Consider the following 72,089-nt stretch of genomic DNA (forward strand, 5'->3'; position numbering starts at 1 on the left):
GGTGCTTCTATAGACACTTTCTGAAAAAAGGGTGTTTCTAGAGACAATTATGGGTGCTTCTATAGGCACTTTCTGAAAGAAAGGGTGTTTCTATAGACCCTTTCTGAAAGAAAAGGTGCTTCTTTAGACATTTTCTGAAAGAAAAGGTGTTTCTATAGACCATTTCTGGAAGAAAATGTGCTTCTTTAGACATTTTCTGAAAGAAAGGGTGCTTCTATAGACACTTTCTGAAAAACGGGTGATTCTATAGACACTTTCTGAAAAAGGGTGCTTCTATAGACACTTTCTGAAAAAATGGTGTTTCTATAGACACTTTCTGAAAGAAAGGGTGCTTCTATAAACACTTTCTGAAAGAAAGGGTGCTTCTATAGACACTTTCTTAACGAAAGGGTGCTTCTATAGACACTTTCTGAAAGAAAGGGTGCGTCTATAGACACTTTCTGAAAGAAAGGGTGCGTCTATAGACACTTTCTGAAAGAAAGGGTGCTTCTATAGACAGAAATACACCCTTTCTGAATAGAAGGGTGCTTCTATACACCCTTTCTGAATAAAAGGGTGCTTCTATACACCTTTTCTGAATAAAAGGGTGCTTCTATACACCCTTTCTGAATAAAAGGGTGCTTCTATACACCCTTTCTGAATAAAAGGCTGCTTCTATACACCCTTTCTGAATAAAAGGCTGCTTTTATACACCCTTTCTGAATAAAAGGCTGCTTCTACACCCTTTCTGAATAAAAGGCTGCTTCTATACACCCTTTCTGAATAAAGGACGTTTCTATAGACCCTTTCTGAATAAAAGGACGTTTGTATAGACCCTTTCAAAAAGAATTGGTGTTTCTATAGACCCTTTTCGAAAGAAAGAAAGGGTCCTTCTATAGACCCTTTTCGAAAGAAAGGGTGTCTTTATTGACCCTTTCTCAACGAAAGCGTGCTTCTATAAACTCTTTCTCAAAGAAAGCGTGCTTCTATAGACCTTTTCTGACAGAAAGGGTGCTTCTATAGACTCTTTCTGAAAGAATAGGTCCTTCTATAGACCCTTTCTGAAAGAATAGGTGCTTCTATAGATCTCTTCTGAAAGAATTGGTGCTTCTATATACCTTTTCTGAAAGAATTGGTGCTTCTATATACCCTTTCTGAAAGGAAGGGTGCTTCTATAGACCCTTTCTGAAAGAAAGGTTGCTTCTATAGACACTTTCTGAAAGAAAGGGTGCTTCTACAGACACTTTCTGAAAGAATGGGTGCTTCTATAGACACTTTCCGAAAGAATAGGTGCTTCTATAGACTCTTTCCGAAAGAATAGGTGCTTCTATGGACAATTTTTGAAGATATTGGGGGCGACGTTGAACTCAATGTGCCGCCCGTGGACATCGAGATGAGCTAGAATTTGTTGAGACTTGAGGACTTCTCTCGGATTCTTCTCCTTTTGAATTTTGAATTAACAAACTTGAGATTAATCCTAATAAAATTGCATTCTCTTATCGTGATGGACGAGAGTTTTCGGCCTACGATTTTCGAATTTGCTTCCCACCCAGAGATTACACTGCTGAGAATGAGTAAAGCTTTAACTTTTCTACACGGTGGAAAAATGGCCTCTCTAACATATGTCCCAAACATATTTTGCTGCAAACACATATTTGTTTGCAATCATATGTTTGGGTGCTGCAAAAAAATATATGTTTGGGTGCAAACAAATTTCAATGTAAAACACATTGCAATGTACGCTTGAACGCTTCTCCTTAGTAAGGAGAACCTTCGTGAAATAAAACACATATTTCTCAAAGTTGAAATCATCAGCGGGAAATCGGCATCTGGAATCAAATTATTATATAATGTAATAAATAGGTGCATCCATATTTCAAATATACATACGCATGTATATGAAAAATGTATTACCAATATTAAATGCGATTTCTTCCTTGTCCAATAAAATATTTCCATCCACCTTTTTGTTTCAATTTTAAAATTTCCAATTATAAAATGTATTGGGCATTTAATTTCCTAAAAAACACCATTTCTTTAATAAAACACAAAACACTGATTTATTCGCCCACATTACCGTCTTTACTCAACGATTGTATTTAGAAAACTGAAAAACGAAAGCTGCTGCGTCTCATATTACACCATACACACAGCTCTTTATTATAAAACAGCATCCCGCGCCGCGAGAGCCCTGTGGTTACTCTCTTTCCACACATAAAAATATGTTGGTGCCCAAACAAATAAAATTGAGATATATTACAAAAAGTTGCAAAAATATATTTGTTTGAACACAAACAAATTATGTTTGGATCCAAACATATTTCTAACATATATTTTTCTGCGTGTACGAGCCTTAGCTTATGCAAAATGAGAGTTCATCATTACATGGCCCTAACAATAATTTGGCCTTAAATATCCCACTACCCTTCTTTGCACTCCTGGCTGATTGTGGGTGCCTTTTTGAATCCATTTTACTATTGTCTCTACCCTACGTGTATGTACCCAGCAAACACAATGTCGGCCGTCCGACGCGTCTGCTCAAAGTCGGAAGTTTTTTCCGACGCGTCTGATCGTCTTCGGTCCGACTAGTCTGACGAACTTTTTCCCGTCCTCTCTCCCTCTCTGAAGGGAATTTTTCTATTTTCCCTTGTGCTTCTTTGGCAAAATTAAGTGTAAATAAGCAGAGGAAAGAATTGTACATTTTTCGTTCGCACATTGTAAATATGTAATTGTTGATTTGCCGACGTTGATGCAGTACGAACGAAAAATTGAGTGCTGGGGTTTTAATTTCTGTAACGGAGAACAAATTTGGTTTATTTGTCTTATGCGTGTTAATGCATGATAGTGTTTAAATGTTATTCATAGTGATCGGTTGCATACATATTTTTTATTTTTATGATGTTAATGAAATTAAAGATTTTCTTCGTCAAACTTCAGCACTATTTCGTGGAAAGTCATATATTTTATATTTGTATATGACCAAAGTTAAGTTTCTTAACACTTTTATGTGTATCAAAATTTTTTGCATGTGAAGACATGTATTTTTTCATATATTAATAACAATTGTTTTACATATTTCACAGATCGTGTTGACGAATTTGTTGTTCTCCACAGTTTGTACTGTGTATTTTCAACATCTTTTAATAATAAAAACAAATTCTGGTCGAATGCTGGTAAATATATCAGAAGTTCATACGATAGTTCATCTGACTTCGGACCAAATTCGGTCCAAAAGTCGGCAAACACTTTCGAATTTCATAAGATTTTACTTCCGAATTCGGACCGATATCTGTACGAAAGTCGGTAAATAAATCAGAAATTTATACGACAGTTCATCAGAGTTCGGACCGAATTCGGTCCGAAAGTCAGCTAAAACATCCGATTTTCATCCGAATTTCAGTCAGAGAACAGGTCAACCACGCCATATGACTTTCGGTCAGAGTTCGGATCCGAACTCGGACGTTTCATCCGACTTTCGGACCCAATTCGGTCCGAACTCTGATGTTTCTTCCGATTTTGGTTTGCTGGGTACGTACATCTGTGTTTGTTGCCAAATAATACTCACTACACTTCACTTATTTGCATGCCATATGCATATGGATGGGTTCTTGTTCATGATAGGAGTATGATTTTTATTTAAGTGTATGTTTGTTGTTCTTTTTTCCGTTTTCCAAAAGAGAGATGATGCCATCTAGATTTGGGTGGGGAATATAATGCCAAACATTCAACCAGCCAACATCATCATTGGACAGGCAGGCAGGCAACCAAACAGCCAAAATCGAAATGAAAGGCTTAGTAGCAACAACATCAATGCTGATTTTCGAACACACACAAAAAATGCTGCATGTTTATGGAAAATTTACTATTGTTCAAATAAAAGTTTTCGTAATTTTTAAACCGTTTAAATGTTTGCCAACAAATCGAAATGAGGGCAAGTAGAACAGTTATAGAGTTTAGAGATGTCATACATTATTTGAAAATAGACCCATATAATTGAGTAAAAATTGGATGTACTATTTGATATCATAGATATCAATCCGCCTGGAAATGGAAATAGGACGCTGAAATTTTGTTTGTAGGCAGTCCAAGTTCAATGATGGACTATATCGGTCCACGTTTAGGTATAGCCCCCATATAACGGTACCGCCCGATTACAGGTATTTTGACGTTTTTAGTCAAATTTTTATACCGAATTTAGCAATAACTTGACATTTACAGGGTGTTTTTGTAAAAAGTTTTTGCCCATTCGTTCCCATTTGGTTTTCATAGCGGTTGACGTTTGTATTCGTGTGACAAACAAACGAAAGCTTTTATTTTCGTATTTTTTTGGTTTTCGTAACAAAATCAGACGAACGAATACGTCAAAAATAAACGAATGGAAAAGACCCATCGTTTTGAATGAAAATTTAATAATTTGAGTAATAAATGACACAAAACACACGAAAACTGGAAGGGAATGCAATTTTATTTATTTCCATAGAAGCACACGCGTATATGTACATCCGTTTCTTCATATTATCACAATTATTTTTGTACAAATTTGATTAAATTTTTTTCTTATTATTTGTTTGTCATCTGTTTATCGGGGTTGCCATCAAGTAACACTTTTTACGTGCAGATGCCTATGCAAAATTCGCAAAATATGTATCATGGAAACCCTGAAATATAAAAGCTTTTATGAAATAGACGAAAGCTTTTAGATAAAAACGAATGGTTCGTAAAATTTTACAAGAACCAAATTTTGACGTATACGTTTTAGTACGAACGGTTCGAGTGACAGGCAAGCATTTTTAAAAAAACACGCTGTTAGGGTTCCTAGTGATTAAAAAACGTATGTATAGCCCCCATATAACAACCGTACCTCCCGATTTTCGTTTTTTGAAGATTTTGGTTCAAATTTTTTACCGATCAAGCTATAATTTGACATTTGAGGATCACAGTTGTCAGTTAAGATCTCCACCAAAAATCTTCAATGTAGGTCGATATTTTGGTATATCCCCCATAAAACGGTACCTCCCGGTTTTCTGTAGTTTGAGGATTTTAGCAACAATTTTTAACCGAACTAGCTGTGATTTGACATTTGAGGTTCTCAGTGGCCACAAAACTTCTTCTAAAAATCGTCAATATAGGTAAATATTTTGGTATAGCCCCCATATAACGGTACCTCCCGATTTTCGGTTTTTTGAGGATTTTAGCTAAAATGTTTAACCGAACAAGCTGTAATTTGACATTTGAAGATCACAGTTGTCAGTTAAGTTCTCCACCAAAAATCATCAATGTAGGTAGATATTTTGGTATAGCACCTATATAACGGTACCTCCCGATTTTCGGTTTTTTGAGGATTTTAGCTAAAATTTTTAACCGAACAAGCTGTAATTTGACATTTGAAGATCACAGTTGTCAGTTAAGTTCTCCACCAAAAATCGTCCATGTAGGTCCATGTTCCATATAACGGTACCACCCGATTTTCTGTAGTTTGAGGATTTTAGCTAAAATTTTTAACCGAACTGGCTGTGATTTGGCATTTGAGGTTCTAAGTTATCAGTAAACTTTTCCGTCAAAAACCATCAATATAGGTCCATGTTTTGGTATAGCTCCCATATAACGATATCTCCCGTTTTTCGGTATTTTGAGGGTTTTTTACCGACGTAGCTGTAATTTGACATTTGAGGTTCTCTGTGGTCTCGAAACTTCTCCACCATAAATCGAATTAGCTGTAAATTGACATCTGTAATTTGAAATTGTCCATATGTGTTTTGGTATAGCTCCCATATAACGGTACCTCCCGATTTTCCGTATTTTGAGGGGTTTAGCTACATTGTTTGACGGAGTTACCCGTAATTTGATTTTTGAGGTTCCCTGCAGTTATAAAACTTTTCCACCAAAAGTGTTAAAGATAGGTCAACACTTTGATATAGCCCCGTAGGTGGTACCTTTGACCTGGCTGAACACATTTTTTAGTTTAGATTAGATAATTTAGGCATTTGGGGTATCCATGGTCGAAAAATTTGCCCACCTAAAATTGTGAAAGGAAACTAATTATTCCATTTTATTTAGACTATTTTATGGTGGAGGGTATAAACAGTTCGGCCAGGCAGAACTTAACGGCTTTTCACTTGTTATCGTATCAAATCGAAGTACCCTCGTTAGCCTAATAAATGGTTAAAAAAACGACCAAGTGGAATAATTTGAAGAGATTACACGGCTTTTAATTTCATTGGAATTTTAGGAAACTTGGAGACCGAAAAGTGCCGACGATATAAGGGTAGTCTTGTAAATATACTGAAAGCTGGTCAAAATTTTCCATGTGTTATCATTATCATACCTCTCCCATCTTCATAGTAAGCAATGCTTCAGCTCTTATTCTCAAATGATCCTGACTGTTTGACTGGACATACATTTGTAGGGATAGATATATGCGCTTCAAGTACTGTTCGGGCATTGCTGTTTGTGTGTAAAATAACCCAGTAGTTATGTTTGTACGTACACATCAATACATGATTGTCGAATTTTCGCATTTTCGTTGATTTTGTTGTTGTTTTTTTCCTTTCGCAATCCAGGATTTTAAAATGTTGGAAGGATTCAACGTAAACACACTCAGACAATATACGATGAACAGCATAAGCACAAACAACATAATACCCTGTCAAGTGGTCGGTTGAACATTTGCAATATGCCAAGGCTAGTTTTTCATCGTTCTCGATGTTGTTGCTGCTATTGCTGATTTTTTGGTAGTGATGGTCATGTCGGTGTTATATTCCTTTGGGTGAATCCTGACGCTATAACGAATGTTTGGTTGTTGCTGTTTTATAATTTGTTTTGATGTTTTTGTTGTTAACATTCATGTAGTTGCTGTTGCTGTCGCTGTTGTTGTTATTTCTGTTTTGATGTCCAGGCCCCACCTAGCAGCATTTATTGTCCATTGCCTTGACTATGTTAACTCAAGTGTGCCTTTGTTATTGTGCGCAACGAAAGATTGAAGTCCAGATTCATGAATGTTTGTTTTTATGAAAACAGACAAAAACAACGAAAGGAGTGGGGGCAGCGGTTGAGAGCGGATCATGAGTATGGAGGTTTTGCGGTAATCCAAGTGTGTTTTGTTCGAGTACTCCCGTAGTGTTTACATAAATGAAATCACATTCAAAAATTGCTCATATTTGTTTTCGGTAATTAACGTAATGAAAATTTCCTTTCAAGTGCTTTACGAGTAATACGGTTTTGGTGGTCAGTCAGTCTGTGAGTGTGCCTGTCGAACGGACAGACGGATGGACGTTTGCTCGGTTTGTTTTTGGTAATTTTTGTTAATATGCCGGTGGGTTGAATTTTATGTGAGCATATTTAGGTGGTTATTTTGAGAGAGCTAACGTTTGCGATGTTTAATAATGTGGTCAGCGTCGAATTTAAACTGATATGCGAGCTTATGGCATAGCGTTTGTAAAACATTTTAATTTTATTATGGCATTTAAATACACTAGGGTCCTTATCTGAATAGCTGATATGATATTTTGCTGACAAAATTACGAAAATTTTAAGAAGAAACGTTTGCGTGAGTTGGTAACTCTAAATCGAGATATCAAGTCCTCGATAGTATAGTGGTCAGTATCCCCGCCTGTCACGCGGGAGACCGGGGTTCAATTCCCCGTCGGGGAGAATTCAATTTTTTTTTCATTTTCTTTCACCAATATTTGTAATCATACATACTTAAATTGTGGATGAAAGAAATTAAAGTTTCAGTGTTCCATAATACGAAATTGTTCCCCATACCAAAACACCATATTCACGACTATGTAGAGATTTAGAACGTTTCCTCCATTCAAAGAAAAGTCTGAAAGTAAATGATGTATTCATCAGGACCTTCTATGCCAATTTTATTTCATCCGGAAAATAACTCGGTACCACTCCCATTTCCACGTCAATTTAGATGATGTTCCCATGCGGAGCATTACTACAGGGGGTTTCTTCTTTATTTTGTAGCATTTTAAGTGTAGTATTTTAGTATACAATACTGTAGGGCATCTTAAATGTTAGCCGTCGAATCGTGAAAATTTGATGAATGCATTAGAATAGCTCTCCTATCCGTGGCTGAGACTGAGCTTGCGATGTGATCATTCATGCTTTTATACCCTCCACCATAGTATGGAGGGTATATTAAGTTTGTTTTTATACCCTCAGCATTTATGCTAACGAAGGTACATATATACACTTTCATATGGGCAAAATGTGCCTCATCGAAATAATGGTTTTAGACCCCAAGTATGTTTGGACGAAATGTGTTTCAGACAATTTGGAGTCGATTGAGCAATGTCCGTCCGTCTGTCTGTCTGTCTGGCTGGAGCGCACGATAACTCTCGAACGGATCAATCGATTCGATCCAAAATTTGGCTTTCGTAATATTTTGTCCAAACTTAGTTTAAGTTCGAAGATAGGTTATATAGGTCCACTCCTTTCGGTACCTACCTCCCCCACAAAAGTTCGAAAATGTTCGGAAAAATTGTACGTGCGATAACTCTTGAAGGGAGTAACCGATTTGGTCCATACTTTGCAAATCGTGAATCGTGATGTCTACCAGACTAAGATGAGTTTTAAATATGGACTCAATCGGTCCACTCCTTCGGGTTCCTCCCACACAAATTTGGGATATGTTCAGTTTAGGACCTGCTCTCGAATAGCTTTGATTTTTGTTTTAGCAACTTGTATTCACTGTCCCCTATACGACGGTACAAGTTTCATCAGAGGCAAGTCCACACTTCCTGAGAAAATAGCCCCAAAGTTAAAAAAATCCCTATGACATCGTTTGAGGTGGTTGGAGCGCAAGATAACTCTCGAGTGGATCTGCCGATTCGGTCCAAAATTTGGCTTTCGTAATATTTTGTCCAAACTTAGTTTAAGTTCGAAGAAAAGCTATATCGGTCCACTCCTTCAGGAACCTCCCCCACAAAAGTTCAAAAATGTTCGGAAAAATTGTTCGTACGGTAACTCTTGAAGGGAGTGGCCGAATTGATCCATACTTTACACATCCTAATATATCTACCAGATATAGATCAGGTTCAAATATGGACTATATTTGTCCATTCCATCCGGTACCTAACACACAAAATTTCGGATAAATTCACTTTAAGACCTACAATCGAATCACATTGATTTTTGCTGAAGCAACTTGCATTCGCTGCCTCAATTACGATGATAATTTTTTTTTCAGGGGCAAGTCCATACTTCTTGAGCAAACAGCCCGAAGGGTATAAAAACCCCCTATGGCACCATATGTAGTGGCTGGAGATCCACTTCCATAATGGTCAATGTCCATCCATTCCTTTAAGTATCTCCTCCGCACAACTTTAAATCTTTAAACCTAATCAACATTTTTGTCGGTTCATACATTCAAAATTTTTAAAACTCCCTAAATAAATACGTTTTTTGGGAAACATTTTTTCAATATACACAGGCTGAGGGTATATCTCTGTCAGCAAAGCTGACTGATACTTTTTGACGTGTTATGCTTGTAACATATCGAACGAATCATTTGCGATATAAAGTATAAATATTCTTGATCAGGATAAAATTCTAAGACGATCTAGCCACGTCCGTCTGTTGTAATAACTCTAGCGTCCGCAATAGCCCCCATATAACGATACCAACCGATTTAAGGTGTTTCTTTCATTCTTTCTTTGAATCGTAGTAGACTTTTGTCTGGAAGGAATAGCTGTGTCTTTTTACGTGATAATTTGTAATAATTATTACGAAATGTTACTAAATGCTGTCTTTTTACACAAAAGTTCAGTAAAAGAGAGCGAAATGAGAGAACAATTTTGACAGTTGCTTGCTGAGAAATTGCTAAAAGTTGCTGCAAGAATTTTTCTCAGCAACATTTAGCAAGTTCGATCAGCTGTTTTTAATCATCTGCTAATGGTCAGCTGTTCAATGTTTATCTGATTTTTGTGGGGAATACTATAAATATTACGATTCAGCTATATTTATTGATTATTTTGTTAATATATTAATTATTTTTTATTTATTTTGCTTAAAATTTAAGAACTTTTTCATTGCTTTGGAGTTAGTTTTTCTTTCATACATTGGCGCCAATGTTTTTGTTTTGGTAATCAACTGTTACCTTGCTAAAGATTACAAAATGCTGTCTTTTTACTTTTTTCTCTATTTTCGTATCAAAGAGTAAAATCTCTCTTACTCTCTGAAAAGAAGTTACTGAATAATTATTACTGGAAAAGTAAAAAGACACAACTAATATCGCATAATCGATTATCTTGTGATCGATTTTCGAGTTTGCTCATAGATTGGCGGTTTTACAGTTTTGGCGGTGTTACAGTTTCAAGAGAAAACTCGAAACTCGATTTGCTGCGGTTATAAAAAACCGAAAAATCGCATTTTTAGTTTTAGACCAAAATCGAAAAGTCGAAAAATCGATTATTGATTTCCATTACCTATCCCAATTTGGTGGAGGATATACAAACGAAAAAGGGAGTAGTTCTGTAATTACTTCCAACCGATTGAGAATTACAAACCTTATAGTATTGCATTGAAAATTCTATGCCACTTTTCAATACATTATTTATGAAACATGCAGGTAACATCCTCGATAGTATAGTGGTTAGTATCCCCGCCTGTCACGCGGGAGACCGGGGTTCAATTCCCCGTCGGGGAGGATTCAATTTTTTTATTTTCAAAGACAATTATAGAAGAGTACAAGTTTTGGGAAGTATATCAGTAGTGCGATTCTCTAACTCATTTCTTGAGTTACCGACAAATATTGGAAAAAATTAAAATGCAACATTATGACTGAAAAGTTCAAATAAAAATTGACATCACTGTTGCTATCGGTAGAACTTCACGACTATTTTTCATAAGTCGCTAATATAGCGAATATCGTTAATTATTGGGCTTTAAGGCCCTTGTTTGTTAATGAAAAATAAAGATTATTTTATTGCATTTTTTATCCGACGTTTCCTTGTTGTTTCCAAACATCTTCAGGGATAATTTATTAAATATATAATTTAATAAATTATTAATTTCAATTTTACCGATTTCTGTCGGTAACTCAAAAGATCAGTTAGAAAATAATCCGTAGAATCTCCTCCCCGACGGGGAATTGAACCCCGGTCTCCCGCGTGACAGGCGGGGATACTAACCACTATACTATCGAGGATCTTGAATATCCAGATTACAGTTAGTTATAAAAATACTATGTTTCTTAGTTTTGATTTAAGTGCCTCAATATTTGTTGCAGTTAAGCGAAAATTACACTTCAATGTGTTTTAAGTGCCAACCTATAAGAAAAACACATTTTTATACCCTCCACCATAGGGGGGTATATTAAGTTTGTCACTACATTTGTAACTACTCGAAATAATCATTGTTGACCCCACAGACTATATATGTATATATTCTTAATCGGCGTGCAATTCTACATCGATATAGCCATGTCCGTCCGTCTGTCCAAATAACTCTAGCGTCCGAACCGATTGACGTAGGTGGATGAAATTTTGGGAAAATCTATTATTTGTACGTAGGACTTTTGGTATTGAAAGCGGGCTATGTAGGTCAACGCTTTCGTATAGCCCCCATACAAAATGACGCGTCGTCGTTTTAAGGAATGTTTAAGATATTTGTCCCATTTTACCACCGAAAACATTCCTACCAAAGTTGGTTTATAAAGGTCCACGTTTTGTTATAGCCCCCATATAACGCCCCATATAAAGTACGCGTCATTTTAATATATTTTGAATGTATTAGTCCCATTTGACAACAGAATCGGTTGTAACTTTGTATTTTGTGTTTCCAGAGGCTATGAAATATTTCTACCATAAAAAGTTTATATAGGTCCACGTTTTGATATAGCCCCCATAGGACGATATCTCCCGATTTTCGGTATTTTGAAGGGTTTGGCCTCATTATCACACCGAGATGGCTGAAATTTGGTACTTAGTCTTCGTTGGGGGTATAGAACTTTCCCCCAGAAATTTGTAGGTATAGGTCCACGCCATCATATAGCCCCCATAGAACGGTACCTTCCGATTTTCGGTATTTTGAAGGTTGTGGCCATATTAATCCACCGAAATGGCTGAAATTTGTGGTGGAGGGTATAAAAAGTTCGGCCCGACCGAACTTAACGCTTTTCCTACTTGTTTGAAAATATTATTGGATCTTATTTATTAATATCACTTAAAGAACAACTTAATTTAGATCCGAACGTTTCGTTACATGTTCCATAAGATTATATGTACATACATATGTATTTTAAGAATTTAGCTAAATTTAGAATTAACAAAATTCAAGCCGACTTTTTATAGACCTGAACTTCACTCGACGCCGCACAATGGGAAACAGGGCTTTGTATTCGTAGAAAGATGCCCGAGAGTGTCCTCTTTCAGCCCATATGTATGTACATATGTATGTAGGTATATTGACTGCCACTGAAAATTATGCAACCTGAAATAAAAAATGTAAACGTTGATAACTTGGAAACGAGTTGAGATTTTTTAACAATTCAAAAAACAATTTTGTAGGCTGAAATGCGTTCATTGTTTTTTTATAAGGTAGTTAAGATTGTGGCCTTTAAAAATCGTTTCAGTAAATTACCGTAGCGTTTACACAACATGATCTAATGTTATGAAATTCCAAATTTAGTGGACTAGAACTTTTGTGGAACAATATGGAACAAAGTTTTGTTTTCACAGAAAGATGCCCAAAAGTCTCATCTTCCAGCCCATATATACTTTTGTACCCGTCCCGTTCCGTCCGTTTAACACTTTTTTCAATTTATTGAAATTACATGGGTAAAAATGTGTGTTTTTCTATACTGTTTCCATATGAGTTACAGTTTTTTGACACAAATTACAACTTTTTTGAGTATATGAGTTTTTATACGAGTTAAATAAGTTTTATTAAAACCCAAGGAGAATTTTTTTAATTTTTGAAAAAATTTAAATTTTTTTGGTAAAATTTTTTTTTTTACAAATTTTTGAAAAAATTTTGACCAGGAAAAAACGATTCTGAACCACTGTGCGGCGTTGCTCTGATATAGGTAAAAATCAGGGCATAGAACACAATTTTTTGTTCTTTTCTTTGAAAATAGTTTTCAGTAATATTGTTTACAATGCTTTGACAATGTTTGCAAAAATTTTAATATCCTTTGTTGCCATTCAGTCCAAACTATAACACTTCTTCCGAAGCGTTTTGATAGCGACAGTTAATTTATTTAAACTCAGGTGTATGTTGGCTTCTTCAACAAGTAAAATATCGACTTTACGCCAGGTATGCTGATTTTCATCCGAACTATGAATTTTATACCGCACAATGCCCGCAGAAATAGACATAATTTGAAAAACCCTCGCGCAAAAAAAAAAATATATAATTGGAGTGATTCTATGAAACTCGTCGTAGGGAGCAGTATTGTTTGGCTTGAATGGCAACAATGGGTGTTGAAATTTTTGTTTTTATAAAAACATACCTGGGGCTCAATTCTCGTTCTATGAAAATTTGAAATGAAAAGTTTTATAAAGGAAATAAATGTCAAATGAAAAATTTTATAAGGCAAATGTTTTTCATTTAAAATTTTCATAGAACAAGAATCCAGGCCCTGGTCAAGACATTGTTAACAATGTTTCTAAAAACTATTTTCAAAGAAATGTGCAAACAAATTTGTTCTATGCCCTGATTTTTACCTCAATCAGGGCAACGCCATAAAGGACTAGTCTAATATAGGGCAAGCCTGGCTAATACGGGACTTTCCATATATCATTAAATTGTTTGTACGTACTCTGGACATAACCCATAATGATATTTCATAGTATTTTTTTTTTTTTTGGAAAAAAACTTCAAAAACTAGACATTTCTAGCCAAATTGCCAAAAAGGGACATTAATTACTATCATGCCAAAATTTCGTCAGGAACATCATTTTTTCTATCGGAATCATCGACAAGACTACTGAAAACGAGAGGGAACCAATTATTACACCATTCTGATTACTAAAATGGCATAAAAAGCGAAAATTTTGGAAATTATTAATTGATAATTGTGATACATCATTTTCAATGCTCAATTCAAAAAAGCAATTTTTTTGATTTCCGGTAAAATTTTAGTATAACGGTACTGTAAACGGAATAGTTTTGTATGCCATCTTAAAGACAACTTTTCAGCCTACAAAATTGTTTTTTGAATTGTTAAAAAATCGCAAATCGTTTCCATGTTATCAACTTTTAAATTTTTTATTTCAGGTTGCATCATTTTCAGTGACAGCCACTGTACTTTTGTACTCGTCACGTTCCGTCCGTTTAACACTTTTTAAATTTATTGAAATTGCATGACTAAAATGTGTGCTTTTTTCCACACCGTTTCCCATATTAATTGTAGTTTTTTTTACGCAAATGGGCAATTTTAAGTACAGTCGAAATCGCTTATAACGTCGTCGTTTATAGCGTCATATCGCTTACAGCGAGAAAAATTCAAAAGTCCCGAATTTCTGACCTTTATATTCCACACAAATAAATATCGCTTATAACGTCATATCGGTTGTAACGTCGGTTTTTTGTGAAATATTTGAATTTTGCTATTGGTTATAACGTCGAATCATACGAAGAAGGAAATTTTCTCTCAATATGTATATGTATATTTTTTCAAACTCAAACAACAACAAAATAGCAAACTTATGCACAACATATTCGAAGATGGCGGTCAATTAACCTTGAATTTTTGCAGCCAATGTCACATTTGTTTTTTACAACCCATGGACCAAGGTGGAATAAAATCATTAAAATCGCATTGCCGAATTGGAAAATATCCACTATCCTGGCAAGAATAGAAAAGTATCAAAGTACGAAATTAAATGTGTTGGATACCGTGTTATTTTTAGATGAATCATGGAAAAATGTTACGTCTTATGTCATTGAAAATTGTTTTCATCATGCAGGATTGTTAATGGTCCTTTGAACGATTCTAAAGACATTAATCTTCATTCTAATTTTTCCCAACACGTAGAAAATATTGATAAATTAGTTGCCATCGATGACGAAGTTTTCACATCTGCCATATATAATGACGACGATATAATGTTGGAAGTTTTAGATGGAGGCAAGTGTCAAATTTCGGATACTACAGAGACAGAATTTCAAATGCCGTCAGTGTCAGAGGCGTGTCTAGCTTTAGAAACCCTGCAACAATTTATTTACTCAGAAGATGTTACAAACAAAAATGTGTTTTGGAAACCCCTTCAAAATCTGAGTTAAATTTAAAACTTATGTCGGAATTCAAAAGCACAAACTAAAATAACAGACTATTAGAAATAGAACCATATTCTATTTTAAGGTGATATATCTGCTGAAGAATAAATTTAATATCGTTATTTTTTATTATTTTGTTTTTAGTCATTTATACTTAGGTATATAGAAAGAAAAAGTAAACAATTGAATTGATTTTATTTATTTACTTAATAAAACACCGTATTTATACCCTAAAGTCACTATACATAATATAACTTTACCTCTTTTATAAAAATCGTTTATAAAGACTATCGCTTATAGCGTCCGATTTTGGCCGGTCCCTTGACGTTATAAGCGATTTCGACTGTATATGAGTTTGTATATGAGTTATATATGTGTCTTATGAAAACCCAAGGAGTATTTTTTAATTTTTGAACAAATTTAATTTTTATTTTTAATTGTTATTCAGTTTATAATAGAGATATACATATAGTTTATGTGTATCTCTATCCGTTCAAAAGATACAGACTTTTGACCAGGAAAAACGATTCTGAATCACTGTGTGCCGCAGAACTTTACAAATTTGTTGTTTTTATATATTTTGTTTAGTGAAGCAATATATTATACTCGACAACAATTGTGACCATAAACGCATAAATTGGCATATAAAACAATTCAACCAACCGTTCATAACTGTAAATGTTGACAACTTTACCAAATTGGTTGACATGTGTCATAGACAAAAATTATTCTTCTTTTTGTTCGCATTTCACCTAAAAAAAAGGATACCACCTCAAAAAAAAAACTAAAATCATAATTAATGTCATAAAAAACAGTTTATGATTTGTTATGGCACTGCCATAAAAGTGTATCCTGTCAAGTGATAAAAAAGTGCTGGAAGTGTCTGTCAATAAAACTCCAACTAAATTGTTTATTCATTTATTTTAGTAATAAACTCCTGTTTAAATTAGTTTTTTACAAATTATAACTGACACTTTGACAAATTTTATTCAAACAGTTTTGTGAAAATTCACTCGGGTCACATTTTTTATTATTTGCAATATTTGCTTTTGTATGTTTCAAATACTAAAAATCCAATTCTGGCTTGTTAATTAAAGTAATTAAAACTAGTTGCAAATTTGCCATAAATTTAAACTTCATAGACTGTTGGGTGTATGGTGTTGTCTGCTGCTGCTGCAATCATAAACATGCACGAGTATATCCTTTTGTTACGATTTTTTTTAGTTTTGTTGTGAGGGAATTTAAAAAAACATTTTTTGGACATGCAGTAAAATCGTGCACATCGTGTCTGATGTGTTGTTTTATAAACAAACAAAAAAACAGACAAAAATTATTATTTGTGCATGAGTATCTCTCTTTGAAGAGTTAACGTACGAACGACGCTCTTCAAATAACAAGAATGATATAAATAAAATTTGTTGTTATTCCAGAGACGTTGGGCAGGACTTTAGATCGATAAAACGTAAAAGAAACATGGATTTTAGAGAATATTTTTATGAAATTATCAACCCATTAAAAGTGGACTTTTTTAAGAATATTTGAAATATTTGAAATTATCACAGCCATTCAACTTGGATTTTTAAAGAATATTTTTGTGAAATTTCACAACCATTAAACGTGAATTTTTATAGAATATTTTTTTGGTGAAATTATTACAGCCATTAAACGTGGATTTTTATTAGAATTTTTTGTGAAATTTCACAACCATTAAACGTGGATATTTATAGAATATTTTTTGTGAAATTATTACAGCCATTAAACATGGATTTTTATAGAATATTTTTGTGAAATTATCACAGCCATTAAACGTGGATTTTTAAAGAATATTTTTGTGAAGTTATCACAACCATTAAACGTGGATTTTTAAAGAATATTTTTGTGAAATTATCACAGCCATGCAACTTGAATTTTTAAAGAATATTTTTGTCAAATTATCACAGCCATTAAACGTGGATTTTTAAAGAATATTTTTGTCAAATTATCACAGCCATTAAACGTGGATTTTTAAAGAATATTTTTGTGAAATTATCACAACCATTAAACGTAGATTTTTAAAGAATATTTTTGTGAAATTATCACAGCCATGCAACTTGAATTTTTAAAGAATATTTTTATGAAATTATCACAGCCATGAAACGTGGAATTTTAAAGAATATTTTTATGAAATTATCACAGCCATGAAACGTGGATTTTTAAAGAATATTTTTATGAAATTATCACAGCCATGAAACGTGGATTTTTAAAGAATATTTTTATGAAATTATCACAGCCATGAAACGTGGATTTTTAAAGAATATTTTTATGAAATTATCACAGCCGTGAAACGTGGATTTTTAAAGAATATTTTTATGAAATTATCACAGCCATGAAACGTGGATTTTTAATGAATATTTTTATGAAATTATCACAGCCGTGAAACGTGGATTTTTAAAGAATATTTTTATGAAATTATCACAGCCATGAAACGTGGATTTTTAATGAATATTTTTATGAAATTATCACAGCCATGAAACGTGGATTTTTAAGGAATATTTTTATGAAATTATCACAGCCATGAAACGTGGATTTTTAAAGAATATTTTTATGAAATTATCACAGCCATAAAAAGTGGATTTTTAAATAATATTTTTATGAAATTATCACAGCCATGAAACGTGGATTTTTAAAGAATATTTTTATGAAATTATCACAGCCATGAAACGTGGATTTTTAAAGAATATTTTTATGAAATTATCACAGCCATGAAACGTGGATTTTTAAAGAATATTTTTATGAAATTATCACAGCCATGAAACGTGGATTTTTAAAGAATATTTTTATGAAATTATCACAGCCATGAAACGTGGATTTTTAAAGAATATTTTTATGAAATTATCACAGCCATGAAACGTGGATTTTTAAAGAATATTTTTATGAAATTATCACAGCCATGAAACGTGGATTTTTAAAGAATATTTTTATGAAATTATCACAGCCATGAAACGTGGATTTTTAAAGAATATTTTTATGAAATTATCACAGCCATGAAACGTGGATTTTTAAAGAATATTTTTATAAAATTATCACAGCCATGAAACGTGGATTTTTAAAGAATATTTTTATGAAATTATCACAGCCATGAAACGTGGATTTTTAAAGAATATTTTTATGAAATTATCACAGCCATGAAACGTGGATTTTTAAAGAATATTTTTATGAAATTATCACAGCCATGAAACGTGGATTTTTAAAGAATATTTTTATGAAATTATCACAGCCATGAAACGTGGATTTTTAAAGAATATTTTTATGAAATTATCACAGCCATGAAACGTGGATTTTTAAAGAATATTTTTATGAAATTATCACACCCATGAAACGTGGATTTTTAAAGAATATTTTTATGAAATTATCACACCCATGAAACGTGGATTTTTAAAGAATATTTTTATGAAATTATCACAGCCATGAAACGTGGATTTTTAAAGAATATTTTTATGAAATTATCACAGCCATGAAACGTGGATTTTTAAAGAATATTTTTATGAAATTATCACAGCCATGAAACGTGGATTTTTAAAGAATATTTTTATGATATTATCACAGCCATGAAACGTGGATTTTTAAAGAATATTTTTATGAAATTATCACAGCCATGAAACGTGGATTTTTAAAGAATATTTTTATGAAATTATCACAGCCATGAAACGTGGATTTTTAAAGAATATTTTTATGAAATTATCACAGCCATGAAACGTGGATTTTTAAAGAATATTTTTATGAAATTATCACAGCCATGAAACGTGGATTTTTAAAGAATATTTTTATGAAATTATCACAGCCATGAAACGTGGATTTTTAAAGAATATTTTTATGAAATTATCACAGCCATTAAACGTGGATTTTTAAAGAATATTTTTGTGAAATTATCACAACCATTAAACGTGGATTTTTAAAGAATATTTTTATGAAATTATCACAGCCATGAAACGTGGATTTTTAAAGAATATTTTTATGAAATTATCACAGCCATGAAACGTGGATTTTTAAAGAATATTTTTATGAAATTATCACAGCCATGAAACGTGGATTTTTAAAGAATATTTTTATGAAATTATCACAGCCATGAAACGTGGATTTTTAAAGAATATTTTTATGAAATTATCACAGCCATGAAACGTGGATTTTTAAAGAATATTTTTATGAAATTATCACAGCCATGAAACGTGGATTTTTAAAAAATATTTTTATGAAATTATCACAGCCATTAAACGTGGATTTTTAAAGAATATTTTTATGAAATTATCACAACCATTAAACGTGGATTTTTAAAGAATATTTTTATGAAATTATCACAGCCATGAAACGTGGATTTTTAAAAAATATTTTTATGAAATTATCACAGCCATGAAACGTGGATTTTTAAAGAATATTTTTATGAAATTATCACAGCCATGAAACGTGGATTTTTAAAGAATATTTTTATGAAATTATCACAGCCATGAAACGTGGATTTTTAAAGAATATTTTTATGAAATTATCACAGCCATGAAACGTGGATTTTTAAAGAATATTTTTATGAAATTATCACAGCCATGAAACGTGGATTTTTAAAGAATATTTTTATGAAATTATCACAGCCATGAAACGTGGATTTTTAAAGAATATTTTTATGAAATTATCACAGCCATGAAACGTGGATTTTTAAAGAATATTTTTATGAAATTATCACAGCCATGAAACGTGGATTTTTAAAGAATATTTTTATGAAATTATCACAGCCATGAAACGTGGGTTTTTAAAGAATATTTTTATGAAATTATCACAGCCATGAAACGTGGATTTTTAAAGAATATTTTTATGAAATTATCACAGCCATGAAACGTGGATTTTTAAAGAATATTTTTATGAAATTATCACAGCCATGAAACGTGGATTTTTAAAGAATATTTTTATGAAATTATCACAGCCATGAAACGTGGATTTTTAAAGAATATTTTTATGAAATTATCACAGCCATGAAATGGGGTTTTTTTAAAGAAAATTTTTATGAAATTATCACAGCCATGAAACGCGGATTTTTAAAGAAAATTTTTATGAAATTATCACAGCCATGAAACGCGGATTTTTAAAGAATATTTTTATGAAATTATCACAGCCATGAAACGTGGATTTTTAAAGAATATTTTTGTGAAATTATCACAGGCATGAAACGTGGATTTTTAAAGAATACTTTTATGAAATTATCACAGCCATGAAACGTGGATTTTTAAAGAATATTTTTATGAAATTGTCACAGCCATGAAATGGGGTTTTTTAAAGAAAATTTTTATGAAATTATCACAGCCATGAAACGCGGATTTTTAAAGAATATTTTTATGAAATTGTCACAGCCATGAAACGTGGATTTTTAAAGAAAATTTTTATGAAATTATCACAGCCATGAAACGTGGATTTTTAAAGAATATTTTTGTGAAATTATCACAGGCATGAAACGTGGATTTTTAAAGATTATTTTTATAAAATTATCACAGCCATGAAGCGTGGATTTTTAAAGAATATTTTTGTGAAATTATCACAGGCATGAAACGAGGATTTTTAAAGAATATTTTTATAAAATTATCACAGCCATGAAACGTGGATTATTACAGAATATTTTTATGAAATTATCACACCCACGAAAAGTGGATTTTTAAAGAATATTTTTATGAAATTATCACAGCCATGAAACGTGGATTTTTAAAGAATATTTTTATGAAATTATCACAGCCATGCAACGTGGATTTTTAAAGAATATTTTTATAAAATTATCACAGCCATGAAACGTTAATTTTGAAACAATATTTTTATCCATGAGTTTTGGATTTTTAAGTGGATTTATATGTACCCCATTACAAACCACATCCCTGACTTAATGATGATCTACATCTGAGGGGATAGGGGTTTCAACAATAAAAAACATTTATCATAAATGTTTTTCTTTATTTTTCGTTGTAGTTGCAGTTTCTTTCGTGTCGAACTGAATGCTTTAGTTAAATGTTTGTTTGTTAGCCTCCACTCAAAAAAAGCCAACTACAAACAAATGTCGGGTCGGTTATATCCTTGTATATCCTGCTCGAAAAACGTGTTGTTTATGCAAAGAGTGTTGCTATGTCTGGATTGTGCAAAAATAGCCCCAGAGCATAGAAATAGTTGTATATAAAATCAAACAAACATATTTATGTATGTACATACACACAATTCATATAAACAAAAATAAAATATATAAAGCATAGAAAAATACCCCAAATAATACATTTGTTTTTCGGCCAGATAAACAGATATTTCGTTTTTAAACAAATAAATAATGATGTCCGGTTAGTCAAAATTAGAAATAAATATATTTTTTTGTTTAAACAAAACAAAGTTATTGAAGAAAACTTTAAATTAAAAGTTTTATTCTGTTTTATTTGTTACGTTTCCGAAACTTGGCGAAAAACGACAAAAAAACAACAACAAGAAGAAAGAAACAACAAATTTTAATTACAATGTCTGCTTTGGACATTTTAGTGTCCTTTCACCAACATCCTAGTTTAGTTTGTTTTTGTTTTTGCATAGACTTTTCTTACCCTGCTACTGAGGGAGAGAAAGAGAAAGGCAAGAATTCCTTTTGTTTATTTTCAATGTTCAGCTAAAGCAGTATAGAATATACGAAGCTTGACTTCTTAATTGACCATCATGTACCCTACAGTGTAGGATGTCCTTTATGGGGCCAGATTAGACCTAATTATCCTACAACAATTTAGATCCAAAGCATTTGTTCTCGGATTTATACCTTAATAAAAATCAGCATAATACATTAATAAAGATATGCATAATGTAGGTTATGAATATTTCGAGATGTTACGAACGGAACGAGAAAATGAATACTCCAAACCGCTTATGATTGTGGCGAGGAGGGCCTATAAAATGTACATCATGCATGCCAACAGTTTCAACATTCATTTCCATGACATAAACAACGACAAATGTATTAGTGGATCTCTCCTCCTACACATGTCCAGTTGGATATTTTCAACTGTCCCAAACTGCAGAGTAGAGGAACCAGACACTTTTTGTCAAGTTAAGCCTTGGTCATTTGGCTGAAAACAAATCATATGTTTGTCCCAATGTACGGAGATGATGTTGCAAAATTGAAAACTTTTGTTTGTTTTGTAGTTTCATGTTCGCAACAATAATTCTCACAGTCTATGGTCCGGTAACTCTTTCGCAACACAACAAAAGGCTTCTGACACACTTGAAATGTCCTGAACAGTAATCCAGTGAACAGCAGCACCCATCATCATTCGAGGAAATTTTCTCTTCGTTCAGCTGAGCTCTGCTCACAACAAGGAAGTGGTAAAAGAGGAAATTATGTGAGAATTATTTTTGGCATTTTAATGCTTGCACCTAAAAAATTAAGCCGGAAGTTTTATAAATTTAATAGAAAAAACATCAACCAAAACAAATTTGTTCGTTGTGTATTTTTTAGGGGTAAAGAAATTATTGTGATTAGTTAAGTAATTTTTATTTTTGAAATATCAATTATAACATAACACTGTGTGTCATTTTTTGAGTCATGGTTTATTAACCACATTTTGACACCATAGCGTGATAGAATACAAAAAATAAGAGGACACGTGTCTCGGCGTTTTTCTCTATCACTTCAACCTGAGGCTTTGATGTCAAAAGGGATCATTTTGTCAGGCACATATCTTTTAAACCGCTTGGAATTTGGGATAATTTGTCGAGGCAAGGTTGTAACTCTCGTCCCGAAGAATAATAATTGTGTACCCATAAAATCCATTAAACTTCATCTTCAAGGTCAAAATCGTCAAGGTCAAATTTCCATTATATTTTTTTCTCGGATTTTAGTCTACAAATATCAAACCGATCAAAATTGAAGCAAACAACCAACTAGTACAATGTTCCTTATATCTCAATAAACAACTTTCTAGAACATACGAACTCTGTAGAAACTGTTCTTAATGGCCAAAATAGCTAAACAAATGCTAAACAGTGCCTGACAAAATTATCCCTCTTGACTTAAAGCCTCAGGTCTTTGGGGGCCCACAACCGCGAAAGTTGAAGTGATAGGGAAAAACGCAGGTACACTTGTCTTTTTATTTTTAGTCTTCTATCACGCTCCGGTGTCAAAATATGGTTAATAATTTTGGTGTCGCATAGTGTAATTGTTAATTCGAACTTTTGAAATTTGAGAAAAATAGATTTACGGCGAAAAAGTTATCGATATAACAATTGTGACATTATTTTTCATTCAAATCCGAAGTATTGTTCCAAATTCCAAGCGGTTTAAAAGATATGTGCCTGACAAAATGATCCCTTTTGACACCAAACCTCAGGTCTTTGGGGGGCCATAACCGCGAAAGTTGAAGTGATAGGGAAAAACGCAGGACAGGTGTCTTCTTATTTTAGTCTTCTATCACGCTGCAGTGTCAAAATATGGTTAATAATTTTGGTGTCGCATAGTGTAATTGTTAATTCGAACTTTTGAAATTTGAGAAAAATAGATTTACGGCGAAAAAGTTATCGATATAACAATTGTGACATTATTTTTCATTCAAATCCGAAGTATTGTTCCAAATTCCAAGCGGTTTAAAAGATATGTGCCTGACAAAATGATCCCTTTTGACATCAAAGCCTCAGGTCTTTGGGGGGCCATAACCGCGAAAGTTGAAGTGATAGGGAAAAACGCAGGACAGGTGTCTTCTTATTTTAGTCTTCTATCACGCTGCAGTGTCAAAATATGGTTAATAATTTTGGTGTCGCATAGTGTAATTGTTAATTCGAACTTTTGAAATTTGAGAAAAATAGATTTACGGCGAAAAAGTTATCGATATAACAATTGTGACATTATTTTTCATTCAAATCCGAAGTATTGTTCCAAATTCCAAGCGGTTTAAAAGATATGTGCCTGACAAAATGATCCCTTTTGACACCAAACCTCAGGTCTTTGGGGGGCCATAACCGCGAAAGTTGAAGTGATAGGGAAAAACGCAGGACAGGTGTCTTCTTATTTTAGTCTTCTATCACGCTGCAGTGTCAAAATATGGTTAATAATTTTGGTGTCGCATAGTGTAATTGTTAATTCGAACTTTTGAAATTTGAGAAAAATAGATTTACGGCGAAAAAGTTATCGATATAACAATTGTGACATTATTTTTCATTCAAATCCGAAGTATTGTTCCAAATTCCAAGCGGTTTAAAAGATATGTGCCTGACAAAATGATCCCTTTTGACATCAAAGCCTCAGGTCTTTGGGGGGCCATAACCGCGAAAGTTGAAGTGATAGGGAAAAACGCAGGACAGGTGTCTTCTTATTTTAGTCTTCTATCACGCTGCAGTGTCAAAATATGGTTAATAATTTTGGTGTCGCATAGTGTAATTGTTAATTCGAACTTTTGAAATTTGAGAAAAATAGATTTACGGCGAAAAAGTTATCGATATAACAATTGTGACATTATTTTTCATTCAAATCCGAAGTATTGTTCCACTTTGGCCTAGTTTTTTACTTCGAAATAATTATTATATGTACATATAATTTTAATTCTCTACCTAAATTTATAGATTCGACATTTGAAAAATTGGCCGTGACGCCTTCGCGATTTCTTGCTTTTATCATTATCCCACAGTCAATTAACCCCAATCCCTTTTATCGCAAAATTCAACTACTTTTTAAACTGATTTTAAACACAGTTTTGTTTGAACGCGAGCATGTGTTTGGTTACTTCCTTATGGTGTCTGTGGCATTTAGATTATGCCACAATTTTAACATCCGCTATAATGCAAGAAACATTTCCGTTTATTTATTTTATTCCGACTGCTATATGAACCAAGTCAACCCATTTATTTTACACCCAATGACAGGATTACAAACACTTTAAAAATATCACAACTTCCGCAATAAAAATATGAGGATATTCAAGTGATAAAATAAATGCAGTCAAAGTGCAGCACACATTATTTTGTGGTGACAAATGCGAGAGACATTAAGCAAAAATATGGACAGTGTGTTATCTCACAAAACGGTATGCAACCCTGGCATGTCTCCACGTGGTGCATCTTGGGTAACGCTAAATGAAGCCAAAGTAACAAGTTTTAACACCACCTTCAACGGAACCCCAAACCAAATAATAGCCAATTTAGGCTGAAAATGTAGATAAAAACTTCAAAATACATGAAATCCTGTGGTATCGCTGTATGTCCACAGTTTTTGATGGGGAAGTTTCTGTACCATTGGGAACTCCAAATGACAAGTTACAGCCAATTCGGGCTAAAAATGAAGATAAAATTCTCAAAATACCTGAAATCGGTTGGTACCGCTATGTAGGGGCTATAGGTTTCATAATATTTCATGTATTGTCATCCAAATCTGCAAAGTGTGCAAAGTTTTAGTTCGATTGGCCCACTGCAACTGTGTTAAAAATGAGGTAGATTTGAACTAAACAGACACCAAGCGAGTTAAATAAAACACTGCAATAAAAACTTCAATATATCCAGCAAACCAAATGTTGGATGTCCGACACCTCGGAACAATTTCGGCAGCAAAAGCGTTCAGATTTCGTTCCGATTTCGGAAGTCAATTTCCCTTCGATTTCGGTACGAATTCGGATCGATATGTCGGAAACAAAATTCCTTTCGCTCAACAACGACCATTTGTATATATCTAACAAGCAACATTTTAGTTTGTTGTCGAAAAACAAAATAGTTGGTTATAAAATTGGCATGTACAATTTTTAAATATTTTAACTATAAATGCGATATATAATAATTCCAGTTATTGCTGATAGACTCAACATATTCGTACAGAAAGTTTAAATTGTTCCACTATAACTACAATATGATAACTAGTCGGAACAAAATTCGGACGCTACGTCCGACGTCGGATGCGAAATCGTAACGACATCTTAACGAAAATAGTATAAAGTGATTGACAATTTCGGAGCGAAATGTCAGAGAGAAATCGAATCGATTTCGGTCAGAATTCGGACGAAATCGGAAATGCGAATTTTCGTACAGATTTCTGAACGATTTTGGAAAATGTCTTAAGAATACGAAAAAAAACAAAAACAATTTTTCTCTGACGTTTCTTCTTTTTTATACCCTCACCACATGGAGGGTATAATTAAATTTGTGATTCCTTTTGTAACACATCGAAATATTCGTCGGAGACCCTATAAAGTATATATATTATTGATCAGCATAAAATTCTATTTCAATTTGACCATGTCCGTCTGTCTGTCTGTTGAAATCAAGATACAGCTCGCAATTTTAAAGATAGAGAGTCAAAATTTGGTACAGAAGTTTTTATTACTTGCAGGATGGTTGGTATTGAAAATGGGATATATCGGTCCACGTTTTGATATAGCCCCCATAGAACGGTATTTTTAAGGTTTAAGCTTCATTTTCCTACCAAAATGGCTGAAATTTGGTACGTAGTCTTCTTTAGGGTTACAAACCTTTCCACCAGAATTTTGTCGGTATCGGTCCACACCTTCATATAGCCCCCATAGAACGGTACCTCCCGATTTTCGGTATTTTGAAGGTTTTAGCTTCATTATCCTACCATTATCCTACTAAAATGGCTGAAATTTTGTACGTAGTCTTCTATAGGGTTACAAACCTTTCCCCCAGAATTTTGTCGGTATCGGTCCACACCTTCATATAGCCCCCATAGAACGGTACCTCCCGATTTTCGGTATTTTGAAGGTTTTAGCTTCATTATCCTACCAAAATGGCTGAAATTTGATACTTAGTCTACGCTGGTGGTATAAAATTTTCACCCAGAACTTTGTCGGTATCGGTCCATGCCTTCATATAGCCCCCATAGAACGGTACCTCCCGATTTTCGGTATTTTGAACACTGTGGCCTCAAAATTCCACCGAAATGGCTGAAATTTGGTATTTAGACTTCGTTGGGGGTACTCAAACTTCCCCTTTAAATTTGTCGGTATAGGTCCACACCTTCATATAGCCCCCATGGAAAGGTACCTCCCGATTTTTCGAATTTGAAGGTTGTGTCTTCAATATTCCACCAAAATGGCTAAAATTTGGTATTTAGCCTTCAATGTGATATAAAACTGTTCGCCAAAAATATGTCTGTACAGGTTCACGCTTTCATATTGTGCCTTTTCTGACTAAAATTCGTCGGTATAGGTCCACGTTTCGATATAGCCCCCATAGAACGGTACCTCCCGATTTTCGTAATACTGAAGATTGTGACGTCAATATCCAACCGAAATGGCTGAAATTCGTTATTTCGTCTTCCAATAGTTATAAAATATTCAGAAGAGTATTATCAGTATAGGTCCACGTCTTCCTATATCCCCATAGAAGCGTACTTCTTGAGTTTCGGTATTTTTTAAGATTTAGCCACATTCTCTTACCAAAATATAGGAAATTTGGTATTTAGTCTTCTTTGAGCCTAAAAACTTTCCGTCAGAAATTTGTCGGTACAGATCGACGTTTTGAAATAGCCCCCACAGAATGGTGCCTCACATTGTTTTACCGAAATTGCTGAAATTTAGTATTAAGTCTTCTTAATACACGAAAGGAAACTAATTATTCCATTTTACTTCAATACAACTTGTGGTGGATGGTATAACAAGTTCGGCCCGGCGGAACTTAACGCCGTTCTTACTTGTTACAATTATAAAGAAAATATTTAAAAATTGAATGCGGTGCCCACTGTAGCTCGAAAACGGATGATCCGATCTTCGTATATTTTTTTGGGATTATTATACATATAAAAAGCTTATACTTAAGCGAGAGACTTCTTTAAAAAATCTTTTTTGACGGATTTATTGCGAAAAAACTGACAATTTTTTTTAGTTAAAATTGAAATGTTGACTTTTACAATTCACATTTTTTTAATGGATGTTTCTTAATTCCGTTTCGATACAGCATTTTCGTTTTTGCGGAAACAGAAATTAAAAAACTTCATTGATAAAGGAGCTATATTAATTTTAGTGTTTGTTTAATTTTAATTTTTGATGCTACATCCACGGTTATTCATTGACCGCCTTGAAATAGACATATATCGATGTAGATTTTCATGCGGAAAATTGTATACACCCTGCGCAAACTAGCGATGTTTTATAGGTTTTTGAAGACTATGATGCGGCCGAGGCTACATCGTAGCCTCCAAATTAAATTTCAAAAAATTTTTACAATATTTTTTTACATATTTTAATTTAAAATGCATATAAAGTAAAATGGGTTATTTTACCAGTATTTCCATTTCAGAAGCCTTGAGATATACACTGCCGCTCACGTGAATAGAACCCCCCTGCATATTTTTTTTCAACCTCTATTTTTTCCGAATTATACAAGATATGAAGTTTTTAAGTTTTATTATATTTGGCTTCATGTGTTTGCAGTAAACTTAGCCATTCATTTGCTTTCAAATCCTATTTGTATAAGAATAATGAAAGGAAAACAAAATAAAGTCAAAAATTGATGTAAAAAATTTTGCTCATTTGAATAGAACCCCCCTTTAAAACTTCGGAATACAGAAAGACTGTATTAGAATATCGATGCATATTCACTCTATTTTAAAAACGAAGTACTTTCAGTAATATTCAGTAAAAGTATATCCCTCCGGATTAACACCCGTATATCCTGCTTTGGCAAGGATTCTTTAAATAATCAGGTGTAATGTGTAACAAATCTTGTTTTTTTCTTTCAACAAGTACATTTTTAGAAGCATACTGTCTCCTTTAGTCGTATATTTTACGCATAAGTCATTCCCATACATTTTAGATAATATTTATGACAGTAGAATAAGGCGGCCCTTCCAGGATATCCGCATTTTTTTCAAAAATTTAAGTTTTGATGACTCCAAGTGTACAAAAGTTTGTAAAATCGTGATGAAATTTCTACTCGGGATATTTGAAAATGCTTCTCCCTGTTTGAAATGCCTGTTTTACAAATCCTTTTTTAATTGTCGTGCGCTTTTATTGAGAAAGAAATTGACGACCAAGTCCTTCATAATTAGTAAGGACTCTCCTGGTTAAGTAAACAATTGCATAAATATATAAATATTTTGTTTCTGTGGCGATAAATGGGCTTTTATGGTGCTGGAACGCATTACTAATTATTAAGGACATGGGCGGCAATTTACTTCACCCTAAATGCGCACGACAACTTATAAAGGAGTTCTGAAACAGGCATATCCAGTAGTGAGTAACATTTTTGGATTTCCCGAGTGGAAATTTCATCACGATTTTATAAACTTTGTACACTTGGAGTCATCAAAACTTAAATTTTTGAAAAGAAATGCGGATGACTTATGCGTATGGGAATGACTTATGCGTAAAATATACGACTAAAGGAGACAGCACGCTTCCAAAAATAAACTTGTTGAATGAAAAAAGCAAGCTTTACACTTGATTATTTAAAGAATCCTTGCCAAAGCAGGATATACGGGTGTATCCTTAATCAGAAGGGATATACTTTTACTGAATATTACTGAAAGTACTTCGTTTTCAATATAGAGTGAATATGCATCGATATTCTAATACAGGCTTTCTGTATTCCCAAGTTTTAAAGGGGGGTTCTATTCAAATGAGCCAAATTTTTTACTTCAATTTTTGACTTTATTTTGTTTTCCTTTCATAATTCTTATACAAACTGGATTTGAAAACAAATGAATGACTAAGTTTACTCAAAACACTTGAAGCAAAATATAATAAAACTTAAAAACTTCATATCTTGTATAATTCGGAAAAAATGTAGGTTGAAAAAAGTTTGCAGGGGGGTTCTATTCAAGTGAGCGGCAGTGTATCATCAGGAACCCAATTGTCTTCCCCAATGGGAAAGCTTTAATATGAATGTCTATAAAGCAAAATTCTTCTATTTTATTGGGAGATTTAAGCAAAATGAAGGAAGTATTCCTATAGATTTTTCCAATATTTTCAACTACAGGCATTACCTGTGAAAAAAATGTTGTTTCAAACAAAAATTTTTTTTTTAATATTTGTGCTTGTTTTGGCTGTAACATCTCGAAACTATAATATCAATCTGTATGATTTTAGTCTCATTTGATTCGCCGTGAAGTTTTGATCCTCACCAAATTTTTATGTAATTTTATGACCGTTAAATGAACCTTTATTTTGAAAAAAATTACTTATATTCAATAATTTATCCATTTTATGTACATTCCGCGAATTCTGAGTAACATTTTACATGTATTATGCAATCAACTCTGTGAAGTAGAAGAATAATTAGCGTTTTTGAAATATTTTTTCTTAAAAGCCGCAATAAAAACGCCATAACTTTTGTACGCAACAACCAAAAATTGGCTAGCGAGCAGATTCGTAATGGGGATTTTTTTCTTAACCTATGTACCAAAAATCTTTGATGTAGCGCGAAAAAATTTAACTTTTTTTTGAAATGGAATATTAAATAATTGGCAATATTTGTGATGTACATATGTATGTATGTATTTACATATATTAGGCAAACCACTATCCTTATTAACCCACATTTTTAAGAAAAACAAAATCAACAAAGTTTAAAGGGATATTCTTGTTCTTATCACAGATTATTATTTAGTGCAAATTGGAGTTTTTAGAAACCAATTTTTCAACAGAAAACCCAAACAATTGTAGAAATGTATTTGGATTCCAATGAATATGCGATAAACACATTATTTAACCTTGAGGGAACGTAGAAGTTAACCCTCCGCCGAAAATAGATAACTTAGTTTGGTGTCTAGTAAGTTCTTTAAAAATTATATTACTACAAAAAAGGACAATTTTTTTTAAATATTCCACAGACAATTTTGTTATGGTTTTAAGCCCAGGAGGCTTTTAAGCTTGAAACAGAATACAATAAGAGAACAAATGGGATAACTTAATTTTATTATTTGAAAAGCAAAAACTGTCTATACTTACCAGCCATTGAAATATTTTCTGGCTAACTGGCTTTTATTATTAACCGGCAACAAAAAGACAAATAAATGTTATTTAAAATATTTATCATGTTTATAAGATGAAACATTACAATACATACTACATATTCATTGAGTGTACAGGTCAGAATTTTTGGGGGTTGGTTGGTCTGATAGTTTTTTTGGGAGGATTTTGTAATTATGGATGGAACAGGGAAGAGAAAAAGCAACAAATAGATGCTCATCATCATCGCTCACTGTAAATTTTGTGGTTTCTGTACGGTGGTTTTACGCCTTACAATTGTACAATATGTCTGTCTGTATGTCTGTCTGTCCATTGATAAGTCCATCCGTCGCCTTTTATAGTGTTTCATAGTGCACAGCATTTTCATGCCATTCATAATCAGCGCAGCAAAACCATCCATCCAACCATCATCCACCAACCAACCCACATTATGGCAAACAAACTTTCTTCCCCATACCATACCTTTTACTTTACCCTGGCGAAATAGTCCCCAAGGATATGTGAATGCGGTCTACCGCCATATATACACGACGGTCAGACAAACATTTTGTGTACCTTCGTCGGTGTCTGTGTTTATATTTGAAGTGTATTTCCATTCTAATTATCCCTTCTTGACTACTTCTGCTTTTTTGGGATGAAGAGTGGAGTTATACGAGTAGCTTGACTAGCTGGTTGTTTTATGTATGAATGAAGGCACAGTATTTTGAAAGAAAAAAATAAGGTCGAATGTTTAAAATTCAGCCAATTGGACCATTGTCCATTATTGACCTTCTTTGAACTCGAAATTTTACGATTTGCAGAGTTTCGACTAAATAGGACACTGAATTCGTAAGTTTTCGTGCTCACAAGTCGTTTTAATTCGTGCCTACAGGACTTTTCAGAGCTTTCAGGATGTATGGACCGGTCCCTGACAAATTGCTGCAAAAAATGTTTGCGAAAATGTTTGAAAGTGTTGTGTGAGAGGTACTCGAATTAGTGGATATAGTCTATATTTGCACCTTAATATGCCTGGAAGAAATACTACCATGTGTTCGAGAACTATCGTGCAGTCTAGGAAACATTTTCTAACTTTAGTGGGGGACATACCGATGGCCCATCCTCTTCGAACTTTATCTTATTTTGGACAAAATATTACGAGTGTCTGTTCGTTGTCGTTGTCGAGTTGTCGGTCGCACTGGTCAGAGGGACGGACAGCGCCCAATCTACTCTAAATTGTCTGAAATGGATTTCGTCCAAACATACCATTTATGCAATGTTCTGTGAAAACCACAGACTTCATTTTAAATCTTAGATTTTCAACATTTCCAAACACTGTGCATTTCATAGCAAATGTTCCTGCTCGCATTTTCTCTGGTGGTACCCAGCGAAAAGTTTGCCTCCAAAGAGGCAGTTAAATGATATGTACAAGTGATTTGGAAGTGCATCAAATTACGCATTTTCACTCATGATTTTTACAAGGGAGTGACCCCGGAAAGAGGCACTCCATTGCACCGCATTTTAACTGACCCTTTGGCATTGCATTTTAACTGAACCTTTGGCACTGCATTTTAACTGAACCTTTGGCACTGCACGCAGAGAAAAAAATATGTTTGATCCAACAATATTCCAAGAGCAAAATATGTATTGTTAACATATTGTTGGATTCCTCATGTAGTATTGTAAATCCAAAAATAGTTTGTGTCAACTGAACAATATTTCTCTCTTTTCTCTTCTCTCGCTATTCGATGCCGTGTTGAAAAAACAATTTGGGTAAGTTGTGGTGTGTTTGTATGACATGCTGCCTTTACCTTTGTTTTTGTGTGTATGTACTTGTGAGACTCTTGTTTTTATTTGTTTCTGTTTTGTTTCATTCTTCTTTCCTTTTCATGTTTGTTATGGTGTTTAATTATTCCTTATGTTGTGGTGGGTTCTTGTGGCTTTTTGTTTGTCTTTGTTGTCAGCCAATGCAGCAAACCATGTATTGTGTTCATCAATGATTGCAATATTATACGCGACATTTATATCCAAGTTATGCGAAAAGTGTATATGAGAAGTATATGAACTCAAATCAAAAATTTCTGGGCTGGTTTTCTGTATTGACAATACTTTTTGTAAACAAAATTAGATTATGATAGTTCCTACAATCGGTATTGTTAACGATTTTAACAATATTGCGGAAATTCGAAAGTTGTTTTTGTTTTCTATGTTTGGAACAAAAGATGGTATTTTTGGATTTGGATTACAATGTTTGAACAAAACAAATACATTTTTGGAACCAAAACATATATTTTTGTTCCAACAAAAGCGAAAAATATTTTTTCTCTGCGTGTGCATTTTAACTGACCCTTTGGCACTGCATTTTAACTGACCCTTTGGGGTAGAATAGGAGGCAGTCCAGAGCACGTGTTTTGAATAACAAAATAAAATGCATTTATTATTTGTGTAAAACAAAAATATTAATAACTTTATTAAATTAACACAAATTATAAAAATTCTCTATTGAATTCAATCGCAAACATGTGTGTTTCTTCCGATCTTCATTTAATCCAAGCTTAAGTGCTTTTGCTTCATCTGCTAAATGGGTTTGATATTGTCTTCCCATCACCAGTTAAGATTTCGACATGTACTCCAACAGCACTCCATTGGGAAATTTTCTTCTCGTGAGTTACCGGAAAAATGTTCACAAATTAAATATTATTTAGTTTGTATTAATAAATGTTTGGATTATCTCTTTTTAGAAATGTATTTCGCTGCCTGTAGAGATGTACAAACTGATTTATGTACATACATGTAGGGATCTCTAACAACTGCTAATAAAATGTAGTGAACGGAGTGTTTTTTTCACGACTCCGTTTGCACTGCATCCGGATGCTGTCACATTGTGAGGAATTGGAGTGCCTTTTTCACGACTCCGTTGAACTGCCTCCGGATGTTGTTAAAATGTGACAAATGGATGTGATTCTTTGGATTGCATCCAAATGCGGTTAAAATGTGAGGAATCGAGTGCCTTTTTCACGACTCCGTTTGAACTGCATAAAAACATGCCGTGAAAGAACTAGTCTACATTGCACTACTTCCAATTTATTTTGCTGGGTAGTAATGAATGGACCACGCCAACACAACCACGACTGACTTAACGAATGATGCGAAAATGTTATTAATCTGAATTATTTAACATTAAATGGTTTTATTGTTGTTTGGTGTTTGTTTTTCATTTTCCTTAAGAAGAACAACTGTTCGGTCGTTTTGAGGCAGCAAGATAGTGAAAAAGCCAAGAAAACTTAACCGCAGATTTTATTAAGCAGGATGGAGGTCAATATATAATACAACAAAACTTTCTTTTACAACAAACATAAAAACTTTTAAATTAGTTATAAAACAGAAAATTGAATTAAATTTTTGTTTTGTTTCCGTTTTTTTTTTTTTTTTTTTTTTTTTTGTATAAAATAATAAAAAAAAAAATAAAACAGTATTTCCCGTACCGGGAATCGAACCCGGGCCTTCCGGGTGAGAGCCGGATATCCTAACCACTAGACAATACGGGATTATTGAATCACCGTTGCTTAAATTGTAATTTATATTGTACCGTGCATTCTGTTTGTTATGAATGCACATGCATACAACTCACCACCCAACTGTGCTGTTGATTTGTTTGATACTCAATGTTCTGTGTGAAGAGCATACAGACCGGTTTTGTTGTAACAGCTAAATATAGAATTTCCTAACCGAACATTGCCACATGAACAAAACTGTTGGAATTTGTTGATTGCACTCAAAAGTATTGCTGCTTTCGGCTGTAGACAAATGTAAAAAATATGAATGAAAACTAGGGCCAACTTTCGAAAGAATACAGAAAAATATCGAATGTGGAAATAATTCCGCATTTAGCTTCTTCAGAAAACGAAATTTTTTTCGGAATGAAACCACTTTTGTTTTCGCAAGTGGAATTGTATTTTTTTTTGGAAACATGTCACTTGAAACACTCCGAAAACACTTATGTCATGTTCATACCAGCATTTGAATCACGTCGTACGCTCTCATAATTATACGACATGGTACACAATTTATACGACAGCAGCATGATTCATATTTTCATACTTTTTGTTTACTGATTTTTAAGAAAGTTTCAGCCACAAGAGTAAAATTAATTGATATGAACTGAATAACATTTATCCTTCTTTCAGATATCTATTTACTATTAAATAATATTATTTTCATTCATCTTTTAAATTTTTCTCACAATTTTGGTGTTTTCAGCACATTTTTTACTTTTTCAATTTTTAAAATTAACAAGAGAGACCTGCCACAATAACTTTTTGGTATACAAACTTTCCGCAGGCATTTGACTTTTGTTTCTAAATTTGTACGCGAATTTGAAACGATGGACATGAAATGCAACTGCAGTAAAAGAGGAGAGAAAATTTGCTGTGATTTGAATGTATTCTAGTCGTTAAACCGTTTCATTCATGTTTTGCAGTTTTTATTTTTTTATTTTTCCTGTCATAACAAATTTATTTCGATAAATTCTCTCATTTGTTAGAGATGGGACATAATTTATAGTCGTTCTCAGAGTAATTTAAATTGAACAATGTACAAAAATCGTTGTTCGTTCTCAAAATTTTGTATGGGAAATGAAGTAATTATATCGTAATTTGGGTTCGAACAACGAATAGAGTGTGAATTACCGTCAGTCTGAAAAAGGCATTAAAAATGATAAAAATATTGTTTTATTAACAAAATTACATTTAATTTCATATTCGTTATCATTTTATTGAAAAAAATTCCCATATTTCCATTATTTCTCAATCAACGAAACCAATTATGTATTATATGCCGAATATTCGTGCACTTACAAAATAGGGTAAGTGCACCAATATTCGGCACTTTAAGGATTTGCTTAACTTCAATCACTCACCATTCCGAGTAAATTTTTCCAATTGCTATGAACTAACGCTTATTTGTTTTCAAATTTTGTGTACTTTTCGAAGAAATAAAAACATTTTGAATTATCTATATATATAAAAATGGTGTAAAAAATGTATAGTAATTCATAAAATGAGAACGGCTAGGCCGATTTCTGTAAAATTTTTTGTCAGTTATTCGAATTTTCGAGGGGAAGGTCTTTACGGAAGAAAATTTTGGAAAATCTCTCTGAAAAAGTCGGAAAATTGGAAAAATCGAAAATTGAGTTTTTGTATGAAATTTTATTCCTTAATAGCGAGACGAAGTTCGCCGGGTCCGCTAGTTTCTTATAAAAGTTGAGAAAAATTCTAATTTAGTGAAATAGTGATTTTTTGCTAGTACTCGGCACCATTTCCCAATAGTCAGCATGACATGTTCCAGTAGTCGGCATATCGTATTTTAGTAAAGAAATGTTATAAGTTGATGGTTTATTTTATTTTAAACAACAAAAATTTCACTTTTATACAAATAATTCTTATCTTAAAAATTAAATAATTTTAAGATTTTGTTAACATTTGGAATTCAGTAGGCCTATTCTGTAACTTTTTTATCGATTGAAAAGTTGTTAAAATTTCTTTTGTTTTTGTAACAACTACAAAACAAAAAAATGAAATTGTTGTAAAATAAACAATGAGTAAAGTTGTTAAAAAGTTACAGAATAGGTACCCAGTATAACATAAGCTTAATTATTTGAAAAGTCAGTTTTTTTTACTTTTTCATTCACACTCCAATGTAGCTATAATCCTCAAATTACCGAAAATCGGGAGGTAACGTTATATGGGGACTGTTCCAAAACGTGGACATCTGTTTACAGTTTTTGAAGGTGATATTTTGTGATCACTAAGAACCTCAACTATCAAATTACAAGTAGTTCGGTGAAAAATTTTAGCTAAATTCCTCAAAATACCAAAAATCGGGAGGTACCGTTATATGGGGGCTATACGAAAACATGGACCTATGTTGACAGTGTTTAGTGGAGATGTTTTGTGGAACCTCATCTGTCACATTACAGGTAGTTCGGTCAAAAATATTTGCTAAAATCCTCAAAATATCAAAAATCGGGAGGTACCGTTATATTGGAGCTATACCAAAAATGGACCTATGTTGACAGTTTTAGGTGGAAATGTTTTGTAATTACTAAGAACCTCAACTGTCAAATAACAGGTAGTTCGGTAAAAAATTTTAGCTAAAATCCTCAAAATACCGAAAATCGGGAGGTACCGTTATATGGGGGCTATACGAAAACATGGACCTATGTTGACGGTTTTTAGTTCAGATTATTTGTGACCACTGGGAACCCCAAACGTGAAATTACAGGTAGTTCGGTCAAAAAATGTAGCTAAAATCCCCAAAATTTTGAAAATCGGGGATACCCGATAGAAAAACAAACTTAATATACCCTCCATACTATGGTGGAGGGTAAAAAAAGAGGCGTCAGAGGAAAATTTGTTCCTTCAATATTGATACGACACTATTCTGTACGAAAATTCGGGGGAAAAATCGCATTTCGAATTTATGACTTTCTTCCAATTTCGTTCCGAAATTATGTCAACCACTTGATACAACTTTCGTTAAGATATCGTTACTACTTCGGATCCGACATCGGACGTAGCGTCCGAATTTTGTTCCGATTTCGTTACGATTGGTTTGCTGGGAAAGTTACAAACCATTTTCACCAATACATTCATAATTTTCTCTATAGAGAAAACAAAAAACAAAAAAGAATTGAAAATAAATTTCCGTTGATTTTTTCTTTATAGTTTCTTCTTCTTAAGATCTTCCAAATGATTCGTCAGCGAATCTTGGTCGCGATTCGCATTCCATAAACACTTACTTTAGGTTGGTGATACGCGGAAGATTTTTAGGTGATATCGCCTGCGACAAATTAATAGCCCAGACGAATCGCGAATTATTCTTAGGCGATAGAAAATGTTTGCTGCCCTGTAAATATTTTCTATCGCCTAAGAATAATTCGCGATTATCCTGAGCGAATAATTTTTCGCAGGCGATATCGCCTAAAAATTTTCCGCGTAACCACCAACCTAATGTACACATAGCCCAGAAAGTCTGCGTTCACCTTACTACTTTTCAAAAATGATGCTAAAACTTTAATAAATAGGTAAATGAGATCAGTTTTTCTTTCATAAATATGTTATTGGCACTCTTTACTACCAGAATAAAAAGAAATATTCCTGAAAATATATTATTATTACGAAGATAACGGTAAAAAAGTGTTACAACTGCTAAATTAGAGCCCCAAAAAGTCTGCGTTAACTTTGTATGTTGCAATAATACCGTTAATTTTTTTGAAGTTTTCTCCCATTTTTAATCAATATTGTCACAACTGGTCATTCTGTGAGGTCGCTTGTATACTTAACTTAAAAAACTAAGTTATTTCAAGAATGGAAAACAAGGACAAAGAAATTGGCATCGATAAAAGGAAAATTCTAGATAAATTATGGAAAAAGCTACCGAAATATTGGCGAAACTGTAGGTAGAACATATTAGTCCAACATAGAGTGATAATTAACTATAAACAAACCAGAATTTTTACCTCAAAACCCAGATCTGGGCATTATATAGGAGCCAAAACCTTACAGTCTCAGCAGTATGCTTTGAAACGTTATGTTGTTGCAACCAAATTTTCGTAGTTCTTCTGCATTTTGGTTCAAATTGCGCTTCATGATGTTTAGGTAACCATACTTGTCCATTGTCGATTCAATAAATACAAGTTGGCCCACTCCAGAAGCTGCTACACACCCCAAACCAAAACAGCACCCTCGCCAGTTTTTACAGTGTAAAACAAGATTTTGTTTTTTTCAAGCGCTGTTCGAGCTTTCTCCAAACAGTTTGAAGTCCTTTCATTGCAAACATATTGAGCATGCTTTCGGCCGAAAATAAGACTTGATTCCGGAATACTTGGAGGCTTGTTTATGTATTCATTAGCAAATTCAATATGCTTCTGCCTGTACGGCTTTCGCCGTGCGACTATACCATGATATCCAGCTTTATGCAGTATTTTTCTGGCGGTTTGTGCACAAATACTTTTTTTGGATGCCATTTTCACATTTTCAACAATTTTTGAAGTAATTATCGGACTGTTTGTTTTAACTATATTAGTTATGTTACGCTCCTCCCGTTCTGATAATATTTTTGACCGTCCAAAACTGAGCTTTGACCGTCCAGATCTGGGCATTGACTTCAAAATTCCGATTTTTTTATAGTTAATTATCACTCTATGTATAGACTAATATGTTCTACCTACAGTTTCGCCAATATTTCGATAGCTTTTTCCATTATTTACCTAGAATTTTCCTTTTATCGATGCCAATTTCTTTGTCCTTGTTTTCCATTCTTGAAATATTTTACTTTTTTAAGTTCAGTGTGTAAACGACCTCACAGAATGACCAGTTGTGATAATATTGATTAAAAATGGGATAAATCTGCAAAAAAATTCAAAAAAAATTAACGGTATTATTGCAACATACAAAGTGAACGCAGACTTTTTGGGGCTCTAATTTAGCAGTTGTAACACTTTTTTACCGTTATCTTCGTAATAATAATATATATTCAGGAATTTTTCTTTTTATTCTGGTAGTAAAGAGTGCCAATAACATATGTATTTATGAAAGAAAAACTGATCTCATTTACCTATTTATTAAAGTTTTAGCATCGTTTTGAAAAGTAGTAAGGTGAACGCAGACTTTCTGGGCTATGTGTGTAAGTGTTTATGCAATGGGAATCGCTACCAAGATTCGCTGACGAATCATTTGGAAGATCTTAAGAAGAAGAAAAGTTAAAGGAAATTTATATTTTCATTGTTCTTTGTTTCTTTCATCTTTTGTCTTTGATTTTTATACTTTTTATTTTCTGATTTGTTATATTTTTTAATTATTCCTTATGTTGTAGTGCTTTATACTGCTTCTCGGGCACTTTCTTAATTTCACTTGGCAAAACCCAGACACATCTTGTGTTTCATAACATTATACGTGCTATTTATACCAAAGTTATGTAGAATGTGTATATGAGAATTATAAGCAACCAAATTAAACATTTTAGTAAAGATCGCGTGATCGGGGTTCGGAAGAATAATATATTATTCGCCTGCTCTAACAATAGCGGAACATAATACAAATTCGCGGAAAGATCGCCCAGAAGCATAGTAGAAGATTCGTCGTAGCGATTGATTATAAACAGAGCTGAGCAAAATCGAGAGAGAGGCAAATTTAAGAGAGAATTATTATTTAATTTTTCTTGATGTTTCATTACTTATTTCAAAATTTTTTAAACATTAATGTTGTCTAAAATCGTCCACAATGCAAATTATTAAAAAAATATAAATAAAAAATTGCATAAACTTTTGTTTCTGGTTCACAAAAAACTAAGAGTACGCTTTCACAATTTTCCTGTGGGCTAGCACACAGGCGTGCTCACCCCTAATTATAAACAATAACTTTTGAGAATCGTCTACGAATGGCATATTATTCGCGTGGGTGAATTTTATATAAAAATTCGCTAAAAGATCGCCGGAAAGAAGCGCAGAAGAATAATCTCATCAAAAAATCGTCCAACAATCTTCCAAATGTTTGCAGGGATGTTATGTTACTACTAATCGAATACATTGATTTCCATAGGTTTGGATCAATCAGCTGATTGATATGGCGTTATGGTTATGTTACGTCAAATTCTACCATAAAACAATCCAATGAAATTATGCTATTGCGTGGAATCACTCACTTCCACTAATTTGACCAATTTGTTTAATGGGTAATTGTCAAATAAAAAAAAACTTATTTTTAAATTAAACAACAAAATGAAAGCGTTCTCCCCGACGGGGAATTGAACCCCGGTCTCCCGCGTGACAGGCGGGGATACTAACCACTATACTATCGAGGATTGATATGTCAACTTTGCCAGAACTCGCATATTATATATTTCCTTAGATATTATAGGGAAAGCATATTTCAGTGGAACTAAAAAGAACCTGGTGATCAGTACACTTCAAATATGAGTTTGTTAAAACTTAACTTAAAATACTTCTTTTTATTTCAATACACAATTCAAAATAGGTATGTATGTACGAAGCCTCACACATTTTCAATATTTCTATAATAATTTCTCAGTGTTGATTCAATACAATATTAATCCCAAAATGAGTTTTACCGCTTGATTCCAATCTAATCATATCCTCCTAAAAATGTATTTTATAGGTACAATGAAATCATAATACTTATGGTTCTTTATTCATAGATCTAATTCTTTAATTCCTTTTTAAACTCTTGAATGTTTGTGGTGTCTTTAACAGAAAATAAAGCTTTAATAGATATTTATGTCAACTTGTATGCTTAGGTAGGTATCTAATATTTTAGCCAAACAAAATAAACACTTTGTATCTAACATTCAAATTCCATTTTCAAATACACAACAAATTCTAGTATTTGGATATGCACTTCACAACAAATATTTGAGGGGGAAGCAAAAGCTAAAAGTAACTCCACGTCACCAGGCTGACTGGCAAGAGGCAAACAAACATCCAAGCAGGAGAACACAAACTCGAAAGACAAACAGACATCAGTCATTTGGGAATAATTTCATTCAAATTCCCCAAACACGACCTGTGTATCCTGTGTATAATTCACCATTTTATGTTTATTTGCGTTTACATGAAAAATAAATTTACAACTTAAGAAAAGTAAATTAAGAAAAATGTCTAAACGAACGGCGAACAACAAGCGTAAGACAGTGTCATCCAATAAGAAAGAACAACAAGAACAGCATTCGCCGAACTAATGTGTTCTAGAGCGAATGAATGTCACTCCAAAAAAATCCCCTAAAGAATGTAACAAACATTAACTCTCCAACAAGGACAGTCAGCCAGTCGTCATTCATCTTTGGAAGTGAGAACATTTCCAAAGAAGTTGCTAGGTAGATATGTATGTTCAAGGAAGTTTATGCTGGAGTTGAGGTAATTTTTAAAAACAACAAATGACAACAACCAAACACCAGTCAAAGACAAAAATGTATTACAATTCCCGAGAAAAATAATAACTTCAAACATTATTCCTTATTTTAAAGGACATGCCCCGTTTTATTTGGCATTACGAAAAGAGTGAAATCAAATCGTAAAACCTCACAAAATATACCCAAAGGACATATTAAAGTAAGAATTTGGTGTGTTGTTGGTTTCTTAAGAAGAAAATACATGTAACGAAGGAAATATGCCAAACAATAACATGGCACTCTAATAACTTTATAGCCTGTTTCACATTTTGTGGTTTTAAAGTAAGATAAGTATAATTAATAGACGAAAGAGTTTTTTTTGGTAATAATTTTGTTTATTTGTTGTCATGGGACTAATTTGTGGTACCCCGAACACATGCCTTAATGGAAAATAAATTCTTGAGAAAATTTTAGAATACACATTTAATGTGGCAAATGTGTATAATTACCTAATTAGCACTAATTATAACCTTATTGCTATATATTCCTATCCTTATTAGGCAAAAATAGGTATAGTTTTTCGCACAAATTCAAATATATTCGCAATAAGCGCAAAAACTATAAATTAATGAAAACTAAATCTGTAAAAATTTCGGCTCAAATATAATAAAAACAAATAAAAAAGAATTATGTTCTCGTCGTGTCGAACTTTTTATACGCTCCACCATAAATTGTATTGAAACCAGATTTAAGCAAATTCGTTGGGATGTTAAAGTGTGGACCTGTGCCTAAAATTCTCTACCGTAATATTGTATACCCCCAACGAAGACTAAATACCAAATTTCAGCTCTTTCGGTTCCTAACTCAAAATTCCCTAACTCGGGAGGGGGCTATATGAAAACCTATACCGGCAATTCTTTTCAGAAATGCTTCTTACACTCAAATATTTAATTTTTGCCATTTCGAGTGGAAAATGTAGCTGAAATCTTCGAAATACCGAAAATCAGGAGGAGCTATATATTTAAAAATGGTCCTGTTCGACCATTCTGTGCCGGCATATTTTATACCCCCAAAGAACCGACCAAATTTTAGCCTTTTCGGTACGGTGCATTATCGTAAACCTTGAAGATACCTAAAAAAAGTGGACAGGTACCGACAATTCTCTGTAGGAGGGCTTAATACCCCCAACGGATTAGATGAAAACGTTATATATATATATATATATATATATACAGACAATTATCTGCAGGAATATTTAATACCCCTAACGGAGACTACCTAGAAAGTTTTAGCCATTCAGGTTTGATAATGTGGTTAAAATCGTCAAAATTTCGAAAATCGGGAGGTACCGTTCTATGGGGGCTATATAAAAATGTGAACCAGTACAGACAAATTTCCGAAAGACAGTTGTTTATCCCACCGCCAAAATCCAACCATTTTGGTGAGATAAATTGTTTCACAAACATCCCATACGGGACAAGGGAGACTTCTCTCATATCAATGAGTGCAACCCGATTCATATTAGGTCAATGATATGGGACCTACTGTTTATTGCCGAGTTGGGTGAACACCAACGGAAACGTAGCTAGAGCATCTAAGTGCAGCAACGTTGGAAACTGCAAAAAAGGGATCCGGAGAGGTGCGGAGGTTATTTTAACCGACAATTTACTAAGGACCCCGATAGCGACCGTGCGAAGAGAAGTGTTTTACGACGTTTGCGACCTCTTCCAGCAGAGGAACAGGGGAAGAACCACCATAGATTAAGATAGGTTATGATATCCGAAGAGCACAGTTATTTAAAAAGCAAGGGCCTGGCGGAATTTCAATGGTTATGCTTAATCAGCTGAATGAACCAGGAGTCGAATATCTCAGCAAAGTCCTCAACTTACTGTTAGCCTGCCTAAAGGTCTCGGTTAAATTATTTTTGATAAAAAATAAGGAATGAACGGGTTAAATTCGTACTCGGTTGTCGTTTGCCTTTAAGTCTTTTACCAGGTTAACTTAAGCAAACAAGTCAGCCGCTTACGTATCACGAAGCCTTAATAGTTCCCGAAGCCTGGAAAATGGACAGGGTGGCGTGCTGTTGAAGTCAGACAAGGATGCTAGCAAAGGTGGATCATGCAGGCGATATTACTTTTGTCACAAATACCTAAGATTCTTGAGGCGTGATTGCTTCCCAGCTCCATTAATACGGAAACCGGAAGGAAGTGAAGCTCCCACTGAATGTTCAGGTCGATGTGTTAATAATTCCGACCACTAATTAACCCAAAGTCATGAGGGTCACAGTCGATAGCTTATAAAATCGTCCGCGCATGCCACAGTAATCTGCGATAAAATGTGAAGAAGGCACAAAACTCTCAAATCTCTAGCAGCCAGCACTTGGGGAGCAATAAGGTAACAAGGTTTCCACATACAACGTGATAGGTCGGTATATGCTAAGCTATGCAGCGCAAGTGTGATATACCATCGTGAGTTATACGAAACGAAACTGCAGGATATAGCCCTGGGAATTGGCACTGGGTGTCAACTCTTGTATTCTTACATGAAAAGGCCTCGGTCTATAAGTAGCCTCACCATAATAAAAATAAAAGAATAAAGAAGAGAAGGAGAACCTAGTTCGAAATTGGCTTGGCCTTCTTTATTCTTTTATTTTTATTATGTCAGAAAAGAAGCAAGGAAAGAAAGCCAGGCGACGAGGCTTCTACTATACAGTGACGTTAAAGCTGAAAACGCATCCAAAGTTTGAGTAAAGTTTTGTGTTGAGCGTTGAGAAAAAAAAAAACAACAACAGGGCGATGCTGACACCAAAGTCCAGCGTTGATCTGTTTGCCGGCATATATTTCAAATGAATTTGATTTTTTCGGCCTCATGCCCAACAGTGTAAAAACGGTCAAAACGACACGAAACTTTATTCAAACGTTATCGATGCAGTATCTGTTTACTTCCAAATCATCATCTAGTGGATAAGCACCCGCCCAGGCCTGTTATAGATATAGAATATATAGACTAATAAAATTTCATACTGCTACGAAAGTACCCATACCCAGAATTTTATGTATAGATTTTTTTTACCACTGGCAACTCTAAATACCAAATTTTGGAAAATTCGGTCAGCTAAAAATTTGAAAATTCCTGAAATCGGGCGGCACAGTTATACGTGGCTATACCACACATTGGGACTATATCCACAATTTTTGATGGACATGTACATAAGAACTAAAAAACCAGTAAAGAAAGGATCAAGGTCGGGCGGGGCCGACTATTTAATACCCTACACCACTGGAAATATGTAAAATATACATATGTATATGGGAGCTAAATCCAAATCAGAACAGATTTCGATATAATTTTTCACATTTAATTGTAGACCCTATTCCGTTACGTAGTTCGAATTTCATCAAAATTGGACATACATAGCGTGTTTCGTGCAACAAATACATCAATTCGGTCGAAAATATATATATGGGAGATATATCCAAATATGAACCGATTTCGATATGATTTGGCACAGTTATTTCATTGAAATCGGACAAATATAGCATGTTTCGTGCATCAAATACCTCAAATCTGCCTAATATATGTATATATGAAAGATATATCCAAATCTGAATCGATTTCGATATAATTTGGCACACTTATTTCTAGGCCAAATCCCGGCAAACATTCCAAATTTTATTGAAATCGGACATATATAGCGCGTTTCGTTCATCAAATACCTAAAATCGACCGAGAATATATATGGGAGCTATATCCAAATTTTAACCGATTTCTATATAATTTGACACGCTTATTTCTAGACTAAATACCGTCGCACATTCCAAATTTTATTGAAGTCGGATATATATAGCGTGTGTCGTGCGCCAAAAGCCTTAAATCGGGCGAAAATATATATGGGGCCTATATCCAAATCTGAACCGATTTCTATATAATTTGGCACACTTATTTCTAGACCGAATCCCGCACACATTCCAAATTTTATTGAAATCGCACATTTATAGCGCGTTTCGTGCATCAAATACCTAAAATCGGCCGAGAATATACATATATGGGAGCTATATCCAAATCTGAACCGATTTCTATATAATTTGACACCCTTATTTCTAGGCTTAATTCCGTTGCACATTCCAAATTTCATTGAAATCGGACATAAATAGCGTGTTTCGTGCACCAAATGCCTTAAATCGGTCAAAGATATATATGGGGGCTGTATCCAAATCTGAACCGATTTTTACCAAAATTAACAGCGTTTGTCCGTTGGCTAAAAAAACTATCTTCCCCAGTTTTCATGCAAATCGGACAATAAATGCGACCTGTACTTTGTTTACAAAAATCCATGGACAGACGGACATACGTAAGTCGACTCAGAAAGTGATTCTATGTATATCCCTAAAAGGAACTATGAGTATATCTCGTTTCCTTTTGCATGTTGCAAACTAATACACAAAGTCATAATACCCCTTACCACAAGGTGGTGTAGGGTATAAAAACTGAAATCGGTGGTACCATATTATGGGACCATACCAAAACGTGGATCTATGTTGACAATTTTTGGTGGAGAAGGGTTTTAACAACTTTCATTCCTAAATGCCAAATGGCATTCAAATATCTTAAATCGCGCGTTACTTTTAATGCGGGCTATTCCAAAACATGGACCTACGTTCACAACTTTTGAGACTTGTAATTCTAAATGCCACATTACAGTCAATTTAGGTCGAAAATGTACATAATAACTTCCAAATACCTGAAATTGGGCGGTACCGTTATATATGTCTACCACTTTTGGGGCCTATACCAAAACATTGACTTTAATGTGTCCAAAATGTTTAGTGGAGAAGTTTTCTGAGCCTAAATGCTAAATTACACCTAATTCGGTATGAAACTGTAGCTAACAACGTCAAAATTCCTCAGATGGGGATGTACATTTGCATGAGGGCTATTCCAAAACATGGACCTATGTATGTTCACAATTTTTGGTAGATAAGTTTCTCAAATAATAGCTATTATAGCTACAAACGTCAAAATACCTGAAATCGGGTGGTACCGTTATATGGTGGCTATTCCAAAGTGTGGACCTATGTCCACAATTTTTGGCGGAGAAGTTTTGTGCCCACTGGGAACCTCACATGTTAAATTACAGCTTCTTTGGACTACAAAATGCTGCTATACTCCACAAAATATCTAAAATCCGGAGGTTTCGTTACAGGCAGTTTGGTAAAAATGTAGTTAACATCTTCAAAATACCTAAAACCGGAAGGTACCATTGCATGGGGTCTATACATTATAACAAAAATTCATCACTAACTATTCCGCTCTATGCATACTATGTTTAGTATGAAAACAAGACCTATCGCTTGCAGTTGGCCTGCTCATTTGAGGAAACATGGTCGTCTGTCAGATAAAATACACTAATTTCAAATTCAAATTTAATTATGTGAGGAAAATTACAAAAATTCACTTAAAAATTCATTATTTTCCTTCATATCTACATACTGACAATTATGATCTCATCTGCCAAATGATTTTCTCATTGTTTTGCTGGACATGCTTCAAAGTATATTAATATAACATCCAACTAACCTTACTCATGTTGTTTTCTGTAAATGGGTTAAGTATGATTCTATTTGTAACCCTAGGCGCCATCCTTAAAAGCACTTGGGTCCTTCTCGTATGTTGGTACATATATTTGTCCATTAGTCTAAAAATGAACAAGTTGTCCTGTCATCAATGAGAAAAACATGTCATCAACCTAAGCCATCTTACAATAGCAGGAACAACAACAACAATATATTCACTGGTATAGCAATTCATGATGCATTTACATGGGTTTCGAGTTGCTGCTGTTACTCCATTTCAGGACAACAGGGATATGTAACGATTCGTAAAGTTTTTCCTGTTTTGTTGTTGTTTTTTTTTCTTTTTGTTTATACGCTTTCGTGTTCAAACAACGATGCGGATAAGAGTTCACAACACGACAAAAAACAAGGATTTGTTTGGTTTATAATGAAATTGGTACTTTCAACGACGCAGTCAGTTAAAACCATGTCCAATAACCAGAGGTTATAAAATTACATGCAAACTCTGGAACAGGGACAATGACTTGGCCATTGCAATTAGTGGAACATTTTTAAAGTTCGTACCGATGAATTTAATGAAACCACTTGTAATAGGAATATGAGCAAGCAAAAGAAGGTGGAAGGTATTTTGCCTAAGAAGAAATTATTTTTATAGAAGACCATTGCAGTGACGACAAGAGAGTTCAGGAATGCCTTCTTTATGTCTATGGAAGACCTTTACAGATGATCTTCTATCCATACAAGTATCTTACAGAGCGCTGGAGCGCAGATAACTCTAGATAAAGAAGCTCAGTTTACATTTTTAGGTTTTTTGTTAGGGTTTCGCGATTTTGCTTGAATACGGCAAGTCTTATCGGCATGTTACCTGAGAAAATCTTATAGCTGTGAAAATTCTCTACCAGACTGGCTTATGTAATTTTTCCTAGATTGTACCATTTTTTTAGATATATAAGTTTAAGTTGGAAAATTGCATAATTTTATAAGGAGACGATACAGAATTGAATTGAATTTGAATTGTCCCAATTTCAACTTCTATATCTCAAAAGTTGTAAAACCTACGAAAATATCATTAAGGCTAATCTTGTAGAGAATTTTGATAGCTACAACATTTTCTTTATTCCCATTTTGATAGGACCTGCGGTTTCCAAGCAAAATCGCAAAATGCTAAACAACTCCTAAAAATGTCAACTTGAATCGCGATTTATTTAAAAAGCGCTCCAGCGATTTTTTTTTGTTTTTTGAACATCTATGAACATTGTAGTTTCAGAATCCGCAAAAACTTCCCAGGTGTAAGCACCATCCATTTAAATTTGATTCAAGAGCACCGTGTATTATATACATAAAAAGGTTGTCCTTAAGTGAGACAGATTTTTTAAACAAATTTTGTCCGATTTTTAGACACAAGACGTTAAATTTTTTTCGTTAAAATCGAAATTTTGACTTTGACAGCTCACATTTTTTTATCGATTTTTTTTTAAATTTCGCTTAAAGACAAGATTATTAAGCTGTTAAAACGTTTTTTTTTTGGTCTGCACAACTAGGGATAACCCCTTAAGTTCGAAGATGGACCATATCGGTCCACTCCCTGGGGTACCTACCCCATAAAAGACCTTGTCTCGCATTATTTTGAGTTTTAGTGCAACAACTTTACTGCGGTTCAAGTTTTTTCAATGAAAAAAATGGCCCGAAAGCTGTAAAATCCCGTTGTGGCACCGATTTGGTCCAAAATTTGGCAGTCGTAATATTTTGTGCAAAATTAAGTTCCAAGATGGGTTATATCGGTCCCCTCCTTCGTATACTTTCCCTACAAAAGTTCAAAACTTTTCGCTAAGATGGTGGACACTCTTTAAGGCAGTAACCAATTTCATCCATGCTTTGCACATCGTAATATTTCTATGAGAAATAGATCCGGTTAGAATATGGACTATGTATGTCAACACCTTCAGGTACCTCCAACACAAAATTTCGGAAAAGTGCAGTTTAGGATCTCCTCTCGAATCGTTGTGATTTTTCTTTCAACATGTTGCGCTCAAAGCCCCTTTTACAATGGTACAAGATTTTTGAGTGACAAGTCCTTATTTCTTGAGAAAATTACCGGAAAGCTGTAAAAACCCCTACGGCCGCAGGACACACTTTGAATATCGTAATATTTCTTCAAAAATATGAAATGAATTTCAAAGGTGGTGTTTATAGTTCCACTCTTTCTGGTACCTCCCCACAAAAGTTCGAAAATATTCCCTAAAATGGTATACCCGACATCTCATAATCGGAGCAACCGATTTGGTCCAAACTTTGGATCTCGAAATATTTTTTCCAAACTTAGTTTATGTTTAAAAGTGGGTCATATCGGTCTACTCCTTGGGGTACCACCTACATAAATGTTCTACATTTTTATGCGGTTAGGTGTCTGTTCGAGGATCCTTTGGAAATTTTTACTGAAGGTACTCCTTGTTTACAGCGATATTATGTTTTTGTAGGCAAGCACATGTTTCCTTATATAATGGTCCAAAAGCTCTAAATTATATGGCGAAAAACTGAAGTGACAGATGGGCGCGATATCTATAGAGAGGAATGACTCCTTCCAAAATGGACTATGTCGGTCCATTCCTTTAGGTACCTCCCCCGCAAACGTTTGTGCTTTAATCCAAATCCGTGTTTTTGTAGGTTCATGCTCCCAAAATTTTGAAAACCCCCTAAATACATTTTTTTTTGGGAAAAAGTGTTTCAATCCACACAGGCTGAGGTTATATCTCTGTCGGCAAAGCCGACTTATACTTTTTTACTTGTTTTTCTATTCAATAATATACAATAACAGGAGTTTTGTAGTAATTCGAGCGAATTTCAATTCGATTCATCTGGCCGAAAATGGAATATCAAAACACTAGTGGTACCACTTCTGCCCATGTCTGTCAGAAATGGTGTGTGAAACTTTTATACGTTATGCTTCTTTCAACCGTGATAAGCTACTCATATTTTGTTATTGGAAAGTAAAGAAATTTTGTTTCAGTGCCCAAATCTTTATATAAGCAGCTCCCTTCATCTTGTAAGCTTTCTTTATATTTTTTCTAGCATGACTATTTAATATATACCTGCTCTGTTGCGGAACCTTTAAGAGTCTACTATTATTAAAATTTTGAAATTGTTTTTCTCTATAAATTTATCAAAAATATCATAATCTTGCAGGTTCTGAAACAGAGCAACAGAATGTTGAAAACAGTTTTTTTTTCAATTTAAATTCGTTGCCCCACAGAAAAAAATCATAAATTGCCAATTGACGAATGAATAAATTTTAGATTCATAATAAATTCATAACAAATTTAGACTCAAAGAATCTGTAATATTTAAGTGTTGAATTTTAATAATTAATAAAATTAAATTTTAATACATAATCAACCTTTGCAAAAAGTGATGTATTCTCAATCGAAATAGGAACCCCCTCATAATAACCAATTGTTACTTTTTAATTGAAATGTATTCATTTGAAATTGTTTTGTTGGTGGTCATTTTTAGGCCGTCAGTCCAGCCACAAATCCCAGATAGGAGCAACCCCATCGGAACAGTGGGAAGATTCTAATCACAAAAGAATCATAATCCTGGATCATCACACGAACCTTATTAATAGGGTAGAACGTCAGTTCATACCTACTAATGACAAATTTTGCACAGAAAAAACGAAATATATTAGAGTCAGCAACTTTAAAGTGAATGAGAAGTTTTTAATAAAAATCACAAAATACGTCATGCTTAAAGACCACTAATATAAAAAATAACCATGATTAGCTCAGCCTATTGAGCACTCAAAATAGAAAAATACCATTTACAATAACAATATATAGTTGTTTTTATTTTGAAAAGATAATTTTATTTTGGGCTGCCCTAACATAAAATGTGTGTTGTAGATTTAAGTAAAATGTGGAGTGTGTGTGCGTGTGAATGTTTGTATGGAATCACTCATTGCCTAAAGAAGCATTGAGCTACTTAAGAAATTCTACCTGAGACTGTTTGGAAACATAATCTTAACCACCGTTTTTGGGTAAATACAAAATGTTATAAAAATGTATGACTCGCGCCATTAAAATCAAAAATATTTTTTATTGTCTTTAAATTTTTGGAATAAGTTTTTTTTTACAATTTGTATTTTTTATTAAAAAATCGTAATTTAGCCTGAAGATTACTTAAAATATTAAAATAAAAAAACAATACTAAAAGGATTTTTGTTCCATAGTAAAGTGGAACAGAAAAGTATACATAACCCTTACAAAAATGCATTGTGCTTCTTAAAAATTCTACCTGAGACTGTTTGGAAACATAATCTTAACCACCGTTTTTGGGTAAATACAAAATGTTATAAAAATTTATGACTCGTTCCATTAAAATCCAAAATATTTTTTAATGTCTTTAAATTTTTGGAATAAGTTTTTTTACAATTTGGTATTTTTATTTAAAAATCATAATTTAGCCTGAAGATTACTTATAATATTAAAATACAAAAAAAAAAAAAACAATTGGCCTGTTCCCGTACTTTATAAAGTGGTAAAAGTCGTAAAACTTGTAAAAGTCGTAAGCGATTTTCATATAAATTTTGTGTACGGGAACGAAAAATGTGTAAAAGTGGTAAAAATTTTAAAAAGTTTTTAGTTCTGAAACAGAACTATGTAATACTAAAAGGATTTTTGTTCCATAGATACAGTGGAACAGAAAAGTATACATACCCCTTACAAAAATGCAGTTTAGGCTAAATCGTTGGAGTTTTTAAAGTATGCACTACCTGGCTCCTTGGTGACAAAATTAATTACACAAATTTATTTCAATATACCTAGTCCGTTTATTTATTGCAAGTATATGGGTAGTGTACTTGGCAGGGGACCTCATTTCCCCGCTCAGGCCAGTATGAAAGCGATTTTCTATGTTTCAATGCTATTGATTACAGATCTTCATGTAAAGTTCCCATTTTCGTCATATATTTTGCGGCTGGGATGATAAATCGTGTTAATTTATAGAAAAAAAATAAAATTACCGATGTATACTAACGGACCTCAGCTTACTACTAAGTCCATTCATTTCCTATGACCAGGCAAACAATAAATGCCTTTAGAATGTCGGAATGACATCCTCGGACTATTCTACTATTGAAACAAAACAAATATCCCATACTGTATTACCTCCACAAATACCAAAATCAAACATATGTTTGTAATAAGTAATAAACGTAGTACTTAGTACATATTATGAAAATCGGATCGCCTTTAGCTTTGAGGTTCTCTGCTTTCACGAAACTTTTTCACTAAAACTTTTGGTATAGCCCCCATATAACGATACCCTCCAACTTTCGGTATTTTGAAGATTTTAGCTGAATTTTTTGACCGAACTATCTTTTTTAGGGGTTCCAACACTTCTTCACTAAAAATTTAAATAGCCCTCATATAACGGTACCTCTCGATATTTTGGTGCTTTTGCCTACACTTTTGACTACCAGTAATTTGACCCTTTAGGATCCCTGTAGCCAAGAAACTTATCACCCACAAAAATAGCCAACATAGGTCCACACTTTGATATAGCCTCTATATAAAGGTACCGCCCGATTTAAGATACTTTTGGTACATTTTCTGACTGTGGTCGAAAAACTCCTCCGCCTAAATTTGTAAACAGGAAACATTTTCTATCGAACCTCGATTATGCGCGTAAGAAAAAAAAAACAGATTTTTTTGTTCATTTTATACCGATTGACCGTGAAAATCTTTGTGATCCGCGATTCTAATTCATTCTACCAAATTTCATTGGGCAAAAACTATGTACAAATAAATTATTTTTGAACGGTTTCAATCTTTTAAACTTCACATTATTAGCCTGTTTAACTAAGACGATTCCATTTCTTTCGAACCACTACCAAACTTCTATTTTTTCCGGTTATATTTTTTTCCTAGAAGGAACCATTCTTGAGATACATATAGCTGTTCTAAAAAACACATGATTTTTATGCACCTATAAGGGAAATATGCACATATTCAGACGAACCGGCTAAAATAAGCGAAGTAACAGGGACTGTCCCTACAAAAAATATATATTTTCTTGAAGAGCGAAATTATACCTACCTTTTAAAAAGAATTCCAACAAAATCAAAGCGCGTTTAGTAGAGTTATTCAATGTTAGAGTCATTTTACGCAAAAAGGCCCATTTAACCTGCACGTGTAATCGAAAGCTCAAAGGCAACGACCCCAACGAAATAGGGTTTGTTGCGCTGATTACGGAAATGAATAATTTTCATGGGCGGCGGATCCCGTTCGCCTGATATTCGACCCGAAAGGCCAGATTTAAAAACCGGGTTAGACCGGTTCTACTTAACCGATTACTGCAAGGTGGATATCGTTAACGGGTTCGCCTCATAATGTACGTACGCAGCTAATTTTTAATTTGACTATCAGATCGCGATATCTCGAAAATGGTGAGTCCTTTTTAAGAATCATAAAGACAGCATTTGTAGACAATTATTAAATCTACAACTTTTTTTAGCCGGCTTTTGCTAAGTCCTACCGTTTTTGAGAAAAATTAAAAAACCTGAAAAATGCTTCAAAACTGACCTTTGACCCCGAATAAGTTTATTTGCACACATGGGATCGACTGGGACTTTTAGGACGATGCTTCTAATGGCAAACCGTAGCTTAACACCAAAATTCAGCTCTGTGGGAATTTCTATTTTGACTGGGCTATACAATCATGCCAAGAATACGTAAGGAACATCATTCTTTCTGTCGGAATCAATGACAAAACTACTGATAACGACAGGGAACCTATTATTACACCATTCTGATTACAAAATGACATAAAAAGCTAAAAATTTGGAATTTATTAATCGATTATTGTGGTGCATCATTTTTAAGTAAACTGAATATTTTTGTATGCCATCTTAAAGACAACTTTTCAGCCAAAATTGTTTTTTGAATTGTCAAAAAATCTTAACTCGTTTCAAAGTTATCAACGTTTACTTTTTTTTTATTTCAGGTTGCATAATTTTCAGTGACAGTCACTAAATTAAATTTGCATTTTCGTTTGTTACATGCATCAGAAACCCTGTAAAATGTATATATTCTATATCAATGCATATTTATATAAGGTAAATGCATGAATTACAACAACTAACAAATTTAAAAAAAACAACATTGTTGTTATTAAAAATTTAATGTCAAAGAAAATATTGCATAATGGGGCCGTTCTAAAAATTTTCTCAGGAAAACATAAACACATTTTGAAAATCCTCTAAAAAGAACAAATTTGAATCAAAATTCAAATATAAAGTATACAGAACTGTCGCAGGATATTGTTATTACACGTTTACGATGAAAAGAAGTATTTTATGGTAGCAAATTTCGATGTTTCAAATTTCATGAGTAGACCGTATTGCCGGCCATACACTACTGCCAAATGTATACGTGTGTGATTGAATAATGCGTGGCACGTCTTCCATCCGTTTTTCAAAAATGACGATTTTGAATTCAAATTTTCAACAATTTTTAATTTCTTCACAAGCAATGTTTGTTATTTTCAAAAACTGTTTGTCGATTGCTTGGAAAATAAACAAAATTCATCGGATTGAAAGGGTTTCATTTACAAAATCAAAACTATTTTGATTTCAATCCTGCTTAAAATACTCACACATACATTGGCAAAAACTTGAAAATGCACTAATAACATTACAAATGCTGGCCTGCATGCCCACATTGTATGGGCCGCATATTACATTTTGAAAACCAATGGTACATATGTTCCACGTTGACTATTTTTTGTCGATAACATAAAAGAAAAAACGGTATCGTAGTAAAAAAAGTAGTTTCTTGCAGGTTCTGGAACAGAGCACACATTTACAAAAAAAAAAAAGTAAAAATACAGCTGATTGTCACTTTTACCTTATATAAATGTGCCTTGTTCTAGATTAGCATGAAATATTGAAATCAAAATAGATATTTATTATTCTAGCGTATAGGGTTGCATGGATCCATTATATACATTTTCTTAAATGGCACGGCTACAAAAAATTGCTAAAATTGTAAATCGGATATTTTGTAATAATTTTGACTGTAACCCCCATAGAAAGTACCTCCCGTTTTTCGACACTTTAAAGTTATAGCCCCCGTATCTATGCGAAATGGCTGAAATTTAGAATTAGGTCTGTGTTGGGTATACAAACAAAACATTTTTAGATCCAGAATTTCAGAAAATGCATGTACCTCCGCGAAATATTCGTCGTAGTCCCCCTGTAGTATACCAAAATTCATATCTCGACAAGATAAAGCGATTTTTATATGTGTGTCCGTCCACTAAAAATTTTAATCAAACTGCAGGCCGCAATAGTGGACCAATCCTCACGAATTGTATGGACGTCGGGCTCTCACCAGAATATAAACGATTAGTTTTGGGGGTGATCATGAAATATTCAGGGACCAAAAACAAGTTTTTAATCCGACGTGAAATCTTAAGTATAGTTTGGGATTACGACGTAGAAGCAGCCTGCCTTATCATGATGATCAGATAATATTTAGCGGGTGAAATGAACCAACAGTTTGCGGGAAAATTGGTAAAATTTATAGTATAATGACTTTGTCTTTATTACTGGAAGATATTTTCCCCCGAAAGTTATATTTAGAAATGGAACTCATGACCTTTTCATTGGTAATTAGTTTTCGCTGTTGTATTAAATTATTTCTACTGAGCAATCATAGAACGGTACCTCCCAATTTTTTCAAATATTGAAGGTTTTAGCCACATTATCCAACTGAAGTTGCTCAAATTTGGTAGTTACTGTGTTAGGGGCATAAAATATTCCTACAGGTTATTGTATTATTTCACTATTTTAGTTGTTCTTAAGGTTTTAGGAGGATGGTAGGAAATATCTTGCAAAAAAACATGTAGAATAGGTGCACAACCGATGTGAAGAAAGACCCTTACTATGATATTTGCATATCTCGCCGTTGACCAATTTAACGCACATTTACATGCGGAAAATAATAAAAGAAAAGCGAAAATATTTGATCTGTTCCAGTACTGCAAGAATCTACTAATTTTTACTATTTTATCGTAGTAAAAATAGTAGCATTTTGCAGGTTCTGGAACAGATCATTTATAGTTTGTTCAATCAAAGTCCATATTTACATTAGGCTATTTTCCTTGCGGCAATTGTCAATTTGTAGGAGAGAGAGGTGAGGCATATGGTAACCCTTTGCCTCTCAACACCCTCTCTCACCAACAAACTGACAATTGCCGCAAGGAAAATCGCCTAATGTAAATATGGACAAACCTTAAAAAAAGTTACCAAACTAAAAACGAAGTTACCAAGTTACCAACCCTATAAAAAGTTACCAAATTTGGTAATATTCTACCAACTGTGGCAACCGTGGTCGAAACCATTGATCTAGCGGCGCGAAAGTCAAAAAATCAAAGTATAAAATTGCGAAATGTTTTCCATTGGAAACAATTACAATTACTGTAATTTTTACTGAAGGTTCTCCTAATGGCCCTGTTTACAGCAATATAATGTTTTTCGTAGGCTAGTATGGTAAAAATCTATCTATCAATATCCCCACAAATTTTTGAGCTTTAATCCTATCCATCCGGTTTATACGCCCAAAATTTTGAAAATCCCCTAAATATGTACATAAGTTTTTTTTGGGAAAAAAGGTATTTCAATCCACACTGGCTGAGGGTATTTCTCTGTCGGCAAAGTCGACTGAAACCTTTTTACTTGTTTCAAGAAAGATACATATTTTGTTGTGAAATTGGGTTTGATCGTAAATTGTTTTGTTGTGAAATTAGGTTGAAATTTTGGTATGAAACAAAAATTCGCATTTTCAGTTTGGGGACTTATTTCGCACCGTCGCACAGAGGACGAAATTGCGAAATGTTTTCCATTGTATCGATTACAGACACTCTGCTGACTAAAATTTTGTTTTCACTTTTTTATTGATGTAAATATTCACTCAGTTATTAACTGTCAAGTGCATGAAATTTTGATGCATCAGATTTTAACAAAATTGTTGCTAAAAACATGATTTCATATTTGTTTAATTGTTTAATAAATTCGTAATAAAACTAAACAAAGTTTATGTTTTACTAATAGGGGAGGGTGTAAGTTAAATTTTTAAAAAATGTTTGGGGCCAGTTATGTAGCAATCAATTTTCAATAATTATTATTTTTTATGTTTTTAGTGCAATATAGGTACTTTTGTTGAATGGAGCGTAACTTCCAAGGTCGACTGAGGTTCAGTCAAATTTTTTTTACTAGTTAATTTGGACTTCCTAGGTTCTGAATAACCCCAATTTAGTTGCAAATCTTGCTGATAAATGGTCTTGAAAAATAGCTTAAATCCTCAAAATACCCAAAATCTCTCAGTACAGTTATATGGGGGCTACATCAAAATGTAGACCTATGTTCACAATTTTTGGTCGAGAAGATGTATAACCAACGAGAACCTCCTATGCCAAAAATTCAGCTTATTTGGTCTGAAAATGTAGACAAAATCCTGACAATACCGACTGTTGGGAGGTACCGTTATATGGGGTCAATATCAAAACGTACATAGAGCTATGTCCACAATTTTTGGTGGAGAATGTTTGTGTCCACTGGGAACCCCAAATACCAAATTACACCTAATTTGGCCGGAAAATGTAGCTTTAAGCCCCCAAAATACTGAAAATCGGGAGGTACCTTAAAAGGGTCCTATACCCAAACGTGGACCTATGACCACAATTTTTGGTGGAAAGGTTTAGTGATCACTAGAAACCCTAAGTACCAAATTACAACTTATTTGGAAGGCAAGGGTTTCTTAAATCCTCAAAATACCGAATATCAGGAGGTACCGTTATATGGGGGCTATACCAAAATATTAGCCGATTTTGTTCATATTGAGTCCATTATTACCCACGGACACAGACTGAGTTTGTGCAAAATTTCAGAAAGATATCTCCCTATTTGTCGTAACACATTGTCAAATTCTTTAAAAGCACCTGCTGCTTCTCTACAAAAACATAATTTCCCGAATGAAGTGTAGTACTGTTATCATTCCTAAAGTGTAGGTACTTTACAATGGTCCAAACAAGTTCAAAGTGTTTCGATCTTAGATGTCATTTAAATTTATCGTCTAATTCAGTTTATTTAGGGTACGAAGACGTTTGCTGCGTTATAATTCGGTATTTTTTGGAAATTAAGATGTAATTTTTCCAAAAAAGGAAATTTTAAATTTGTACATACATACATATGTATGTATGTATATTCTATGAAGTATTTTGAATACAATATTCGTATGACGGGACTTTTGCTGCTCTCTCTATATGATAAAATCTTTGGCTTAATATTAATTAATAATATTATTACTACGTCGACAACAAATCAGCTAGAAATGTTGAAAGAGATTATTTAATATTAACGGATTTTACAGCTTCTCAAGTCCAATCTCAACGGCATTCTTCTAACAATACTCATCACTGTACTTAATCTGCTTGAAATTTTTAATCGTTTATCCAATGAATAAACAACCCTGTAGGGACTGTGGCCGATTTAAAGCTTACATAAAGCTAGCTTTTTTTTAAACATAAGTGGCATTTTATCGATCATTTTGCCTTATGCCAACTGACTAATTTTACAAGGCGATGAGCGCCTGAGTAGTCAGTATTGTCCAACGCCAGATAACTTTTCGACTGATAATAAACTAAATTTTTTTTGCCTATTTTTAGTCAGTTTAAAACATAATGTGAAAAAAAAAACAATTTTTGTTTCTTTGTGTTTTTTATTTTTGACTTTTCATATTCCCTCTCTTCCTCTCTTTGTCTCTCTCTCTTTTTGTTAGAGAGAAGAAGGGGCAAATTTGTATATTTCCTTTGTGTTCCTTTTTAATTCCAGAATAATATGAGTAATATGTACGAATATGTTCAGTCCATCAACACTGTATTCGATAACTGGATGCTGCATTTATACGAAGAATATTAAGAAAAAGCAAGTGCGAATTATTTATACATTTGTGCCTTATTTCTTCGACAAACACAAATACTTTGCAGACGGTACATGCTTCTGTTTTCAGAGTGGTTAATCTCTAGATAACTTTTCGACTAACTTTATATTGGTCGAAAAGTTATCTAGACATGGACAATTGCCGAATTTTTTTCTGTTCAAAGTGGTTCATCTCTAGATAACTTTTCAGCTAGTTTTTAGTCAGTTTAAAAATTATCGATCTATTATCAATAATTTTATCAACTGGTTAATAAAAGTCCGACAGGGAACTCAATCCATACATTTGTATCGTTACCAGAACGAACACGAGATACACCACTTAACAATTTCAAACACATAATTTTTCAATGACTCAATAAGCGTGTTTATGGTTTCGATGCCACGGCAGACAAACAGCTCAATGTGCACAACAATTCATTTAACAACACCGAATCATATATCCCATATGGTCTAGTGGCTAGGATATCTGGCTTTCACCCAGAAGGCCCGGGTTCGATTCCCGGTATGGGAAATCGTTTTTTCACATTCTATGAAATAAACTCAACGCACAGATCACTAACTGAAAATATTTACCTAACAACAAGCATAGCCCTTATGTGAACTAAAATGGCTGATGAAGTAGCTTGCCATGCCACTAAGCACAACAACAAAACACACAGAAGGCGGCGAACGAACAACAAATAAACATACATACATGTCGAATATAAGTGAATGTTGTTGTTGTAGATAACGATAATTTCCAGTGGTGTGGAATTGATGTTGTTTTATTTTTCTTATTTAAAAAATGTGTGGTTAAAAAATATCGAAATACTTGTTGTAGGTTTATTTCAGTGTTAATTTAGTTTATATTATGATTTTTTTCGCCTTTACTTCTCATTCACTTTGTTAACGCTGGATCTAATATATTTTGTTTTTACTGTGCAAAATTTGTCATTAGTAGGTATGAACTGACGTTCTACCCTATTAATAAGGTTCGTGTGATGATCCAAGATTATGATTCTTTTGTGATTAGAATCTTCCCACTGTTCCGATGGGGTTGCTCCTATCTGGGATTTGTGGCTGGACTGACGGCCTAAAAATGACCACCAAAAACAATTTCAATTCAATACATTTCATTAAAACAATAAATATGCAAAGTATAAAGAAAATTTATATTTGCTTTTGTATTCTATACTTTGAAATCATCAGCAAAATAATTTATAATTTAATTAATAAATTTTAGTAATTTTAATTAATACGTACTTACTTAGTTGGCCAATTACAGAACATTTGTTCCATAGACCGAACTAAGAAAAGATCTCCATTCCTCTCTGTTTTTCGCTTGACTTTTTGGAATACCGCGCCTTTCCATTTCTTCATCCACTTGTTTACTCCATCGAAGCTTAGGCCTGCCGATTCTGCGTGCACCGCCATGTGGCATGTATTCATACGCCTTTTTAGCGGGTTCATCATCGCTCATTCTCATGATATGGCCTAGCCAACGCAATCGTTGCATCTCGATACGTTAAACTATATTCATGTCTTTGTATAGCTTATATAGCTCGTGGTTCATACGACGTCGATATTCACCGTCAAAGCAAATCGGCCCGTAGATCTTTCGAAGAATTTTCCTCTCAAACACACCAAGCACTGCCTTATCTGCTTGCGCAAGTACCCATGCTTCGGAGCCATACATTAGCACGGGTAGTATCAGCGTTTTGTATAGTGTTATTTTTGTTTGGCGCGATGTGGCTTTGTTTTTAAATTGCTTACTTAGACCATAGTAGCATCTGTTGGCCAATACAATTCTTCTTCTTATTTCACAACTGATGTTGTTTGTTGTGTTTATGGCAGTGCCGAGGTAGACGAAGTCTTTAACTACCATTGAAATTACGTGTGTTTTTTTTCGATTCCACTTACGGACATTAACAAAAAGCAGTTCAAATTGATAGAATCCCTTAGACAAACTATAGAAATTTCACGATTAGTTTTATCGTTATTCCGTTTGGGTTGAGTATTTGTTTTGCGTGCGATTGAGGTGAAGTGTTTGTTTGATATTTGATGGCAAAAATATTGTTTTAGTGAATAATTATTAAAATAAACTAATTTAAATCACAACTAGAAAAGATAAGTCGCTTTGTTTAGGGGTAAATCCAAAATTGTCGCTCGATTCATCGAATTACTGAAAAATTTAACAGAAGTCGAAAAGTTATTTCAGTATTTTTGGTTGTTCATAAAAACAATTTGTCGTCCGCTGGAGATGTTACTTGTGGTGAGCCACAAGATTCCATTTTGTCGCTACTGCTTTACATTATCAAAATTTCAAATATTAATTCATTTGTAAGGCAATTTTAATTTTTAATGCTTTTTATTAATTTTGGGCGTATGAACCCACAAAAATGTGGATATGATTAAAGCTCAAAAATTTGCGGGGATATCGATAGATAGGGCTATTTTTTACCGTACTAGCCTACGAAAAACATAATATCGTTGTAAATAGGACCACTAGGAAAATCTTCGATAAAAATGTCCAAAGGATCCTCGAACAGACCCTTAACCACACAGAAATTTTTAACATTTGTGTGAGCGGTTGCTTAAGGATTGGAGAGATAGCGCCCAAATTTGAATATAAACTAAGTTTCGACAATATTTAGAGATCCAAAGTTTGGACCAAATCGTTTGCTACGTCTATGAGACATTGCGCGTACCATTTTAGCGAATATTTTCGAACTTTTGTGGGGGAAGTACCGGAAGGAGTGGACCTATAAGCAACACCTTCGAATTACATCTAATATTCGAAGACATATTAGGATATCCAAAGTGTGGAAGAACGTAGTATTCGGTTCGAGCTCTCCAGCCACTACATATGGTGCCATTGGGGGTTTTTACAACTTCGGGCTGTTTTCCCAAGAAGTATGGAGCAGCAAATGCAAGTTGATTCAATAAAAATCAAAGAGATTCGAGAACAGGTCTTAAAAAAAATATCCAAAAATTTTGTGTAGGAGTGGATAAAGATAGTCCATGTTCGAACTTGATCTATACATATCTGGTAGATGTATTAGGATGGACCAAATCGTCGCTCCCATCAAGAGTTATTGTGCACAGAATTTTTCCGAACATTTTCGAACTTTTGTGGGGGAGGTACCAGGAGGATTGGACCGATATAACCCATCTTCGAACTTAAACTAAGTTTGGACAAAATATTACGAAAGCCAAATTTTGGACCGAAACGCTTGATCCTTTCGAGAGTTATCGTGCGCTCCAGCCAGACAGGCGGACGGACCTGGCTAAATCAACTCCAAATTATCTGAAACGGATTTCGATAAGGTAAATTTTGCCCGTTATCATAAATGCCGAGGGTATAAAAATGAACCTATCGAAGGAATATGACAAATTTATACTTATAGAAGGAATATAAAAAGCCTGGTCAAGTATTTCGCATGATTATACCTATAATGAAACTAAACGGCTCATTGTATATTCTGACTTCGAAAATCTACAATTGAGGTTTTCAAAAAGTTTTTGAAAGAGTAGAGGATGCTCAGTATTGACCTGTGGTGGTACTGCTGGCGACTCTGGAAACTAAAAGTGAATTAGTTTGAATCATGCATGTGCCATTCTATATACCTTTTATCCCAATTTCTCTAAAGCTGAAAATACATCTAACGTTTGAGTAAAGTTTTGTGTCATTTCCGGTAGAAGAATAAAGAAAAATTGGCAGCACTTTGTCTTTTATTCATCTGCCAGAAATTTCACAAAACTTTACTCAAACATTGGATGTGTTTTTAGCTTAAGTCTTTAATACAAAATCTATGGAAAATTCCAAATATGAAGGTCGGTCATTCCATTTTCACATTTAATTAATTGCAAATTGTAGGACAATGTGTCTTCAAACTTTTAATCCTTTCCTAACATATAAACATTAAAATAGTTCAAAACCTGGAAACATTTACCATTAGTGACCAATATAAGAGGATAATAGGAACAACAACAGTGAAACGTGACTCGTATTCTCGTGAATCACGTGTGGAACCTTAACAATTCTCTTTCTTATACAGCAACAATAATAACATGTGTCTACATTACAACAAAGGATCTCACGAAATACTATGCAGGATATTTGTAAAGGATGAACATGAGGTAAATAGAGACAACAGAGGGGTTGAGCAACATGAAAAACATGCAACAAGAGCAATTGCATGCCTATTTGTTATTAATGGAAATAAAATAGAAATCACAAAGAATTTTTATTAGAAAATTGTAGCCCGCTTACCGAATGTAGTTGTGGCCCACTACACACAGGACGTATGCATGGTCTCCCTTTCCGTGCTAAGAAATGAAAAGGGTTTGTTGTTTGATTCAAAGGCAAGCGGGGACAAAGGTGTGTTTGTTTTGTTGTTGTGTCCTTTAAGCGTGTATCTACATTTCTATTCCGGCAGGATTGTTGCTTTAGTCAACAACAAAATAACTGAATAACAAACAACAACAAACAAAGGTAAACAAGTGGGAGGTCATATTAATTGAGATGAGGTGGAACTGTTGGGGTTACGGCGAAAAGAATTACTAAGAATAAGGAGGGGAGCGTAAGATTGAGGAAAAAACGATCATGAGGGTGTTGCTATAACCTGATACAGTAATAGTATTAGCAACGGCAACAAGCCAACACATTTTTTGTGTATTTGTTTTAACAGCTGTTGTTGTTAGACACGTTATAGGCTAAACACAATCACACATTTTATACCTATGAATACCATATGTTCTGGGCGCGAATACGGCAGGAGGTTTGTATAGGTACATATGTACCTATATTGTTTCAAAGGAATGTAGAACGCGTTCTATATGAATAATACCTTTAAAGTGTTATATAAACGATGAAGGTGTGTAGAACATGGATATTTTGTTCGGATCGTATTCACTGTGTAGGGCCCGTGTCAGTCTAAATATAAGCTTATAGACATATACATATAAACCAGCTCCACTAAAATAAATCTTTACAAATTAAAAACGGAGTGTGTATTTGTGAAGTTCGAAGCAAATAGGGGCCTTCAAGCACTAGAGGAACCCATAGAATAACTTTAATACATGTAAAAGTTTTCCTGTTTTTATTTAAACTGTCCACACTGTATGTTTTGTTTACAAAATAAACGTCACTTTATTCAGTAGACCAATAAAAAGCGACTAAAAAACTCCAAGCCATCTTCATTCACTTCGTAGAGTGTACCTGAAACTTGGTCAAAAAGTTAACGACCACAATGCACGATTCCATCTTGCCTTTCTTTTCATTGTTATGGTTATTATTGGGCATCAAATTGATGCAATGCCGCGCCACTTTCCCCCCGCAAAACAACACAGTCTACACGAAAGAAAGGAGTAAACATTAATTTTCATTTGTTGGCAGTTCATTTTTATGGACTTCGAAGTAATTGTCTCGATACTAATACATTCGGATGTATTATTTTGAACGTAATTTTCCACTTAAATAACAAAGTGAAAATTTGAAATGTATTTATAAATATTTTGTAAGCACGTGATAGACGCTTATAGGCAAGTTAGTCATTCTGTTAGGCAGTGGTTCACCTTCCAACTACCCCTTGCCACACACAGCACATCACTTGTGAATGAATGGATTGTTTTTTAAACAAGCAATAAGAATGTCTAGCAGTGGCAGAAAGGCAAACATAAGAGGGAGTGAAAAGAAAACAAACTTGTTTTTTGAATGTTTGTTGTTCTTTTTCTATACGTTTGATTGTTTAAAGAAACGTGTCTGTTTGTTGGCGTTATGATTTGTGATTCAATTTTGGCCACTGTGAATAGTGAATGGTTGCTTGTTTGTTGCTTGCATAGCTATTTCATAAATATTATAGTAGGGTTGGGGCAACATGGTCTTCAACAGTCCCGTATTGTCTAGTGGTTAGGATATCCGGCTCTCACCCGGAAGGCCCGGGTTCGATTCCCGGTACGGGAAACAATTATTTTTTGTTTACTATATTTTTTATTGATTTAACCCTACGATCCATAACCACCTGGACAAACGAGAGTCCACAACCAGGGTACCCGGGTACACAATTGAAGTTTTTTCGTTTATATTCAAATAAAATAATATTTATATGCACAAATTATAAAAAACTCTTAGTTTTTACATCTTAACTGTACAAATAACTGTACAATGTTAAAAAAGAAAGGTATAAAAAGAATACATTTCAATGATTTCGTCAGTATAAGTTGAACAGTGAACAGTGAAAAATGAACCGCGGAGTAGAATATTTAACAGAAAGACAATAAATGCGTTTGAGTGAAGAAGCCAGAAGCAGATATATTGAGTCTATACTTGATAATATGATTGGGGATAGCGATGATGACGAAACTTTGGAGCCAACTGAGGAAGAAGGAGATGTATTTACGGGAGAAGTGCAAGATTCAGAAAGTGAAGACAATGACAACGAAATTCCAGCCGCTATTGACACGCCAATGCAAATTGAGCAAGATGTATTTGAAGATGATAGTGACAGCGAAACTGATATGGTTGAAGAAAATGCACCAACATCAAGCACAACAGAAAGTACGATTGCACGTGATGGTACTCAATGGCAACAATCTATGATTGCACGTGATGGCACTCAATGGCAACAATCACCACCTGTTTGTCATCAAATAAGGAGTCACAACATCGTAAGAACTCGCAGTGGTCCATTACGAATGACGGAAAGTATGACTGGTATGCAATGCTTCAAGAGTTATTTTACAATAGAAATTGTCGATATAATCGTGCGTCATACCAACAAAAAAGCCAATTCAACTTTTGATGCCTACAATGCAGCAAACCCAACAAAGCGTCAATTGAAGTGGAAGGATACGACAGTGGAAGAAATATACGCATTCATTGGAATGATGATAATGGCAGGCGCAAATCATTCCAATGATGAAAATACAAGGGATTTATGGACGCAATTGTCTCATCCTCTATTCCGTGCAACAATGGGATTAAACCGTTTCTGGGATCTTATTCGTTTTATACGTTTTGATGACGCGAGAACAAGAAACGAGAGACAGCGCACAGACAAAGCTGCTCCAATACGAGATATTTGGGTAATGTTGAACGCTAATCTCGCAAAATATTATGTGCCTACAGAAAATTTAACAATCGACGAACAATTGTTTGCGTACCGCGGCAGAACAAAATTTACCCAGTATATTCCATCGAAGCCTGCAAAATACGGGATCAAGGTATGGTGGATATGCGGTGCTAAAAATTCATATCCTCTTCAAGGCCAAATATATACAGGCAAACAAGAGAGTGGTCGCGAAATCGGTGTAGGCGAAAGAGTAGTCAGAGATTTGGTTGGGCCATACCACAATAGCGGACGTAATATCACAATGGATAATTTGTTTACGACGCTGCCACTAGCAAAGCATCTGATATCCGTCAATCTCAGCATTGTTGGAACACTGCGGCGAAACAAAGCATATATACCAACAGAAATGAGAGACGATAAAAAATGACTGTTGGGATGAGCAAATTTTGTTTCCACGAGAAGGTGACTATGGTTTCATATAAACAGAGGAAAAGAAATTCCGTAATATTGTTGTCGACTCTGCATGATGATGCAACTGTAGACGAAAACGGCAAACCAGAAATCATAAATTTTTACAACAAAACGAAAGGTGGCGTGGATGTTATGGTCCAGACGCTTCGTGAGTATACCACCCAGAGACACACAAAAAGGTGGCCTTTGTCGTTTTTTTACAATATGCTCGATGTTAGTACTTTCTCGGCATACATTATATTTTATGAGAACAACAGAACTGTTCCATATCAAACAACACGGAGAAAGCACTTTTTACGTAAACTTGCTGGAGATTTGTGTGTGCCAATAATAAAAGAAAGACCAGCCAAGCGCCAAGTAACGCGCCATTTTTCCACCAAAACAGCAATTGAGAGCGTTATGGGAAGACCAGTGGAGACGGTACAATATACCGAGCAACCTTCGACTTCTGCGGCTGCTTCTACTGAGGGCAGGAAGCCTATAACGGGAAGCTGCTATTTGTGCGCTTCTTTGCCAGGCAACAGGAGAAGAAAGACGAGAAAAGTCTGCAACGTTTGCAAGAAACCAGTTTGCGATCAACATACTAAAACAATATCAAAATGTTTTCCATTTTTCAACAATGACTCAACATAAGACATCAAATATTAGAAATAAGTTAATATGAATAAAATATAAATAATTTAACTAAAAAACAATTACAGTTAATTTTTTACACATGAATAAACATTTTGAAACAAAATAAAAATAAAACAAAAGCTTTTTCTTTGAAATATAAGGTAATTTACACTAAGGTACCCGGGTACCCCGGTCATGGACCCCCGTATACAAAAACTTTAAACTCATTTTTTAGTTAATATATTTAACCAAATTTGATAAACTTTTTTCCAGTCTCTAAGTTTAGCCGAAATCTCTTATGATCCGGAGTTTCATGTTGATATCTTCAATAATAAAGGAACAGCAGCACTTTAAAGTTCAAAAAGGTACCCGGGTATCTGGTTATGGATCGTAGGGTTAATGAAATAAGGGAAACTTCACTAGGTAAATAATGCACAATATTTATTCGTATCTTTACACTATGCTCCCAAATCAATTTTTTTGGCCGAAACTACTGAAACGAACTAAATGACATTTTTCTCCACAAATTGATTAAAATTTATTATTAATGCATTAAAACGTGTTTCTGCAAACTTTAAAGTGGATTATGGTACTATTTATTAGGTTATCATTAGACATTGGATTTTTGCATATTTTTGAAATTTCGGTATTATATAGAATTATATCGTTCCAATAATAAAAACTCGATGTCATATTGAAAATAATCAATAATACGTACAAAGCTCCAGATTATATTGTTTAATAAACAAATTATTTGCATTATAATTTTCAAAAATATGCAAAAATCCGATGTCTAGTTATCATATATTTCAAGGCAGTATCATATTAAGATTATAAAATGTAGTGATTTGATCTATTTGAACATTCATAAATAAAATTCAGTAAAAATAATTCAGTTATAGTTTTAAACTAGGAAACAAAAATCTTTACCACCTTTTTTGTGAATATTTAGAAAAATTCGATATTTTTATACTTCTGCAAACGCATGTGGAAGAAAAAAGTCAACAACTCTGTATGCAAAACAGTTCAAAAATTTCAAAACTAGAGGGAGAGGCATAGGTGGACAGTTACTGGGAGTGAAAAACAGCTTGAAGAATGATGGATTCCAACATAAAATCACTAACCGAGGAAGTCAAGTTATAACACAATGCGAGTTAAATCCTTTAGATTTGAAATTGTGCCAGTATATTTAAGAGGAGTAAACTGGAATGAAGATTTTGAAAGGCTGAAAAGTGGAGTTGAGAGCAGCGAATGTAGCAAAATAATTATCGGTGATCATAATGCTCCAATCGGAGAAAAACAAGAGCTACCGGAGGAATTGATGAAAAATTGCTCCAGTATTCGAAAATCGCAAGATAAAACCATAAACTCAAATGGCAAAAATACATAGAATTATGCAGTAATTATGGCCTGGTAGTTTTGAATGGAAGAATCAGAGGCAATGAAGAAGGAAAATACACATTTGCTAATAAAAATGGTAATTTTGTAATTGATTTGTGTGCTATCTCGACTGAGATGCTAGAAGTATAATATAAATACAAACAAGTAAAAAAGCGTTAAGTTCGGCCGGGCCGAACTTTTCATACCCTCCACCATAAAATATTCTGATCTAAAATGGAATAATTAGTTTTCATTATTGTCCCCAACTTTAAGTTAAAATGTCAGATAATGTACATAAAATGCTTCATTCGGGAGGCCCTTTTTTATGGTGCCTATATCTAATGTTGACAATTTTTGGTGGGCTAGAAATTGGGAGGTACCGTTATATAGGGAGGGGTTATAATATATTATAAATACCGAAAATCGGTACATTACGTGGAAACTTCAAATGTCATTAACAGCTAGTTCGGAGGTATGTGGGCTATACATGGGCTATGAACTTAAATGAACAATTTTTGTTGCAGAATTTTTGTTGGCTTTTAAATTTCAAATTACGGAAAGTTCGTCCAAAAATAAAGCTAAGGTACGGAAAATCGGGAGGTTTGTTTTGGGGCTATACCAAAACATGGACCTACGTTCGGTTAAACATTTTAAGTAAAATCCTCAAAGTACCAAAAATCGGGAAGTATCGTTATATTGGGGCTATGTTGAAAATTGTTGATGCAGATGTGTGGTGACCACTACAGCCTTCAAATGTCAAATTACAGTTACATAGTTCGGTTAAAAATTGTAGCAAAAATTGCTAAATTACTGAAAATTGGGAGGTACCGTTATATGGGAGCTATATCCGAACATGGACCTATGTTGACAATTTTTGATGGGGAGGTGTTGTGACCACTAAGAACTTCAAATGTCAAATTACTGCTAGTTCGGTTTAATATTGTAGCTAAAATTATCAAATTACTGAAAATCGGGAGGCACTTTTATATGGGGGCTTTATCAATACATCGACCTTTCTTGACAATTTTTGGTGGAGAGGTGTGGTGACCACTAAGAATTTCAAATGTCAAATGTTCAAATTACAGATAATTCGGTTAAAACTTGTAGGTAAAATTCTCAAAATACCGAAAATCGGGAGGTACCGTTATATGGGGCTATACCAAAACATTGACCTATGTTCATAATTTTTTCGAATATAAGTTTTTTGGTCACTAAGAACCCTAAATATCAAATTATTATATCTAATTCGGTCTAGAAATGTGACTTAAATGGGATGGGGGCTATTCCAAAACATGGACCTACATATGTCCACTAGTTATATATGTAAGTTTATTGACATTTAAGAAACCTAAATGTCAATTTATAGCTAAATCGGTCTGAAAATGTAGCTAAAAACGTCAAAATACCGTAAATCGGGGGGTACCTTTATATGGGGGCTATACCAAAATGTGAACCGATATAGCCCATCATCGAACTTGACCTGCCTGCAAACAAAAGACGCATTTCCCAAAATTTCAGACAATTTTGGTGGAGAGGTGTGGGGACCACTAAGAACTTCAAACTTCAAATGTTAAAATTACAGCTAATTCGGTTAAAACTTGTAGGTAAAATACCGAAAATCGGGAGGTACCGTTATATGGGGCTATACCAAAACGTGGACCTATGTCCACAAGTTTTGTTATATAAGTTTATTGACACTTAAGAACCCTAAATGGTAAATTATAGCTAAATCGGTCTGAAAATGTAGCTAAAAACGTAAAAATACCGTAAATCGGGGGGTACCGTTATATGGGGGATATACAAAAACGTGGACCTATGTCCACAACTTTTGTTATATAAGTTTATTGACACTTAAGAACCGTAACTGTCAAATTATAGCTAAATCGGTCTGAAAATGTAGTTAAAAACGTAAAAATACCGTAAATCGGGGGTACCGTTATATGGGGGCTATACCAAAACGTAGACCTATGTCCACAAGTTTTGTTATGTAAGTTTACTGACACATAAGAGCCCTAAATGTCAAATTATAGCTAAATCGGTCTGAAAATGTAGCTAAAAACGTCAATATACCGTAAATCGGGGGGTACCGTTATATGGGGGCTATACCAAAACGTGGACCTATGTCCACATCTTTTGTTATATAAGTTTGTTGACACCTAAGAACCCTAAATGTCAAATTATAGCTAAATCGGTCTGAAAATGTAGCGAAAAACGTCAAAATACCGTAAATCGGGGGGTACCGTTATATGGGGGCTATACCAAAACATGGACCTATGTCCACAACTTTTGTTATATAAGTTTATTGACACATAAGAACCCTAAATGTCAAATTATAGCTAAATCGGTCTGAAAATGTAGCTAAAACCGGCAAAATACCGTAAATCGGGGGGTACCGTTATATGGGGGCTATACCAAAACGTGGACCGATATAGCCCATCATCGAACTTGACCTGCCTGCAAACAAAAGACGCATTTTCCCAAAATTTCAGCGTTTTATCTCCATTTTTGTGGATGCTAGAGTGATTACCACAGACGGACGGACGTACGGACGTGCACAGATCGACTCAGAATTTTACCCTGATCAAGAATATATATACTTTATAGGGTCGCAAATGAGTATTTCAATGCGTTACAAACGGAAAAACAAACTTAATATACCCTCCATACTATGGTGGAGGGTATAAAAATAAATGGTTCGATGCGGGATGTTTAAGAAACAGGAAGAAAACGATGCAGAAGGAGACATAATAACATATGCAGAACAAAGGAAATTATATTTAAGGGTGTGTAAAGTCAAAAAATTAGAGTACTACAAGAGCTTGGAGAAAAAACTTGATAATATATCGGATAGTAAGTCCTGGTGGAAGTTAGCTAAAGAAATTAGACAGGTGAATGAAAATATGGATTGTCACATATCTGCGGATTCGATGAAGAATTATGTCAATGAACTTTTGAACCCAATATGTAACACCCGCCC

The 72,089-nt window shown here is 33.9% G+C and overlaps 7 non-coding genes across 7 annotated transcripts; 4 read left to right on the forward strand and 3 right to left on the reverse strand.

The window, feature by feature from the left end:
* Positions 1 to 7,557: 7,557 nt before the first annotated feature.
* TRNAD-GUC (transfer RNA aspartic acid (anticodon GUC)) lies at positions 7,558 to 7,629 on the forward strand. Its single transcript has one exon. It is a non-coding gene; the product is annotated as a tRNA-Asp (tRNA).
* A 2,935-nt stretch (positions 7,630 to 10,564) lies between these two features.
* Positions 10,565 to 10,636, forward strand: TRNAD-GUC (transfer RNA aspartic acid (anticodon GUC)). Its single transcript has one exon. It is a non-coding gene; the product is annotated as a tRNA-Asp (tRNA).
* Positions 10,637 to 11,065: 429 nt separating this feature from the next.
* Positions 11,066 to 11,137, reverse strand: TRNAD-GUC (transfer RNA aspartic acid (anticodon GUC)). Its single transcript has one exon. It is a non-coding gene; the product is annotated as a tRNA-Asp (tRNA).
* Positions 11,138 to 34,597: 23,460 nt separating this feature from the next.
* TRNAE-CUC (transfer RNA glutamic acid (anticodon CUC)) lies at positions 34,598 to 34,669 on the reverse strand. Its single transcript has one exon. It is a non-coding gene; the product is annotated as a tRNA-Glu (tRNA).
* A 6,241-nt stretch (positions 34,670 to 40,910) lies between these two features.
* Positions 40,911 to 40,982, reverse strand: TRNAD-GUC (transfer RNA aspartic acid (anticodon GUC)). The gene has a single exon. It is a non-coding gene; the product is annotated as a tRNA-Asp (tRNA).
* Positions 40,983 to 60,033: 19,051 nt separating this feature from the next.
* On the forward strand, positions 60,034 to 60,105 carry TRNAE-UUC (transfer RNA glutamic acid (anticodon UUC)). Its single transcript has one exon. It is a non-coding gene; the product is annotated as a tRNA-Glu (tRNA).
* Positions 60,106 to 65,466: 5,361 nt separating this feature from the next.
* Positions 65,467 to 65,538, forward strand: TRNAE-CUC (transfer RNA glutamic acid (anticodon CUC)). The gene has a single exon. It is a non-coding gene; the product is annotated as a tRNA-Glu (tRNA).
* The last annotated feature ends 6,551 nt before the right edge of the window (positions 65,539 to 72,089 follow it).

Source organism: Musca autumnalis, unplaced genomic scaffold (genome assembly GCF_047663935.1).
Source record: "Musca autumnalis isolate F117 unplaced genomic scaffold, ASM4766393v1 scaffold_5, whole genome shotgun sequence".
NCBI classification, from domain to species: domain Eukaryota; kingdom Metazoa; phylum Arthropoda; class Insecta; order Diptera; family Muscidae; genus Musca; species Musca autumnalis.